Source organism: Pecten maximus, chromosome 13, assembly GCF_902652985.1.
Source record: "Pecten maximus chromosome 13, xPecMax1.1, whole genome shotgun sequence".
NCBI classification, from domain to species: domain Eukaryota; kingdom Metazoa; phylum Mollusca; class Bivalvia; order Pectinida; family Pectinidae; genus Pecten; species Pecten maximus.
The window spans coordinates 10,687,745-10,751,525 of record NC_047027.1 but is presented as its reverse complement, the minus strand read 5'-3'; the positions used below and the strand labels follow the sequence as shown (position 1 = coordinate 10,751,525).

Genomic DNA, 63,781 nt, shown 5'->3' with positions numbered 1-63,781 from the left:
TGTAACATTTTCATATTACAGCATGATTATTATTACCTGTCATAGGATTGAAAAAATAATAGTGATCGACTGGAGAAAGATTCAAAATGACATTTAAAAAATCAAAGTCAACAATGAATTTAAACTTCATTATTCATTATTGGTTAAAATTCAACAAAATGTCAATGCTAAAACGAAAAAGTTTCGTGATATTATACAATTATCGACCTGCTTTCAGGTAAATATGATGATTTATAAACAACTCGAGAAAATGATATTTCCCGAATATCCCGTTAGTTTCGCGTAATAACGCGAAAGTTTCGCGAAATAACGCGATAGTTTCGCGTAATAACGCGAAAGTTTCGCGATAGTTTCGCGATATAACGCGTTAGTTTCGCGTAATAACGCGGAAAAAAAATTATTTTCTTCTACGAAAATGGTCCCAACCGGCTTTCGTAAGATAGCTATAAGAAGTATCGGCTACTTTTGAAGAGAATTGACATGAGGTACGACAATTTAGTGAGATTTTATTTTGAGCTTGGCCGATCCCAAGCTGAAATTTTGAGTTTTTAACAATAGTGGATGGTGTTGTTTTCAGCAATTCAACACTTAAACGATATTTGAAACGATAGTGTTTAACGATAATGAAATTAGTCCTCGGATATATCCGGTGTTGCATTATTCATTCTCAATGCATTACGAAATTCTGGACAGAAAAACAACTTCGTTCTCGCCCTCCATCTTTAGAGTCAGTATCTGATACTCTGAAACCATTTCATCGTCTTATATAACCTGCTGCGCATAATAAAGCAAACGTTTCGTGATATTATACAATTATCGACCTGTTTTCAGGTGAATATTATGATTTATAAACTCGAGAAAATGATATTTCCCGAGGCCGAAGGTCATCGTGTTCACCTGAAAACAGGTCGATAACTGCTTTATTATATGACAAAACTGATACATTTTCATATTACAGAATGATTATCATTACTTATCATAGGATTGAAAAAATAATAGTGATCGACCGGAGAAAAGTTCAAAATGACAATTAATAAGTCAAAGTCAAGAATGAATTTTAACTATATTATTTATTATTGCTTAAAATTCAACAAAATGTAAAAACTAAAACATTTAAGAATTCAGTCTATTAAACTCTGTCCTGGAGCACCTACGTACATGTACATATTCATGTAAGCATACATTTTTGACGACATGGATAGTTGGAAATTCCCTTGTTACTATATTTTGGTGCGTAATCGAGTTGTTGGATTGTTATGTCACCCTGGATTTGACGTCAGGGATTGCGGGAGAGGCCCTGTTATTATATTTGGGTACGTACTCGAGTTATTTGGTGATCATATCACTCTGTGGTGAGAGGGAGTACGGACAAAAGCCCCCGTGGACATTAGCCTCTAGGACAAAAGCCCCTTCACACTAATCAAAAAGTGGACAAAAGGCCCTTTATAAAAATTAATATTTTTCATTGATTTAAAAAAAAAAAAATTCAATGTATATTTTTAGCAATGGTTATATTAAGTTAAATTAAGTGCTACATATACAAATATGTAAAAGTGACTTCAGTCACCAGTGGCTTCTGCAATATAAACAACCGCTTCAAACAACAACTAATTGAACTATTACATTGTCATTGATGTTGTATTCTCCTGAAAAGAAATATATTATTAATGTCTTCATGTGTATCAACAGTGAAAATGTCTATATCTGCACAGGTATAAATTTGTTTTTATATTATTTCTATGATTTCCTAAAATTACAATAATTACAACACAGAGCAACGTTTGGTAAGGCAGTCAATATATTATAATTTGAGACGCAGATACAAATGTACTGAAAAAGGAGATGTTTTAGGAACCTGCTGGCACCATGTAATCGGCGATTATTGATGAAATACTACTGGTATTATAACATAACTATTTACTATTAAAAAATACGGATTTACTAATAGTATATAAAGAATACCAACTATATTTATATAGACGGGGCTTTTGTCCGGGGGTGGGGGCCTAAGTCCGGGGGTGGGGGTTGGGTCGGGGTGTTTTGTCCTACACTGTAGCACGGCTTCGGGGTTGCTAATAATATTTGAGCAAAGTGAAAATGCTTAGAATTGGCCAATCAGGAAAGTGGGAATATCACAGTCATATCATAGCCTAATACGCGTTAGTTTCGCGTAATAATGCGTTAGTTTCGTGATATAACGCGTTAGTTTCGCGTAATTACGCGAAAGTTCCGCGATATAACGCGTTAGTTCCGCGTAATAACGCGTTAGTTTCGTGATATAACGCGTTAGTTTCGCGTAATTACGCGAAAGTTTCGCGATATAACGCGTAAGTTTCGCGTAATAACGCGAAAACAAAATTATTTTCCTTCTACGAAAGTGGTCCCAACCGGCTTTCGTACCTTTCTATTAAGAGGGCCAAGCGAGTTTTTCAAAATTTCTGCAATTCACGACACTGGAATCATGTGTGTCATCCTTCTAAAGGGGACGTCGTAGTCCGATGTTTTTTTGTTGTTTTTTTTAACTTTTTAGATTTCTACTCAAAAATACTTCACATTTTCAATAACATTTTGGAGGAATTTTTTGTCGCCAACAGACAACCAAATCTCGGGAAATGCACTTATATGTAGTAAAGTGACGTATATACCTTGCCAGTGGTTTAACAGTGTGTTACGTGTTGATAACTGTCACAGTGTGTTTAAATATGAGGAAATGATGTTTAAATGGCTGACCAAATATCTATAATTTGTTGGCGTCGTGCTCCTAACCGTCTGTCAACATTACATGTTTCTTTGTCCGCAGATTGCCTACATTTGTTTACCTTTTTTAAACGTATTACGCATTATAACCAAGATATGTAGTTGTGTTTACAGGAAATGAAAGTGTTGTTTTTTTTCAATTTCTCTATTTCGACATTTGATTTCATTTTGTCGTGAGATCTCTTTCATTTTTCAGTTAATTTCTTTTGACTATGTTAAGCTTAATAACCAAGATAAATTGTTGTTTTCCTGAGTGACATTTTTTATTCGAATATTAAAAAAAAATAGTTATTGTCTTTTGTATTAACCTCTTAGGCCTCATAATCATGATATCAAATTGTGCGTAATATGTTCAAAATACTTTAATAATGCCCTAGAAGCAAAATTGAGGATTAAAGTATGTCACTCATAACTTCTCATCAGGTAATGCAAATCTTTATTCAAGACATGGGAATTTCCGAACAAAACTGGCACGAGCAGAAATATGTAATTCGAATATACTTAAATCCACAATGTGACGTATATTGCTCCGCCCTTGGTACTTTTGTTGAAAAAAATAACCATGTTACATATTAAATGGTGATCAATTTGAGTGCCCTGCATTTCCTTCAACAGAAAGTAGGAAGACAACAGTTACATCGCAGCACCAGACATGACACTGGAATGTCCTTGGGATCACACCGGTCAAAGACAAGTTGTTATTCTTTATAAATAATGCATTCTGACGATGACTACGTGAGTTTTCGACATGGCGCCTCGTCTGTCGCAGTCTGGTGTATTTTACATTTTCGAATTCTCATTAACACTTAACCACCTTACATGACAATTTGCATTTTCCAGTGGTACACAAATGAATGCTTATCAATACCCCACTGAAAAACTACAGGCTGCATCAAAACAACTGATATACCATTTGCGCGCCATTGCTATTTTTGATACCATAGTGGCATTTCATGTACTTTATTGAATTGGCAATTACCTTAAATAACCTGCATTTCTTCCAACAGGAAATCGAAGCCAAAAGTAAACCGATAGTCCGGAGTACATCATTTGACAGTGATCTGTCCTCGGGATCAAGCACGTCCACTAAAAGTTTATTCGGCGTAAGTCAGTATTTAAAAACAATTTAATATGACAAAATAATTTAATTAAGAATGTTTTTGAAGTTTTAGCTCACTTGTCCACTAGAGGACCAAATGTGCGTTGCTGGATTTGTGAAATTCACGACCCTGGGATCTTGTGTATCACCATTTGAAAAGGGTAACTTTACCACACAGTGTGTAGTTTGATATCAGAAAATAAGGTCGATTTAACTGATCTGGCAACGGCCTTCTGTCTTTAAGGTACTAAAATTATTGAGGATTTGACCATTTACCCAAATGGACAACAAAATATTGCTAGGTTAAATGAATAATATTGTCCAATACAGTCTTTTTTACAGTTAAGCAACAATAATGCTTGAAACAAATATTGACATATTGATACAAACACATATAGACCAGTAGGTCTTTTTACGTATGTCTATCTTTTAAAGTAGATTTAAATGCGAAATAAATTAAGCTCACAATCCCTCAAAAAAATGTAAGAAAATGTTAAATAATTCTTGATTTTCCATACAGACCCATCATAAGCCATCTAACTCTGGTTTCACAATTTCAGCCATGTACTGATACTGTTCAGCTTTGTATAATCACCAGCGTCGGGATGTATTTGTAGTAAAAACAAGAGGCCCATGGGGCCTGTATCGCTCACCTGGTTGAATTAGACTCAATGTCAAAATAATGTTCATATTCAATTTGTTTAATTTGTAAATCTCAAACAATGCTATATATGGTTATAGTATGGGAATCCGAACTGCTATAAAGATTAATGAAGTCCAGACTCTCTATAGTCTATATATACCCCCTGTGTATACCTGTCATTTGTCTATATATACCCCCTGTGTATACCTGTCATCGGTCTATATATACCACCTGTGTATACCAGTCATCTGTCGCTATATACAACCTGTGATACCTGTCCTCTGTCTATATTTACCACCTGTGTATACCTGTCAACTGTCTATATATACTACCTGTGATACCTGTCAATTGTCTTTATATATACCAACTGTGTATACCTGTCATCTGTCTATATATACCACCTGTATATACCTGTCATCTGTCTTTATACCACCTGTGTATACAATACCTGATTTGGGAATGTCCTTGGGATCACACAGGTCAACGACAAGTTGCTATGACTTAAGTTAATCTTCATAAAAAAATCATTGTGACGATAACTCTCAATATTATTTACCCAATATTAGGCGTTTTCTGTGATGCCACAAAGGTTCTGACATATACAGATTAAGATACAGAAATGTTGACAGTTTTATGTTAGCTCACGTTGTAATTTGATGACTACGTGAGTTTTTGACATGGCGCGTCGTCTGTCGCTGTCTGGTGTATTTTACATTTTCGAATTCTCATTAACACTTAACCACCTTACATGACAATCTGCATTTTTCAGTGGTACACAAATGAATGCTAATCAATATCCCACTGAAATACTACTGGCTGCATCAAAACAACTGATATACCATTTGCGTGTCATTGCTATTTTTGATACCATTGTGGCTTTTTATGTACTTAATTGGATTGGCAATTACCTTAAATAACCTGCATTTCTATCAACAGGAAATCGAAGCCAAAAGTAAACCGATAGTCGGGAGTACATCATTAGAGAGTGATCTGTCCTCGGGATCAAGCACGTCCACTAACATTTTATTCGGCGTAAGTCAGTATTTAAAAACATTCTAATATGACAAAATAATTTACTTAAGAATGTTTTTGAAGTTTTAGCTCACTTGTCCACTAGAGGACCGAATGTGCGTTGCTGGATTTATGAAATTCACGACCCTGAGATCTTGTGTATCACCATTTGAAAAGGGTAACTTTACCACACATTGTGTAGTTTGATATCAGAAAATCACAATTCTGAGTGTTGCACGTATAAGGTCGATTTAACTGATCTGGCAACGACCTTCTGTCTTTAAGGTACTAAAATTATTGGGGATTTGACCTTTTACCCAAATGGACAACAAAATATCGCTAAGTTAAATGAATAAGATTGTCCAATACAGTCTTTTTTTACAGTTAAGCAATAATAATGCTTGAAACAAATATTGACATATTGATACAAACACTTACAGACCAGTAGGTCTTTTTAAGTATGTCTATCTTTTAAAGTAGATTTAAATGTGACATAAATTAAGCTCACAATCCCTCACAAAAATGTAAGAAAATGTTAAATAATTCTTGATTTTCCATACAGACCCATCATAAGCCATCTAACTCTGGTTTCACAATTTCAGCCATGTACTGATACTGTTCAGCTTTGTATAATCACCAGCGTCGGGGTATATTTGTAGTAAAAACAAGAGGCCCATGGGGCCTGTATCGCTCACCTGGTTGAATTAGACTAAATGTCAAAATAATGTCCATATTCAATTTGTTTTATTTGTTTAATCTCAAACAATGCTATATATGGTTATAGTATGGGAATCCGAACTGCTATAAAGATTAATGAAGTCCAGACTCTCTATAGTCTATATATACCCCCTGTGTATACCTGTCATTTGTCTATATATACCCCCTGTGTATACCTGTCATGTGTCTATATATACCACGTGTGTATACCAGTCATGTGTCTATATACCACCTGTGATACCTGTCATCTGTCTATATGAACCACCTGTGTATACCTGTCATCTGTCTATATATACCACCTGTGTATACCTGTCAACTATCTATATATATACCAACTATGTATACCTGTCATCTGTCTATATATACCACCTGTATATACCTGTCATCTGTCTTTATACCACCTGTGTATACAATACCTGATTTGGGAATGTCCTTGGGATCACACAGGTCAACGACAAGTTGCTATGACTTAAGTTAATCTTCATAAAAAAAATCATTGTGACGATAACTCTCAATATTATTTACCCAATATTAGGCGTTTTCTGTGATGCCACAAAGGTTCTGACATATACAGATTAAGATACAGAAATGTTGACAGTTTTATGTTAGCTCACGTTGTAATTTGATGACTACGTGAGTTTTTGACATGGCGCGTCGTCTGTCGCTGTCTGGTGTATTTTACATTTTCGAATTCTCATTAACACTTAACCACCTTACATGACAATCTGCATTTTTCAGTGGTACACAAATGAATGCTAATCAATATCCCACTGAAATACTACTGGCTGCATCAAAACAACTGATATACCATTTGCGTGTCATTGCTATTTTTGATACCATTGTGGCTTTTTATGTACTTAATTGGATTGGCAATTACCTTAAATAACCTGCATTTCTATCAACAGGAAATCGAAGCCAAAAGTAAACCGATAGTCGGGAGTACATCATTAGAGAGTGATCTGTCCTCGGGATCAAGCACGTCCACTAACATTTTATTCGGCGTAAGTCAGTATTTAAAAACATTCTAATATGACAAAATAATTTACTTAAGAATGTTTTTGAAGTTTTAGCTCACTTGTCCACTAGAGGACCGAATGTGCGTTGCTGGATTTATGAAATTCACGACCCTGAGATCTTGTGTATCACCATTTGAAAAGGGTAACTTTACCACACATTGTGTAGTTTGATATCAGAAAATCACAATTCTGAGTGTTGCACGTATAAGGTCGATTTAACTGATCTGGCAACGACCTTCTGTCTTTAAGGTACTAAAATTATTGGGGATTTGACCTTTTACCCAAATGGACAACAAAATATCGCTAAGTTAAATGAATAAGATTGTCCAATACAGTCTTTTTTTACAGTTAAGCAATAATAATGCTTGAAACAAATATTGACATATTGATACAAACACTTACAGACCAGTAGGTCTTTTTAAGTATGTCTATCTTTTAAAGTAGATTTAAATGTGACATAAATTAAGCTCACAATCCCTCACAAAAATGTAAGAAAATGTTAAATAATTCTTGATTTTCCATACAGACCCATCATAAGCCATCTAACTCTGGTTTCACAATTTCAGCCATGTACTGATACTGTTCAGCTTTGTATAATCACCAGCGTCGGGGTATATTTGTAGTAAAAACAAGAGGCCCATGGGGCCTGTATCGCTCACCTGGTTGAATTAGACTAAATGTCAAAATAATGTCCATATTCAATTTGTTTTATTTGTTTAATCTCAAACAATGCTATATATGGTTATAGTATGGGAATCCGAACTGCTATAAAGATTAATGAAGTCCAGACTCTCTATAGTCTATATATACCCCCTGTGTATACCTGTCATTTGTCTATATATACCCCCTGTGTATACCTGTCATGGGTCTATATATACCACCTGTGTATACCAGTCATCTGTCGCTATATACCACCTGTGATACCTGTCATCTGTCTATATATACCACCTGTGTATACCTGTCAACTCTCTATATATACCACCTGTGATACCTGTCAATTGTCTTTATATATACCAACTGTGTATACCTGTCATCTGTCTATATATACCACCTGTATATACCTGTCATCTGTCTTTATACCACCTGTGTATACAATACCTGATTTGGGAATGTCCTTGGGATCACACAGGTCAACGACAAGTTGCTATGACTTAAGTTAATCTTCATAAAAAAAAATCATTGTGACGATAACTCTCAATATTATTTACCCAATATTAGGCGTTTTCTGTGATGCCACAAAGGTTCTGACATATACAGATTAAGATACAGAAATGTTGACAGTTTTATGTTAGCTCACGTTGTAATTTGATGACTACGTGAGTTTTTGACATGGCGCGTCGTCTGTCGCTGTCTGGTGTATTTTACATTTTCGAATTCTCATTAACACTTAACCACCTTACATGACAATCTGCATTTTTCAGTGGTACACAAATGAATGCTAATCAATATCCCACTGAAATACTACTGGCTGCATCAAAACAACTGATATACCATTTGCGTGTCATTGCTATTTTTGATACCATTGTGGCTTTTTATGTACTTAATTGGATTGGCAATTACCTTAAATAACCTGCATTTCTATCAACAGGAAATCGAAGCCAAAAGTAAACCGATAGTCGGGAGTACATCATTAGAGAGTGATCTGTCCTCGGGATCAAGCACGTCCACTAACATTTTATTCGGCGTAAGTCAGTATTTAAAAACATTCTAATATGACAAAATAATTTACTTAAGAATGTTTTTGAAGTTTTAGCTCACTTGTCCACTAGAGGACCGAATGTGCGTTGCTGGATTTATGAAATTCACGACCCTGAGATCTTGTGTATCACCATTTGAAAAGGGTAACTTTACCACACATTGTGTAGTTTGATATCAGAAAATCACAATTCTGAGTGTTGCACGTATAAGGTCGATTTAACTGATCTGGCAACGACCTTCTGTCTTTAAGGTACTAAAATTATTGGGGATTTGACCTTTTACCCAAATGGACAACAAAATATCGCTAAGTTAAATGAATAAGATTGTCCAATACAGTCTTTTTTTACAGTTAAGCAATAATAATGCTTGAAACAAATATTGACATATTGATACAAACACTTACAGACCAGTAGGTCTTTTTAAGTATGTCTATCTTTTAAAGTAGATTTAAATGTGACATAAATTAAGCTCACAATCCCTCACAAAAATGTAAGAAAATGTTAAATAATTCTTGATTTTCCATACAGACCCATCATAAGCCATCTAACTCTGGTTTCACAATTTCAGCCATGTACTGATACTGTTCAGCTTTGTATAATCACCAGCGTCGGGGTATATTTGTAGTAAAAACAAGAGGCCCATGGGGCCTGTATCGCTCACCTGGTTGAATTAGACTCAATGTCAAAATAATGTTCATATTCAATTTGTTTAATTTGTAAATCTCAAACAATGCTATATATGGTTATAGTATGGGAATCCGAACTGCTATAAAGATTAATGAAGTCCAGACTCTCTATAGTCTATATATACCCCCTGTGTATACCTGTCATTTGTCTATATATACCCCCTGTGTATACCTGTCATGGGTCTATATATACCACCTGTGTATACCAGTCATCTGTCGCTATATACAACCTGTGATACCTGTCCTCTGTCTATATTTACCACCTGTGTATACCTGTCAACTGTCTATATATACCACCTGTGATACCTGTCAATTGTCTTTATATATACCAACTGTGTATACCTGTCATCTGTCTATATATACCACCTGTATATACCTGTCATCTGTCTTTATACCACCTGTGTATACAATACCTGATTTGGGAATGTCCTTGGGATCACACAGGTCAACGACAAGTTGCTATGACTTAAGTTAATCTTCATAAAAAAAATCATTGTGACGATAACTCTCAATATTATTTACCCAATATTAGGCGTTTTCTGTGATGCCACAAAGGTTCTGACATATACAGATTAAGATACAGAAATGTTGACAGTTTTATGTTAGCTCACGTTGTAATTTGATGACTACGTGAGTTTTTGACATGGCGCGTCGTCTGTCGCTGTCTGGTGTATTTTACATTTTCGAATTCTCATTAACACTTAACCACCTTACATGACAATCTGCATTTTTCAGTGGTACACAAATGAATGCTAATCAATATCCCACTGAAATACTACTGGCTGCATCAAAACATCTGATATACCATTTGCGTGTCATTGCTATTTTTGATACCATTGTGGCTTTTTATGTACTTAATTGGATTGGCAATTACCTTAAATAACCTGCATTTCTATCAACAGGAAATCGAAGCCAAAAGTAAACCGATAGTCGGGAGTACATCATTAGAGAGTGATCTGTCCTCGGGATCAAGCACGTCCACTAACATTTTATTCGGCGTAAGTCAGTATTTAAAAACATTCTAATATGACAAAATAATTTACTTAAGAATGTTTTTGAAATTTTAGCTCACTTGTCCACTAGAGGACCGAATGTGCGTTGCTGGATTTATGAAATTCACGACCCTGGGATCTTGTGTATCACCATTTGAAAAGGGTAACTTTACCACACATTGTGTAGTTTGATATCAGAAAATCACAATTCTGAGTGTTGCACGTATAAGGTCGATTTAACTGATCTGGCAACGACCTTCTGTCTTTAAGGTACTAAAATTATTGGGGATTTGACCTTTTACCCAAATGGACAACAAAATATCGCTAAGTTAAATGAATAAGATTGTCCAATACAGTCTTTTTTTACAGTTAAGCAATAATAATGCTTGAAACAAATATTGACATATTGATACAAACACTTACAGACCAGTAGGTCTTTTTAAGTATGTCTATCTTTTAAAGTAGATTTAAATGTGACATAAATTAAGCTCACAATCCCTCACAAAAATGTAAGAAAATGTTAAATAATTCTTGATTTTCCATACAGACCCATCATAAGCCATCTAACTCTGGTTTCACAATTTCAGCCATGTACTGATACTGTTCAGCTTTGTATAATCACCAGCGTCGGGGTATATTTGTAGTAAAAACAAGAGGCCCATGGGGCCTGTATCGCTCACCTGGTTGAATTAGACTAAATGTCAAAATAATGTTCATATTCAATTTGTTTTATTTGTTTAATCTCAAACAATGCTATATATGGTTATAGTATGGGAATCCGAACTGCTATAAAGATTAATGAAGTCCAGACTCTCTATAGTCTATATATACCCCCTGTGTATACCTGTCATTTGTCTATATATACCCCCTGTGTATACCTGTCATCTGTCTATATATACCACCTGTGTATACCTGTCTTCTGTCTATATATACCACCTGTGATACCTGTCATCTGTCTATATGAACCACCTGTGTATACCTGTCAACTCTCTATTTTTACCACCTGTGTATACCTGTCAACTATCTATATATATGCCAACTATGTATACCTGCCCTCTGTCTATATACCACCTGTATATACCTGTCATCTGTCTATATACCACCTGTGTATACAATACCTGATTTGGGAATGTCCTTGGGATCACACAGGTCAACGACAAGTTGCTATGACTTAAGTTAATCTTCATAAAAAAAATCATTGTGACGATAACTCTCAATATTATTTACCCAATATTAGGCGTTTTCTGTGATGCCACAAAGGTTCTGACATATACAGATTAAGATACAGAAATGTTGACAGTTTTATGTTAGCTCACGTTGTAATTTGATGACTACGTGAGTTTTTGACATGGCGCGTCGTCTGTCGCTGTCTGGTGTATTTTACATTTTCGAATTCTCATTAACACTTAACCACCTTACATGACAATCTGCATTTTTCAGTGGTACACAAATGAATGCTAATCAATATCCCACTGAAATACTACTGGCTGCATCAAAACAACTGATATACCATTTGCGTGTCATTGCTATTTTTGATACCATTGTGGCTTTTTATGTACTTAATTGGATTGGCAATTACCTTAAATAACCTGCATTTCTATCAACAGGAAATCGAAGCCAAAAGTAAACCGATAGTCGGGAGTACATCATTAGAGAGTGATCTGTCCTCGGGATCAAGCACGTCCACTAACATTTTATTCGGCGTAAGTCAGTATTTAAAAACATTCTAATATGACAAAATAATTTACTTAAGAATGTTTTTGAAGTTTTAGCTCACTTGTCCACTAGAGGACCGAATGTGCGTTGCTGGATTTATGAAATTCACGACCCTGGGATCTTGTGTATCACCATTTGAAAAGGGTGACTTTACCACACATTGTGTAGTTTGATATCAGAAAATCACAATTCTGAGTGTTGCACGTATAAGGTCGATTTAACTGATCTGGCAACGACCTTCTGTCTTTAAGGTACTAAAATTATTGGGGATTTGACCTTTTACCCAAATGGACAACAAAATATCGCTAAGTTAAATGAATAAGATTGTCCAATACAGTCTTTTTTTACAGTTAAGCAATAATAATGCTTGAAACAAATATTGACATATTGATACAAACACTTACAGACCAGTAGGTCTTTTTAAGTATGTCTATCTTTTAAAGTAGATTTAAATGTGACATAAATTAAGCTCACAATCCCTCACAAAAATGTAAGAAAATGTTAAATAATTCTTGATTTTCCATACAGACCCATCATAAGCCATCTAACTCTGGTTTCACAATTTCAGCCATGTACTGATACTGTTCAGCTTTGTATAATCACCAGCTTCGGGGTATATTTGTAGTAAAAACAAGAGGCCCATGGGGCCTGTATCGCTCACCTGGTTGAATTAGACTAAATGTCAAAATAATGTTCATATTCAATTTGTTTTATTTGTTTAATCTCAAACAATGCTATATATGGTTATAGTATGGGAATCCGAACTGCTATAAAGATTAATGAAGTCCAGACTCTCTATAGTCTATATATACCCCCTGTGTATACCTGTCATTTGTCTATATATACCCCCTGTGTATACCTGTCATGGGTCTATATATACCACCTGTGTATACCAGTCATCTGTCTATATATACCACCTGTGATACCTGTCATCTGTCTATATGAACCACCTGTGTATACCTGTCAACTCTCTATTTTTACCACCTGTGTATACCTGTCAACTATCTATATATACCAACTGTGTATACCTGTCATCTGTCTATATATACCACCTGTATATACCTGTCATCTGTCTTTATACCACCTGTGTATACAATACCTGATTTGGGAATGTCCTTGGGATCACACAGGTCAACGACAAGTTGCTATGACTTAAGTTAATCTTCATAAAAAAAATCATTGTGACGATAACTCTCAATATTATTTACCCAATATTAGGCGTTTTCTGTGATGCCACAAAGGTTGTGACATATACAGATTAAGATACAGAAATGTTGACAGTTTTATGTTAGCTCACGTTGTAATTTGATGACTACGTGAGTTTTTGACATGGCGCGTCGTCTGTCGCTGTCTGGTGTATTTTACATTTTCGAATTCTCATTAACACTTAACCACCTTACATGACAATCTGCATTTTTCAGTGGTACACAAATGAATGCTAATCAATATCCCACTGAAATACTACTGGCTGCATCAAAACAACTGATATACCATTTGCGTGTCATTGCTATTTTTGATACCATTGTGGCTTTTTATGTACTTAATTGGATTGGCAATTACCTTAAATAACCTGCATTTCTATCAACAGGAAATCGAAGCCAAAAGTAAACCGATAGTCGGGAGTACATCATTAGAGAGTGATCTGTCCTCGGGATCAAGCACGTCCACTAACATTTTATTCGGCGTAAGTCAGTATTTAAAAACATTCTAATATGACAAAATAATTTACTTAAGAATGTTTTTGAAGTTTTAGCTCACTTGTCCACTAGAGGACCGAATGTGCGTTGCTGGATTTATGAAATTCACGACCCTGGGATCTTGTGTATCACCATTTGAAAAGGGTAACTTTACCACACATTGTGTAGTTTGATATCAGAAAATCACAATTCTGAGTGTTGCACGTATAAGGTCGATTTAACTGATCTGGCAACGGCCTTCTGTCTTTAAGGTACTAAAATTATTGGGGATTTGACCTTTTACGCATATAAACAACAAAATATCGCTAAGTTAAATGAATAATATTGTCCAATACAGTCTTTTTTACAGTTAAGCAACAATAATGCTTGAAACAAATATTGACATATTGATACAAACACATACAGACCAGTAGGTCTTTTTACGTATGTCTATCTTTTAAAGTAGATTACTGATACTGTTCAGCTTTGTATAATCACCAGCGTCGGGGTATATTTGTAGTAAAAACAAGAGGCCCATGGGGCCTGTATCGCTCACCTGGTTGAATTAGACTAAATGTCAAAATAATGTTCATATTCAATTTGTTTTATTTGTAAATCTCAAATAATGCTATATATGGTCATAGTATGGGAATCCGAACTGCTATCCAGATTAATGAAGTCCAGACTCTTTATAGTCTATATATACCACCTGTGATACCTGTCAATTGTCTTTATATATATCAACTGTGTATACCTGTCATCTGTCTATATTTATCACCTGTGTATACCTGTCATCTGTCTTTATACCACCTGTGTATACCTGTCATGTGTCTATACACCATCTGTGTATACCTGTCATCTGTCTATACACCATCTGTGTATACCTGTCATCTGCCTATACATACAACCTGTGTATACCTGTCATCGATCTATATATACCACCTGTGTATACCTGTCATCGATCTATATATACCACCTGTGTATACCTGTCATCGATCTATATATACCACCTGTGTATACCTGTCATCGATCTATATATACCACCTGTGTATACCTGTTATCGGTCTATATATACCACCTGTAGTACCTGTCTTCTGTCTATATATACCACCTGTGTATACCCTTCATCTGTCTATATATACCACCTGTAATACCTGTCATCTGTCTATATATACCACCTGTGATACCTGTCAACTGTCTATATATACCACCTGTGTATACCTGTCAACTGTCTATATATATGCCAACTGTGTATACCTGCCCTCTGTCTATATACCACCTGTCTATACCTGTCATCTGTCTATATATACCACCTGTGTATACCTGTCATCTGTCTATATATACCACCTGTGTATACCTGTCTTCTGTCTATATATACCACCTGTGATACCTGTCATCTGTCTATATATACCACCTGTCTATACCTGTCATCTGTCTATATTTATCACCTGTGTATACCTGTCATCTGTCTATATACCACCTGTATGTACGTGTCATCTGTCTATATATACCACCTGTGTATACCTGCCATCTGTCTATATACCACCTGTCTATACCTGCCATCTGTCTATATACCACCTGTCTATACCTGTTATTTGTCTAAATACCACCTGTATAAACCCGTCATCTGCCTATACATACAACCTGTGTATACCTGTCATCGATCTATATATACCACCTTTGTATACCTGTCATCGATCTATATATACCACCTGTGTATACCTGTTATCGGTCTATATATACCACCTGTAGTACCTGTCTTCTGTCTATATATACCACCTGTGTATACCCGTCATCTGTCTATATATACCACCTGTAATACGTGTCATATGTCTATATATACCACCTGTGATACCTGTCAACTGTCTATATATACCACCTGTTATGCCTGTCAACTGTCTATATATACCACCTGTGTATACCTGCCCTCTGTCTATATACCACCTGTCTATACCTGTTATCTATCTATATATACCACCTGTATATACCTGTCATCTGTCTATATATACCACCTGTGATACCTGTCATCTGTCTATATTTATCACCTTTGTATACCTGTCAACTGTCTATATATATACCAACTGTGTATACCTGCCCTCTGTCTATATACCACCTGTCTATACCTGTTATCTGTCTATATATACCACCTGTATATACCTGTCATCTGTCTATACATACCAACTGTGTATAGTTATCATCTGTATATCTTTACCACCTGTGTATACCTGCCATCTGTCTATAAATGAAAGCTGGGTATACCTGTAATTTGTCTGTATATACAACATGTGTAAAGTTGTCATCTGTCTACCAATATCGCCTGTCTATAACAGTTATCCGTCTAAACTGACCGCATGCGTATTTGTTATCGCTATAAGTGTCGCTTGTCCATAGTAGATGAGTTTGTATAAATACGGTCTGTCCATCACAGTCACTTGTCTATAACCACCCTCTTGCCTAATACTGTCTAATCTTCATCAATACTATTCAATGCCTATAAAATATCATACAGGTGTGTTATTCCTATATATACTGAAACGAAAAAGAAACGCAACATGGAAAATTGTGATTAATTTTGTATTAAATATACATATCTGTATAAAAATCGCGGAAATAAACATGCACCCTGCCTAACACCCATACCAATCTTCAAAATCACCCAAGTGTGACTAGAGACCTATGCACTTCCGGCGCGGTAAAAACATCAAAAACCGTGCCTGTACAAACATATGCGTTCTTTTTTCATTCAAACCAGTATCAATTCATCACTAACATTGAGCCACATCATCGCCAATACTTTTGCAAACAATAATTCCTTTTACAATTATGCCACGGTTATCAAAGGTTGATAGAGGACGTGCTATAGCGATGCTTCTGGCAGGGAACACGCAACTTCACGTCGCTCGACAATTCAGAGTTCACAAATCGACTATTAGTCGATTAGTTTCACGTCTTAACGCAACAGGAAGAGTCGATGACCAGCCGAGATCAGGACGTCCACGCGTAACGTCGCGACGTCAAGACCGGGTTCTTAGGTTGGCACACCTGCGTAACAGGAGATTAACGGCCGCTGAAACGGCAAGGAATACGATTGGTAATCATAACCGTCGAATTCATCCCCAAACAGTGATCAACAGACTGCGTGAGGCTAATTTGCGTGCAAGGCGACAGTACGTTGGTTTACCACTAACACCGCAACGTCGAGCACGTCGTATGCAATGGGCAACGGCACATATGCCCAGACGTTTTCCTATGAGACGTTGGAGGTCTATGCTCTTCACCGATGAATCTCGATTCACGTTATTTCGAGCAGATGGCCGTCAACGTGTGTACCGGCGTCGAGGCGAACGTTTTGCTGACGCCTGTGTTTTGGAACACGACCGATTTGGGGGTGGATCAGTTATGGTTTGGGCGGGAATCTCCCATGGTTTGAAGACGCCTTTGGTGATAGTCAATGGGAATTTAACGGCCGTACGCTATCGGGATGAGATCCTTAGGCCCCATGTTGTGCCGTTTGTTAGGCAGCATCATCTAACCTTTCAGCAAGATAACGCGAGACCACACGTTGCAAGAGTCTGTAGAGACTTTCTTGCGACACAGAACATTGTTCCTATAGATTGGCCTCCATATAGCCCCGACCTGTCCCCAATCGAGCATTTGTGGGATGAATTAGACAGAAGAATTCGAAATCGCCGTAACCCCCCAAATACCCTCCCTCAGTTAGCAAATGCACTCGTCCAAGAATGGAATAACATTCCAATACGGAAAGTCAATGCCCTGATGAACTCAATGCAACAAAGAATTAGAGATGTGATAACTGTTCGAGGAGGACACACACGATATTAGGGCACGGTTTCAAAACTGCTGCCATTTCAACTTGGATTCACGTAGGGTACTACCAATCATGACCTTCTAGCAAAGTGACCTGTTCTTAAAAATTTCTAAACATTTAAAGGATGTTACATCAATATTCAATATTAACTATTACATATGAAATTTAAACATAATGCTCACAAGTATTATTTTATTAAACCTACAATTTGAAGTTGCGTTTCTTTTTCGTTTCAGTATATATATACCATAGTGTTAAGTATTCAGCTTTACCGGTTTAGGTGGGGTTTTTTTTTTACAGAATCCTTCTACAATCAGAAGATATTTTAGGACGGAAGATGTTTTTCAGGTTTTAATCAATATTTTGATTTTTTTTAAATGTCAAAAATTTTCAATAGTTGATGATGATTTTTTTCAAGTTTATTAAGTGGCTTATTAAAGAGTATATAGGTATATAGCCTTACCCTCCACTTATCGCTCCGCCAGTCCTTTCAATCAGCGAATTTGTTTCAATCAGCGAATTTGATGAAGTTTTGAATTTGGACCTTGTCGCTCATCGAAAGTGATAGAATGCTGTTGTTTATCTGAAACAAAGGTTATTTGATCATATATTTCATTTTGAAAAGGAGTGATGTCAATGTCATTCCTGTGATATTGCTCTTTAAGAAAAAGACTACGTGATATCTGGTTTTTTAATTCCCATCTAATAAAAGCAGAGTAGATTGTAATCGCTGTGTCTGTGCGTTGCCTATCTGCGAAAAGCTTATTTCATGAGATGTCTCATGAACTTCTACACAGATTTGCTCCTTGCCCGAATAATATCATCACATCGTCAAGTTAGTTCTCCTCTGGGAAAAGGTCGTACAACTTACTGAATAATAAGCTAGTGTATAGGACACCTCTTTAACCCGATTGATTGGTTGATGGGACTTAACGTCCTTGTTCCGGTTATTACTGAGCCTAGGACACTTCTCTTGAACTCCTGGACGGATCAAATGCATACTAACACCATGCAGTTTTACAACTGATTACATTTTATTTATTATCAGTTAATTTTAGATTACGCTTTTAATTTCAAAGTTAATTACATGAATTTATAAACAATTTATTTCATTAACCCATTGATAGATTAAGTTCCCTACACAGAATACCGAAACACCATTTAGTTGTTATATACACAATTATATTGAATTTGCAATCAGTTAATGTCAAAGGTCAAACTTTTGTACTTTGCAAGTTCAAAATCGGTAAACAGAAGACATTGCTTGAAACCTGAACAGGTACAATGTTTTAGATATATTGTAGTTAATATCAGTGAGTTTCTCTTAGCTAAACTGGCTCAATTGGGTGAAATATGATTTGAACGACATGGAAAAGGACGGAAAGATGCCAGGGTTGCCAAGTTTGTTGAAAAGAACAAGTTCAAGGTCATGGGGGTCAAGTGTGTTAAAATCTTGAGACAACATCTTATTAATTACAGACTCTGGATCATGTTATTGAATTAGAAGCATGCTGGGATGAAATTGTTTCAGATCTGTTCAAATGACTGACTTTGACCTACGTGCAATGTCATATTAATTAAATGAGTGAAGAACATTAATTTATATATATATTGCACCAACTGTGTGCTGTGATGAAGGGATATCAAGTTTGCTCAAATAGCCGACAATTATTATTCTTCTATAAGATTCATCAGTTTGAACACGTGATATAAAAATGAATGTAACTTTGTAGTACACATGCAATTGAGGTGATAAAGTGTAGCAACGTTTAGTTTGATATGATAATAGCTTATCTTCAACTGTCACAGAGGTCTACTCTGTTTAATATTCTGAATTTGAAATTGTTAAGTCGATGGTATTGGGCCGATGAAAGTTTGCAATAAGTGTTGAAATGAATAAGTTTCTCATAAAATGTTTACGAGCTAAGTATCCACATAATGGCCTAGATAATTTTAAAATTGTATTCATAGCAGGTTTTTTTCATTCAGCCATCCCCGCCACTTTGGACAAATTTGTACATGGTGCAGTTAACTCTTTTGATCCGGCGGTACCAGGAATAGCAGATCAGGAAGACAATGAAGAAGAACATTGGTTAAAATATAAGCAGCAAACGTGGGAGCCATATCACGGTTGCCGCTCCATACCAAACTCAATGTCTGTGGTAGACAAACAGGCAACAGATTCAGCTGTATATTCCTTAGAAGACATGTTGAAAAGTGCCACATTGGAATCAACAGTACCTACATTTCAAACCAAGAGTGGTAGGTATCAATCGACGTCCAAGAAGCCATGTATATATATGTGTGTGTGTGTACATCATATATATATCGGGAACAATGTTGCTGCAACGAGATTAATATACTCTTATCTTACCTGGGATATAAAAAATAAGTTATTAATATTTTAATCGGAAATAGGTTAATATCAGTTGGTAGAAGAAAAATGTCGTTTTGGCATTTGCAGCAAAGGATTTTCCCTCAAACCATCAAACGTATTGTCCTCAGAATAGATAAAATAACTGTACACAAACAATATGCAATGTCAATTTGACGTTTATTTCCTCTTACCAGCAACTTAGCTCATCCAGTGCAAAGTTTATTGTACCGTCTATGTCCATCAGTTTGAAATAAGGAAATGTGAATATAGTTCTTGTGTTCAAAATCTATTGCAAATCTTTAATCGGCTGAAATTAAAGCCATACCATCACCCTCTAAGTGAGGAGAAATTTAGGTTATGATTATATATATATTTGAAGCTTATATCTTATATCTAAATAGCTATGAATTTTCTTTCACACAATAGGACAGAATAGGAATACTTCATGCAAACAGTTATTTCAATATTGCTTTACTGGCAGAATCATCTGTAAATCGAACATAACTAAGATGCAGACGTCGTCCTTCCATCAACAACTGAATCGATTTTGATCGAATTTTTTTCAGGGGATGACTGGGATTTGCAATTTAATTATCTATTCATCGATATATATATATATATAGATCATCTTCATGTTGCATATCAATTAAAAAGGTATAAATGCTATAACGTTATAGGTGTTGGGAAATAAGATAAACGGTAGTACGATGTCAGGATCCTAGATTATTTAGGCGATAAGGCCTTCCTGACCCCTTGTCTTATTTATCTTATTCAATTGAACACATTTCGCAGTCATATAATTCATTACTTTTACAGATGTTGCCAGGTTCACTTCAGCAGTAAAAGGCAATGGCACAGACTTGCAAGCGTTTAAAGCGGTGTTTCAAATAAAACATTTAGATGTTGAACACTTCCCATTAAATCCACTACTTATTGTAGCAGTATTTGGTTCACATGAAGCCATTGAATATGTACATAAGTGGAGATCGACTGCATTCAACTGGAATGAACGCATAAGAATCGAATCGGGAGTTTTAGATGGGGTGCTTGATGAAATGACAGATACACAAGCAACACCATTGTATATTGCAACGTTCATGAGGAGATTACCGACCGTGAAGTCTCTGATTAAGTATGCTGACGAAGGCAACTTAGTCTACTGTATGAACAACTTACCACTCAGTTACTCTATGGAAAGTGTCTATATGACAGAGGTTGGAGAACGACTGAAGATGGAATATTCGCAACTGAAACCAGCGGTTGTACCTGGCTATAAGAAAGATATGAATGACTCGTGGGGAAAAGTGTATGTGGTCTATTCTCCGGACATAATTCATTCGAAGGATCTGGAAAGGGAAGGTATAGGATTAGTGATGTTACGAAATCCGTACATGGTTGATAGGGAAGCCGTGAGTGTGTCACAAAACAAAGATGCAGGCTATGGAATTTCTAAACAGGAAATGGGAAGAGGAAGACAAGCGATTGAATCACACAGCAAAACACTGTGGTGTAACCATAGCAATCTCAATATTATCAGTGTTTCTCCTGTGCGGTCTAAACGTAAAGGAGCAGAACTGGAACAGTGTCTATGCATTGTGCTTTACTGTAGTACGAAAGGTGTTGTACCAATCGGAGAAAATGAGTTCCCTCGAAAGCTTGATATTGCTGAAAATGAGTCAATTTCTATTGATGTGCGTGAAGGCTACTTTGTATTCGGTGGATATAACACAGGACCAGGTACGTGCTATCATGACAAGCTGAAAATGGGATGCAACATCGGTGAGGTGACAACACAAGTACAAAATGGGGGAGGGACACTTGGCCCGTTTGTACAATACGATGGACGATTAAGTTTCCTTACATGTGCGCATGTGCTATTTGATGTTAATGTCAGCAAACATGTTGATTTTACCGAAAATGGTAATCATCGCGTTGACGTTGTGCAACCAGCTATAGGTTCCTCCCGTCCAAGTGGTACTCCATGTGGATTTGTACAGAGGGCGATTTTCGATGCACGTACGGCCAAGGATATAAGCATTGACGTGGCCGTTGTGGAGATATCAGATATAAACACGACTACCAAGCAATGGGAGATTTGCTAACGAATATAAATACAAGTACAAAAATGCGGGTAGGTATAAGTATGATGAAATGTGGCGGTATATAAGAATACACTCTCAGATATGTTCGTTCAGAGTTGTGCTCTATTTCTCTAAATTTAGAACCATTTTCATCATTAGATGGAGGGCTTACGTCCGTGGTCCGTCTGTCCACACAAAATAATTGTTATCAATATTTCGTGAAATGAACCCGTCTTCAACCGTTTGGGTTTAAGTGTTCCATGAATCTCAAAATTCACATGTAGGTGACCTTACTATCTCACCGTGCTTATTGAACCTTGAAACCATATGACTGACTTCTAGTATCTGATGTGTATTTCTCCTCGTACCTAGTTGTGTATGATCAATTATGAGACATATCGTAATAGATTGCTTACTGGCACCCATTTGAATATAAACAACTACAGTTTGTTGTGGCAATCTTAACCAGATTTCCATCAAATAATTTCAAATTGCATAGGTAGGTTTTCATTTGTAGATGAATTTGTGTTGTTTCACTGATGACTGCCTTTTAGTTGAAGCTTCCTTTGATTTAAAGATTAGGAAAAGAGGAGGATTCGTATATAAAGATTATTCAATAGTTAAGTTTGCACCACGATCCCGTTAGGATGTCATGCTCTGTAGTGATTAAAATATAGGAACGAATACTAATTTAAGATAAGAAAAAAATGCAAACTTCTGTACTTCCTATAGCATGTATACAATGATTTGATTCCTGAAATCCTAGTCCGGAAATCGTTCCTGATCGTAAGTCATATAACTATATTTATGCTTCATCAACGAAAATATTTTCATTACCAAATAAATACCATAATGTCCCAAAAAGTATTGCATCAACTACGATGATTTATCAATAAATTGATGGTTAGCGGGATGTATACCCAGTGTAAGCGTGTGTTTCAAAGAGAAGTACGGATTCGCAAAATGTCTGTTTATGTGATCGGGTTGTAGATCCTATTGATAGGACAGTAAATAATCTTAAACCAAACCAAACTTGATAACATTTTCCTAAAACTCACGTAATTAAAATGGCAAACTGGCGGTCGTCTTGGTTTTTACAGTGAAAATACTTTATCGTTATTTCGTAAGAAGCTCTTACAATTATGTGGTCCCCAGTGGTACCGATTCAATTTCGAATCTGATCTAGAAATCAAAAAGGCAAATGTAGTACTGGAAGAATATTTTCCAAACGACAGTAGGTTCCCCATGGTCCCTGGTTGTCCTTCATTTGAGTCTGATTCTGGTTAATGGCAGATAGGCTGCTATCTGCGATTTTGACATTTGACGAAAATCTCGCTATTAAATGATTCATTTGATAAGAGAAAGGGTGTAAAAATAGGGAAAGATTAGTCTTATATAGAACTAAATACCATTCAATGGTGGATACAAAAATCCATCTGGGACCTTTTATCAGTTAAATCGTCTGAAATTGCATGCCTATTTGCCACTTACCCTTCTTTTTCACAACATGGGTGCAATCAAGGTTAAAATCAGAATGCAGGTCTTTTTTGTGTCTCCTTGAATAGGTGACATAATATGTATTACTATGTCGGTGTCGTCTGCGGCGTCGTCGTCCGCTTAATGGTTTCCGTGCAATAACTTAATTACCTTTGGCCAAAAGTGCTTGCTTGGGATTGCTTTTCAGATTCAAAGGTCAAATGTCACTGTTATTATTAATAGAAAATAGTTTCCGTTCAATAACTTGAGTTCCCTTTGGCCAAAAGCGCTTGCTTGAGATTGTTTTTCAGGTTCAAAAGTCAAAGGCCACTGTTATTATTAATAGAAAATTGGTTTCCGTGCAATAACTTCCGAGTTCCCTTTGGCCAATCAAACTCAAACTTCATACAGTGCTTCCTTACCAACAGGGCTTGCATTGGTGTGCTTTTCAGATTCAAAGGTCAAAGATCACGGTCACTGTTTCTATTAATAGAAAATTGGTTTCCTTGCAATAACTTGAGTTCCCTTTGGCCAATCAAACTCGAACTTCATACAGTGCTTCCTTACCAAAAGTGCTTGTTTGGGAAAAGGTCTTACTACAGCCATCACAAACCAGTCTGGGAAGCAGTTTGAAGACATGTTCGGGGCAAGACATTCTGTACATAAATGTAATTAAATGTTCTTGCAATCAATACATGCTATCAACGACTTCACTCATCATGGCCAAACAAACATATTAAATCCACCACTTCAATTGATGTGTGTACATACTTTTAAATTAGGACTGGGGTTTAATGTTAGTCATCAGATGTTTTGGCAACAGTTGGGAAATCATCAGTTCACCTGTATATTCATAACACTGGTTTAAGAATAATCACTGCAATAATAATTCACACAGGGTTTTGTGCAATATTCTATTTGATATCCATTTATTATTAATTCTATTCCTCAAAGGGAAATAAAATCAGATTCGGATTTTTTTTTAAATTAAATCCGATGGATCTTTAAATTTCCAATTTTTGGTCGACTTTTTCTGGAAAAAGCGCAATATAGGCATTACTATCATTCGCAATATAAATCGGCCTATCACAAGGAGACTTAACACGAACATACCGCAGCCTCCCAAAACACACACACGCACGCATGTCGCACTCACGGGAGGCCGTCCTTTAATGACATTAGCTGTTAATAGGACGTTAAACAAAATAAACCAAACTAAACTATCATTCGTGGGTTTATTCATTGTATGGGAATCCATCCGGCAAATCATACAAACTATACTTGGAATAGATACAATTAATATCCAAGCTGGGTTTTTTTGTGTTTTTTTTTTAGTTCAATTCCTAGCTTGCTGTGTAGGCGACAAATCCACGTGGAATTCTTGTTGTTGAAACATCTAGTTGTTTAATAGAAAACATTATTTTGGGGAAATGAAATGATTATAGTAAATATTACAATCTTTCTGGGATGAGATTTTTGATAAGCAGGGGGGGGGGGGGGGGGGGGTGTTGTTGGTTGGCATATTGGCTTAAGCGAGGATTTTTAAGGCTATAAAAGAATTTCCTCATCCGAAAAGGGGGGGGGGGGGGGGGTCCTGACCCCCAGGACGCTAGTGGAACTCGACAACGGTCACACTACGGACTTCAACATCAGCTACTTAAATCGGTCGGTATTTGCAACGTAACCATCCTATGTAGCTTGCACCTACGTTGTTTGATAAGCATGATGATTTCAACATCACACTTATTTCAAAAATCTGCATTTGACATATTTGTCCATTTGTCATCTTTTTTTTTTCTTTTTTTTTTTTGCAATGATGGTTTTATGTACCTGCAGTTGTTTTTGTTTGTATTGATTAAGGTTCTATCAGAAACTCTTGTACACAAAATAGGATATTATTAATAAACCATGGCCTAGCTTTATCAATGTTTCCAACTTACGAAATTTCCTTTAAAAACTGCCCATAGTTTGGTGTGGTTTGGTTTATTTTGTTTAACGTCCTATTAACAGCTAAGTTCATTTAAGGACTGCCTCCCGTGCGTGCGACATACATGCGTGTGGAGTGTGCGTATGTGTGTTTTGGGAGGCTGCGGTATGTTCGTGCCCATAGAAAGCATTGCAGTAAAGGAACTTTCCATATGAAAATATTATATCAATAATTTTATTGAACATTGATGAAACTCGTCCCTGGTCCGTCTTGTGTTAGATGCACACTTGTAGTGTGTTTGTTAATTTAAAGGTCTTTCTCACCGAGACATAATATCGAAGACTTCTACCAGAAAAAAATCTCTTCCGCTGACATTCATCAATAATTGACGAATTAACGGTTCCGATTTCAAAATGCTGAATCAGTAGTAACTGTCAATTTTCTAGACTCCAGTATGTCTCGACCAGGGGACTTAAACCAAAAGGCGTCATAACAAGGTTGAACAGAAGCCGAAATTGAGGTAGTGTTGAGGGAGACAGGAATAGGAAAGCTGTTTGAAAACAGGAGAAAACTAAGAAGTTTAGTCGCCTCTGACGATCATACTAGGGAGACAGTTGGTTAAGTGTCAGGAACTATCAGCAGGGCAATTCTTATTTCAATTGGCTCATATGATATGTACACAATAGCCCATGTTCTTAGTTTTCTTAACATCGACATATTTAATCATTTTACATTTGTATGGAAAGTAATGAATTGACCACCTTAGCCATCAAATAAAAATACGCTTTTAAAAAAGGGGTAAGGACAAACTGTTTGTGTTTGTGTTATTTTGATTATTTTGCATTGTTTAGCTAGTCTTATATATTATTAAAGATACATACACTTCATTTCATTCTTATTAATTGAGAAACCCCCATTTTGCAATTGCAGGGTTTGATGAGTTGCCAGAGTACAACAATGGTGCATATATTCCTGACATGTCAAGTAATGGAAGTAGTAACATGGTGGTTCAATTTGGAAGTGAAACACACCTGACAAAAGGCTACTTGGAAGTCGATGGAGCTCATGTTCGTCCACTAAGCACCGCCTTAGGGCTACCAAACTCTTTGGATAAATTCTGTATGAATAATCAGTATGAGGTGAAAGGAAAGGAATCAGCGTTTAGTTTTTTCCGTCCCGGCGACTCCGGAGCAGCAGTGTTCATGTTAGAAGGAACGGATTTACACTGCATTGGTATGTCTATCGGAAGCACATCTTATGGTAACGCTGTAGTCACACCAATCGGAGCCGTACTGGAGGCTCTCAATTGTTCACGCGTTTGCAGCATAGCAACATTTAATACTCCATAACAACAGTAAATATTCAAAAGAAATTGGAAAAGAAACTGCGTAGCTGAGTGTTTGTATTATACGTATACTGAGGACAACCGAGAACAACCGTTACTATCATTCACCTTCATGGACTTAAGTACACTTACTGAACACTTACTTCCTCAGACAATTACTTTATTCTGTGTGCTAAAATATTCTTATACAATATTCATTTTTCATAGTTTATAAAAGTTGATAATTTAAGAGTTATTTACGCAGCTTATCCATGTTTTTATTATGTCAATGTGTGGCGTGTGTCTGTTGATTCACGAACAGAGGTCAATAATCCTAAGTAGAAAAAACTACTATTTCAGAATATTTATGTGATTCAATATCGCAAATGTTGAATCCGCCTTATTGTATATTTTGTTATTAAATCTGTTCTCTTTAATTTTTCACTGTCACCATCTCATTATGTATTCAGATATAAGTGTTTGAATTATTTCAATTATACCTTTCGGTTCGTATATATACGGGCGTCTACTTCAGGTTAGTATTGATAGAACAAATATTAGACCCTGCTCATATTGATCTACGATTTGGTTTGGTTTATTTTGTTTAACAGCTGTTGATCTACGATATATCGACTGTGTAACGGCAGTAGACTTAATTGGTTGAAAATTACAGTAAGTATTATTTATAGAGTTGTCACCCCATCAAATTGCCTCCTACATACCACTCTAAAATATACGGACTACTCCCGTTCCACAGTCTATGCATCGTCGGCTACAACGATGGCTTTTCATCAATCTTTTCGCCTTAAAATCATTTTCATACGACAAAAGAACACGTATTGATATTTAAGAATTCTTAACCATGGCATGTTCCTGAAGTTTACGTGCATTTGATATCTTAATCAGATTGAAGTTTAATTCAAATTGAAACGAAGCTCACCCCCACTTCCGGTTTTTGATGTGTCGATGAAGTATGAGTAGGGTCTTATTTTTTTCTGTTAATACTATCAAGAAGCAGACGCCTGTTGTTTATGTTATCTGATTTTAACGATATTATAGAAATAATAAAATATTATTATTAGTTCTCTGGGGCTGTTTCTAGCCCCGAGAACTAAGGCCAGCGGTCGACAAATTTGCTGCTTTGCACCTTGTGAACATTTTTAGCCTAACTCTGCCTTCATTGCTGTACGTTGTGATGCCAGATTATATGTATGTGTAGTTACTATGTTGATAACAACCACAATATTCCGATATCAACTGGAAGTTCTTTTAATTTAAGAAAATGAAGTTTTAATGTCTATTTTTAGTAACAATGATGAATTACAAGCTATACCTCCCACTAGGCGACATCGTTGGGCCGAGATTCAGTAGAATATCTGTATGTTGGTGTTATCTGAACCATTCACAGAATCAATTTTGTCCAGGCAGCGCTTCAACCACTGCTCCCTAAGGTACATGTATAGTTTACACTGAAGGGGAAACACACGCGGTCTGTGGTCTACAGTGTAGTGAAGGGACAAGTCTTGAATGTGTTTGTGGACAAATACCTCTGTCCTGGTACATACAAATGCATTGCTTTATATCATCAAATGATAGGATTTAATTGAAGAATTAATGAAAATAAAATACATTAAGTTATATATAGCAAATTTATATGTTTGTGACATAAAGTTATACATAGCAAATTTATGATATATGTGTCATAAAATTTTAAATAGCTTAACTTTTGGTCGGATAGACCATAGCTGTCGTGCAGACCGGGTCACGTGGTTTCAGTGTTTCCGTTGTTTGTCCCACGAATCATTTAAGTCTAAGTAAATTAGCAATAGTTTGTTTATGCACTTACAATGAAACAAATGCGAATAAATACAATTAACATATCAATACACCTTTCATGACTTCCGGTTGGTGTAGTTGTGTACCACTACATGTGTGTCGTCTGCTACAAATTGTCCTTTTCTCTTTGTATATTATGCATGTACTTGTGCGTTTGGTAGGACGTTCATGATATTGGTCATACATGGTAGTAGAGTTAAAATCAGATAATTCAGTTTAATAAGGTATATTGGTATTAAGAGTTAGTAATCATGGGTCTGAAGCGAGATTCTCATCTGCTTAACTGTAACATTGTATACACGTGTCGCTGTATGCGTATACGTACTAGGCTAGCTAGTTTAACACTGGGTTTGTTAGGGTACGTGAATCTGCTTTATCACCTTGAAAAGACATTAATTTCAATTAGGAGTACATTCTCCGAATATAATTCTAAATCAAAACTCGTGTACGATGCGACTAGATTGAATCAAGGCTACAACTGCACAGTGTATGCAACTTATCCTACAGCGACATGAATAATATATATAATTATTGATAAACTATTTGTCAACTTGGTTTGGTTTGGTTTGGTTTGGTTTGGTTTGGTTTATTTTGTTTAACGTCCAATTAACAGCCAAGATTATTAAGAATTGGTGAATTGCTAATATTGTTTTTATTTAACTATGTATTATTGATCAGTTAATAAGTAAAGTATAATGTAATATTACAACTACATATACATGTGTTTTGGTTAAGTTTGCTAGTTACAATGTACATGTATTTGAATCCCATGAAAAACATTTCCTCCAATTCAAATAACAGCAACAATTAATTAAATTGACATGTGCTTATAAAGATAAATCACTAGGATATAAATACTGCATTCTTTATTGTAAATTTAATGCAAAAAGGCAATTGTGAAGCAAAGCATATTTGGAACTGGTTAAATATTATATACATGTGTATAAATTGTCAAGACTGTATTGGATCTTTCAACTTTTAAGGATAATTAGTATATGCACGTATAATAATCCGTTTTGATGCATCTCTTGTTGTTGAATCTAATGTCTTGATTATCTATATAACTTTTATTAAATAGAGCAGTCATTTCTTACAAGTCTGTTATTTCGAACTTGAATTGTGAATTTCTGTACCATAATTCTGAGTGTTGTTCTGAAGTTTTATGAAGTTATATTAACAGCTGACGTCATTTTAGTCTATCCGACCAACATGCCTTTAAGGCATTTGATTTGGTATGTGGTTCACATATAATCAGTATCACAAATTACACTATTTAATTCCATAATACGAATTTTCCATTCTGCATCAGAATAATTATATCACACTTAGAAAGCATAACTTGAAAGGTATTAAAAAATTAAAATAGTATAACATGATCAGTTGGTGAGGTGGATATATATGTTTAACATTCTCGAAATCATTAAAAGAATGGAAGCCTACGACATGTTCATTTTGATTGTTGTTTGCCAAGTGAAACAAGGCATCGCAACCGATACAAATCCTCTCGCGTGCTAACACATGAACTCTGACGCAAAATGGGTGGTGGGGTTATTGCAGGACATTGAAATAACATCAGTTGTCATTTGCACTGAACTGCAATAGACATGACCTTAACCTTGACCTTGGCACCCTGAAACACGAACTCGTTCGAGGTATTCCCATGCTGGACCAATATATGAAGTTTGGTCAGGATCCGTTCAAAAATGAAGTCGCAAGAGCGCTGACAAAGATTTTCTATAAATAGTAACGCTGACCTTGACCTTGGCACCCTGAAACACGAACTCGTTCAAGGTATTCCCATGCTGGACCCATATATGCAGTTTGGTCAGGATTCGTTCAGAAATGAAGTTGTAAGAGTGCTGACAAAGATTTTCTATAAATAGTAATGGTGACCTTGACCTTAACCTTGGCACCCTGAAACACAAACTCGTTCGAGGTATTCCCATGCTGAACCCATATATGAAGTTTGGTCAGGATCCGTTCAAAAATGAAGTCGCAAGAGCGCTGACAAAGATTTTCTATAAATAGTAACGCTGACCTTGACCTTGACCTTGGCACCCTGAAACACGAACTCGTTCCAGGTATTCCCATGCTGGACCCATATATGAAGTTTGGTCAGGATCCGTTCAGAAATAAAGTTGCAAGAGTGCTGACAAAGAATTTCTATAAATAGTAACGCTGACCTTGACCTTGGCACCCTGAAACACAAACTCGTTCGAGGTATTCCCATGCTGGACCCATATATGAAGTTTGGTCAGAATCCGTTCAAAAATGAAGTCGCAAGAGCGCTGACAAAAAGTGAACATACGTACGTACGTGCTTACGTACTTACGTACGTACGTACGAACGGAACGCTATATCCCCTCCCCGACTTTCGTCGCGAGGGGATAATTAGGGGTCAGAATGGACAGGTTAATTTTAGAAGAAACCATACATGTGAAATACTAATCACTGGAATATGTTTCCCAATATGTCTCTGCTAGAATTTTGAATTCTAAGTCCAAATCACAAGAAATATATATATATAAGGAAGACAACTTTATGACTCGTGCCCTGACCGTGCCTCGAACTCACGATTTACGGCATCCAATCGCCTAGCAAGAATACCCGCATTTGATATATATAACAAACAAAACTTAACGACACACTTTCTAGCGCTTTCACAGCTCTTGCTGCTCTTCAGAAAAGTCTTTATAGTAGGAGTAGGGGCTATTTTTTTTTCTATCAATATTGACCAGCGCAGACGCCTGTGATATATATATGTATTAATTCTACATCAATAAATCCTAATATTGAACGATATGGTTTGTTTTGTTTTTCACAGCTAAGTAATGTAATCACACTTTCAATTTACATATATCATGTTTGGGTATCATGCTGCATATTACTGTACAGATATTCGACCCTCTTCACACAAACCACGTTTGGGCTGCTGACCGGTCACATAAATTTGTTGTAGACATTAGATAGCCTTTGGTATGCCTGAACAACCAAAGACACTGAATTTCGGTCTTTAAACGTTGCACACATGTATACACGCCCTTACTATTTCTCCCTTATCAACCACAATAAGAACGTATGCAGTGCGCCCGCTGAAATAAGTGTCCTTTTAACTGTTATTCCTCTTAATAACGGTCTGAGACTCAAATTTCTTTTCTATAAAAGGAATTAAATATGAACGTCTTTTGAACATACAAATAATCAAAATGTAGACGGTAACGTACAAATACATTTACATTATTAGGTAGACGACAGCTATATAATTAACAATAATCATATATGGTACAAGAAAATAATTTTGGGCTGAAATCTATAACACTGTGATGTATCATAATATTTTTATAGCAATTGTTCAAAACAGATCATTCGTTGGTGATCAATTATTGATTTTCACCAGTTATTGATTTTTGATTTGATTGATGATGAAAATTTATCGGTTATTCGGTTACTCATTGACTGAGGGTCGGTTGATTGTTGATCTACGGTTGCCGAGTGTGCAAAAAATTTGGAACTTTAGCTGAGAAAGTCGTAAGGGCTGGACTGTAACAGACAGTTGCGATGTTGGTTGTACCAGATCTGCGTTCGCAAGTTATGAACATTAGTCAGGCTATTTAGAACATTTTAAATTTATCTTCAAGATTCTGAATTCTGGATGTCGTCAGAACCTCTTTGAAACGGAGAGATAACAAGATCTCAACAGTGACATTTTCAGTAAATTTCAGATTGTGTTTTAATCGGAAAGGAATTTCATACCACTTTCCTGACAATGGAAATCATTATATATAATCGCTCATGTTACAAAGATAACATCCCCTAGGTGACCGATTCAATTCAATGGGGTCGACAACCTAAGGGCCCGAAGGGCAGTGCCAAAATGGGTCCATTTAGTAATATACTTTCAAAGTATGGGTCTAGATGCACAGGTAATATGTACATTAGGTAACTTTTGATTTGAAGCATTTGAAATGTAATTTCTTAAATTACTAGGTGAGTGATACAGGTCATATGGTCCTCTTGTACAATAACAAGATGTTGGCAGCGGGCACAATATTAATTTTCACGCCCTGTATAGTTACATGCACCTACAGGGGAGGGAAATGAGAGTAAAGAAGCAACGACAAGCCCTCATTGCGCATTAAAACAAACAAAAATAACGGCTTGTCGATTTCTATGGCCATTTTGACCCGCATATGCCCTAAAATAAATTATAATAAATGCTGGATTAAAGTCCGATTATAAAAGCATTGATACAATGGCCTCTTCATTGGTCAACTATGAAGCGGCAGCGTTCTGACAAACAAATTATAATTACCAAATGCAAGAAAATTGACAACAATAAATTGAATACTAATAACATGCCCAGAGAACTACGTGGCTCTTGGCCTCTGGTATTTTATTTTATTTTGTTCTACACATTATCGATAGTTTTCTTTTTCGACTTTGCAATTGTTTCCCCTTTATTTCGTTGTTAAACATTGTCTCTCAGTTTTATTCCTCAAGAGTTTATTTTTAATGAAACACAATTATTTTTCTGGACACTTTATAGGCTCTCCAAAATTGTTTTCATATTCTCCTTTTCTGTATTTCCATGTTCCCTGATTTATATATGTCCTATACAACAGATATGCTTTCTATCGCTATTACAAATATAAGTGCAGATAAAGGACAGCCCTGCCTAATTCTACGACATATACTACTTACGTTGTTAAAAATGTGTCCCGAACGCTTTTATTAGTTCTGATGCATCTTAGGAAGTATTCATTAAATCCATTCTTTAGTGATTGAAGTGTAAAGCTCTATTCAAATATGTTATAAACATTGGAACAGGCGAAAACACTCTATTAACCTGGCACGTCCTTAAATGACCCTGGCTGTTAATAGGACGTTAAACAAAAACAAACAAACCAAACACTCTATTAAATCGTGAATTTGTCTAATTTGTTTACTAGAACTAACTTTTTATGATACTTTTAGAACTGTAATGATTCTCCGGGTTTCTAATTAAAGTGTCTTTTTCTGAGAATTAATGACAGAACCCCTTATGTTGTGTATGTGATAATTCCTCGAGGTCATTTTTGCTGTATAGTGAGTAATACAATGTCGCTATTATCACCAAGATAATCCTGTAAAACGCTACTGCGAGACCGTCATGACTTGGATTACACCTTCACCTTTTTCTTTGTTCTTGACGGAATGTGTGCCCATTTTTTGCTTTATATTCGTTCACTCGGCAACAGTTGTACTTCCGACTATGCGGGTTCTGTCTTAGGGTAAGTTCTACATGCACTTTCGATATCATTACTAGTATTTTAAGGTGCCTTATTTTTGTCTTCTCTCTACTAAAATTGATCGTGCAAACTTCTGATTTTTATTAAGTTTTGTTATACCACTTTTGTTGATTCCTTGCTATAAAACTGTTTTTGTCTTTTTTTGTAATTACTTTTTGCCCATACATTCTACTTTTTCATCCAAGTCTTTAACTTGCCTATTTATTTAAAAACATCTTATTTTGAAATCGTCCATTTTTAAGGTAAGTTTAATAATTCGAAACAACCAAGGCAACATCCTTTTTTAGTTTAAACATATGAATCAGTAAAGGTTTTTAATTTCGATACCTTCGCCTTTTCCTCTTTTCATTACCTTCTTGTGGTTTAAAAAATACCATGTTTGATGATTTTACCCTTTTTAACCCAAGTACCCGAAATGCCCTTTTTTTTTTTTAAAGAAAAAATAGCTAAACAATCCCCCAATTGGTAATTTGATCAGGGGGTTAAGGACTTTGGAAAGTATTAAACCCTGCGGGATGCAAAATTTTGGAACTGTTAGAAAGGATAAAAATCAAAAATGATAAAAAAAACTGATGAAAAAAAAAAAACAATTGCTATACAAAAATTCATAATTGAAAATTAAATTAAAATGGGAAATGGAATCCAGAAATGGAAAATTAGGAACAAAAAACATTTTTTTTGGAAATTAATTTTAATATATATTCCGACTTTCCCTATTGAATTACAAAAAAAATTAAATTGTTTCGTTTCAATTTCAGGCACAAATTCCACAGGTAAGTCTGGGTTATAAAAATTTCACATAAAATATTTCAACTTAAAAAAAAAACCCCTAATTTTTTGGATTTTTTCCCCTTACATTTTTCACCATTTTTTTTCAATTTTTTTTAAGCTTTTTGGGCCCAAAAAAATTTAAAAAATTGGAGGCCCCTTTTCCAAAAGGGTAGGAGGGAGGATTTTCATCTAAATTGATATTGAAGTTTTTGATTTTATTTTCTTAAACCCTTTCCAATAAAGAAGGGGAAATTTTAAATTAAAAAAAAATGTATTAAATTTTTTTTTATTTTTTTCAAATTTACCTTAATTTTAAAAAATAAAAATTAATAATTTTTTTTAAAAAATGCTGGGGTTGGTTTTTTAAAAATTTTTTTCCAAATTTGGGGGAAAATAATAAAACTGGGTTTGGAAAGATGCTGAAAAGGGCCCACTTAGGTGCGATGGTGAAAGGGTTGGGCAGTACGGGATGACTGATGACTGGAAATGACTGATGATGTAAGGACTGGTGACTGGAACTGAAATGATTTACTGGTAATGGGGTGATGAGGTAAATGGGTGGTGACGGGAAACCCGGATGTGATGGAACGGACGATGCTTAAATGGATGATGACTGGTAAATGACTTGGGGCGGGGAAATGACTTTAACTGGACTGGTGACTGTCTAGTGACTGGGAAATGGGGTATGACTGTAATGGGCTGTAAAAAAACTGGGGATTTATAGGTCTCAAAAAATTTTTTTTCATATTTTCCACGTTGTTAAAAATGTATCCCGAACGCTTTTATTAGTTCTGCTGCATCTTAGGAAGTATTCATTAAATCCATTCTTTAGTGATTTCAGTGTAAAGCTCTATTCAAATATGTTATAAACATTGGAACAGGCGAAAACACTCTATTAACCTGGCACGTCCTTAAATGACCCTGGCTGTTAATAGGACGTTAAACAAAAACAAACAAACCAAACACTCTATTAAATCGTGAATTTGTCTAATTTGTTTACTAGAACTAACTTTTTATGATACTTTTAGAACTGTAATGATTCTCCGGGTTTCTAATTAAAGTGTCTTTTTCTGAGAATTAATGACAGAACCCCTTATGTTGTGTATGTGATAATTCCTCGAGGTCATTTTTGCTGTATAGTGAGTAATACAATGTCGCTATTATCACCAAGATAATCCTGTAAAACGCTACTGCGAGACCGTCATGACTTGGATTACACCTTCACCTTTTTCTTTGTTCTTGACGGAATTTGAGCCCATTTTTTGCTTTATATTCTTTCACTCTGCAACACTTGTACTTCCGACTCTGCGGGTTCTGTCTTAGGGTAAGTTCTACATGCACTTTCGAAATCATTACTAGTATTTTAAGGTTCCTTATTTTTGTCTTCTCTCTACTAAAATTGATCGTGCATACTTCTGATTTTTATTAAGTTTTGTTATACACTTTTGTTGATTCCTTGCTATAAACTGTTTTATGTCTTTTTGTAATTACTTTTTGCCCAGTTTACGATTGCTAACTTTCAAATACCACATGTCCTTTAACCTTGGCAATCTATTGATTTAATAAAGACATGCTATATGATTTTGAGTATCGTCCATTTTTTAGTTAAGTATGTGTTAATTCCGCAAAGTTCGAAGATGGCCACCAAGGCCAACAGTACCACTATACTAGTTACAGAGAATACATACTGCAATAGTACAAGGGTGTTTAATTTAGAGTCAGATGACCATTAAGGCCCTTTGTCCTCTTGTCGATATACCGCTCTCTTGCGTGGTGGTGAAAAATACGACACAGTTGATGAAAAGTTTACACCGATCATTAATCCCATGTCACGTACTCTGACAATGAACGTTGTTTTGTTTTAAAAAAGAAAATAAATAGTCTGAAACATCTCAATTGGATATTTTGTATCATGTGGTTAAGGACTATTGGACGTATTAATGTCAGCCATATTGGGGTAACATGTAGAAGGACTAAAAACTCTTCAAAAATTACTGATAAAAAACAAAACTGCACTCAAGATATAAAACACATATTGACTATACCAGGAAATTCATAAATGTGAAAATTAAATTAAAAACTGACTTTGAAGTGGATTCCAGAAATGTTTCAAAATCTCAGACACCACCACATGTTGAAATCTGATTTATCAATATTCATATTCCGACATCTTCCATATATGCATATTTACAAATGAAATTTAATTACGTTTCCGTATATTACCATTTCAGTCATCAATTTCAACCAAGGGTCAAGTCAAAATGGATTCACTGAGAAGCCATGTTGCTTACATAAAAGTAGTTTCAACTAGTAACTATGGAGGCCCATGAATGCAAAAAATGTATAGGAGTTATTCCCCTTGACATTTTCTATCTCATTTCTTTTGCATATTTGAATGCTTTTAGGCCAAAAAATTAATGAATTGTTTCTGAGGAACAATTTTCCACAAAGGATGAGGGAGGGAGGTATTTTGTCATCCCTGAAAATGTGATGATGATGGAAGGATTTTTGTTATTATTATTTTCATTCCACACATGTATACGCTATATACATAGATATGTATGAAATGAATAATAAAAATCATGTATTCTCAAATGTCTGCTTTTATTTTTTATCAAATTTACTCTCTTAATTTGTACACAAAATAACAAATATACACTCATATTGGCTTTAGAAAAGAGTGACTGACACTACTGGCTTACTCTACTATAGGATTGCCAGATTGTGGTGACACTGATGACTAGTAACTGGTAATTGGACTGATGACTGGTAACTGGACTGCTGACTAGTGATTGGTGACTGGACTGATGACTGGTAACTGGACTGCTGACTAGTGACTGGTAACTGAACTGATGACTGGTAACTGAACTGATGACTAGTAACTGGACTGGTGACTGGTAACTGAACTGATGACTGGTAACTGGAATGATGACTGGTAACTGGACTGGTGACTGGTAACTGGACTGGTGACTAGTGACTGGTAACTGGACTGATGACTAGTAACTGGACTGATGACTGGTAACTAGACTAATGACTGGTAAGTAGACTGTTAACTGGACTGGTGACTGGTGCCTAGTGACTGGTAACTGGACTGATGACTAGTGACTGGACTGATAACTAGTGACTGGACTGATGACTAGTGACTGGTAACTGGACTGATGACTAGTGACTGGTAACTGGACTGATGACTAGTGACTGGTAACTAGACTGATGACTAGTGACTGGTAACTGGACTGATGACTAGTAACTGGACTAGTGACTGGTAACTGGACTGATGACTGGTAACTGGACTAGTGACTGGTAACTGGACTGATGACTAGTAACTGGACTAGTGACTGGTAACTGGACTAGTGACTGGTAACTGGACTAGTGACTGGTAACTGGACTGATGACTGGTAACTGGACTGATGACTGGTAACTGGACTAGTGACTGGTAACTGGACTAGTAACTGGTAACTGGACAGATGACTAGTAACTGGACTAGTGACTGGTAACTGGACTAGTGACTAGTTACTGGACTAGTGACTGGTAACTGGACTAGTGACTGGTAACTGGACTGATGACTGATGACTGGTAACTGGACTGATGACTGGTAACTGGACTAGTGACTGGTAACTGGACTGATGACTAGTGACTGGTAACTGGACTGATGACTGGTAAGTGGACTGATGACTAGTAACTTGACTAGTGACTGGTAACTGGACTGATGACTGGTAAGTGGACTGATGTCTAGTGACTGGTAACTGGACTGATGACTGGTACTGTAAGTGGACTAGCGACTAGTAACTGGACTGATGACTGGTAACTGGACTGATGACTAATGACTGGTAATTAGTAACTGGTAGCTGGACTTATGACTAGTAACTTGACTAGTGACTGGTAACTGGACTGATGACTGGTAAGTGGACTGGTGACTAGTGACTGGTAACTGGACTGATGACTAGTAACTGGACTCGTGACTGGTGACTTGACTGGTAACTGAACTAGTGACAATGTTGGTAATTGGACTGGTGACTGGTGATCATGACATGCTGTTGACTGGTGACGTGCTGGTGACTGGTGACATAATGGAAACTGTTGACTGGTGACATACTGGTCACTGGTGCCTGTACTCGTGACTAGTGACTAGTGGTTGACCGATGGCCGAGTCTATATCTACATTTGACTGAAACGTGAAAGTGGTAAATTTGTTTCAAACAATATCTTTCTACATTTATCTGTAATATGAGGACACTAAATCATTATCAAGTAATAGTTTTCAATGCACTTAGTTTACAATTAAATTAATCTATTGAATAATCTATTTTTGAGGAGATTACAAAGCTGCACATTGAATGGTCTTAGCTGTAATAGAATAGAAGAACAAATATATACCGCACGTTTAAACAAAGGAATTAAAACGAACTCAACGGTCAAGGGACAAGACATAACAAGTGAAACTTAGGAAACACACAGTGTCAGGACACAACATGAACCTCCACAGAAACTGGAGGTGAAATCAGGTGCTCCGCATGATAGAAAGGTCTCCTGAATATTATATTATTTTCTTGCTATCATGAACATCTTAATTGTAAGATATTTTCAAATGTGTATTAACAGTCACATGGTGTCTCTATGATAATGACAGTAATATGTAAAACTGTGTTCACATTAACAAATAAACTTACTGCACTAGTGGCTGCGTACACTACTAGAGAGGTGACTCACTGGAGTGGTGACTGACTGGATATGTGGCTGGCTGACTGGATAGGTGACAGGCTGACTGGATATGTGGCTGGCTGACTGGATAGGTGGCTGGCTGACTGAAAAGGTGGCTGACTGACTGGATAGGTGGCTGGCTGACTGGAGTGACAAAGTTTACCCATTAACTGACTTATATCCCAAAATTAAAGGTGACCATTCATAAGGTCTAGCTTTACTTCAATCTCTGTGGTGTTTTGTTTCACATTTTTGTACTTCACTTTGTACTTTATACATATAATTATGCACCAATAAGCTATTATTCAAGCTTCATTTCTTTCCTCAAATATCACCATCTAAAAAAATGAAGGCCATAATGTTTACTTTAACTGTAACAATGTTAAATATTACCTAAATATCTATAAACTTCAGGGAACCTTTGTCCAAAGTCTTGCTGCAAATTTGAAACTGTGCTGGAAGCTGCCTCCCCCTCGTATGCAACTTCATAGACAGCTGTCCTGTCACCATCTTTTCCCTGAATTGAGAGACATTTATAAGAGATTTCTCTAAGAACAAATAATTTACATGCAGTAGAAAAATAACAAAAAACGTCAAGAGTATTTACTTTATAAACATCTATAAGGCAAACACACACCGAATACATGTTAATTGTATATACACCAAAAACTTGTATAAACTGAACACCTGTATAAACCGGTCACAAACCCATAATATAATAAGAGTGCAAGACATATCACTACAAACTAATAACAATGCATAAAAAATAATTGTATTAAGCCGACTTCAGATAATTTCTAATATATAATATATTGCACAATATATCATGATTAAACATATATAAATTTAATATGATATTACCTTGATACAATCTAAAACCATTCCAGTGTACCATCGGCTTATCTGTGACACCACTCATGTGAAATCTTTCTTCCAACAAATCTTATGCATCTTTTACGTCCACTGCTTCTCGTTGATAAAGTAGGTTCTGGAACTGTGGAATTAAAAATGAAACATTTTCTCATTATATCATTTTACTGGAATAAAAACAGAAATTGCCCTTATTTAAGTAAAAACACAGCATTTTTCCTTGTCTACACCTGCCCATTAATGTTACGTTTACAATATTTAGTATGAAGGGGAGGGGGAAGCTAGAGTTTAACGTCCAGTAAACCACTTATGGTTATGTAAGGACATGACAGTTTTAATGGTGGACCAAGCCGGAGTACCAGGAGATAGCCATCGACGTACGTAACTGACAACTTTCTCACACTAAGTGCGAATCGACTAGTATGATCTAAATAAGTTCCAATCAAAGAGCATGAACAACAAATTACCATGACCAGTCTTTTTGGTAGTTGCTGAAGTCTGCTTGCTTGTCTTCAACTTGGATGGTAGTTTTTGCTGGTTAAACTGAAATAAAATAAAATATTATAGATACATGTATACCGTAAAATGTATTACAGGAACATAGCACAATGCTGATAATACAATGAGAAAGTAGAACATCAATCAACGTTAAGGACTATTGGACCTACCTACAACCATGTTTATTAAGTTACATGATATTAAAAGAAATACACAAATACCAATATAGTTGAAACTTAAACATTTATGACATTCATATAGCTAGTGTTATTCGTAAATTATATTATACAGTTTACACTATTTGGCCCCTACAACTTTTATGTAAGCAACATGGCTTCTTCGTGAAGCCATTTTGACTTGACCCTTTGTTGACATTTGTGATTAAAATGCTAATATATGGGAATATAATTGAATTTCATTTGTAAATATGCATAGGTTGAAGATGTCAGAATATGAATATTGATATTTCAGACTTTAACATGTGGTTGTGTTTGAGATTTGGAAACATTTTTGTAATCAACTTCAAAGTCAGTTTTTAATTCAATTATCACATTTATGAATGTTTTGGTGTAGTAAATATGTGTTTTATATACATGTAGTACCTTAGACATTGTGTGCATATTTGTTTTTCTTCAGGGATTTAAAAAGCGTTTTTAATCATTCTACATTTGTACCACCAATATGGCTGACATTAGCAATAGTCCTTAACAATAATATTCCCTGGTATAAAAGTGTCCTATGTGTGCTTATATTAGTGATTAATAAAAGTTGTAGTGTATGATATGACATGTATGATATGTATTGATTATTATTATTACTCAAGGCTTAGGTGGTTCTCTGATTCCAGGTGAAAGTCTGTATCGTGGTAATGAGAGTTCTGGTAGAATGGAAGTGAAATAGAAGGCATGAAATTTGCGTAATATAGATTGCTGCCACAACTCATTGTCCAAGATTATTCGTTGGATGTGTAATTGGTACGGATTCTGGCGTCGAACAACAAAGTATATCCACTTTTTCTGAAATATGTTCAGTTGCCCTTGGCATTGCATATAATAATTATGTGTTTGTTTAGTTTCAAGATGTTTCCTTCCATATCTAAACAAAATGATGACTGCTTCTTACAAGCTTCTTGGAAGGAAAGTTGATTTCTTTGTAAGACGTTTTTAATTTCCAGGAGTCCACATTCAGATTTATCAACGCACTCTACCAAACCATCCGTACTTGCAGCCAGAAATTTATTGTTGACATCAATTTGAAGACCTGCTGGTTTAACACTTACCTTTTCACCATGTTCCAGCTTGTACTGAATGTACTCTTTCACAGATGGTTGTTCTTCAGGGAGTCCAAAGGCAGTGTACCCGTTGCCTTGGAATGTGCTGTAGAGAAGCCTTCTAACTAGTGGAGCTACAGGCCTATGAACATTCTTATGTACTATTTCACCAAATGAAGATGATGTTAGACGAAGACGACGTTCTTCTTTCCATGTAGTACTTAGGCTTTGTAATTTTGTTGATGCCTCAATGATGTTGATTTGCACCTCAGAAACATCCACATTTTTCTTATAAAAAGAATTGCAACGTTCCCGTAATTCATCGGATGACAAGTCAGCAACATATTCCACCACCTCCTTTCCATACGCTCTCTCTGAAATGTGGATTTCAGTTTTCTTTTCCTCGCTCTGGCCTTGGTTTCAGGTTTGGCCTGGCATCTCAGACTTCTAGTAAGGTGATTTGACCTTTGTCTATAAAGTGCTGTGAAAGATTCCCCAGGTTTCCTCCCAGTACATCTTTGAAATACCAATGGGGACCAAGCCGGGCCAAATTCTTTTCGCAACGCTCCACCGTAGCATCTTGCATGCCAGAATCCCCTCTTGCATCTGTTGATAACTTTTCCCCCCATCAAATTTCATGCGGATAGCCATCCAACTTTCTGCAAGATTTGTAGTGAAGTTCGCGAGAAGATGGTCACTCTTCGATGCTAGACGGTCCAACAGAATACTAACATCTCTTAAAATATCTTTGTCTCGGTCAACTTCATAGCTAACTCCCCCACGAGACTCTGCCATATCTTTTTCTGAAGTTCCCTCTTTCCAGTATTCTTGCTGATCCTCAAGTATTTCAGACGGGTTGAAATCAGATGGTGTACATGTTGATGTCGAGGATGATTCTGCTGATGAGGGACATGGATGGCATGTTGAGGATGAGGCTGCTGATGAGGGACATGGATGGGATGTCGAGGATGATGCTGATGTTAATGATGAGGGAAGTGGTGCCTTGTTTTTTTCTGTGAAGGCTTTACAGAAATTACTAGTTTTTGTGATCCCCAAATATATGGAAGATTTAATTCCGTATATCTTTTTCTAGTTGTTTGGTGGCCTGTTTCTTGTCTTCCTCAAGGGAACGCATTTTTATAGCACAATGGACTGCTGTTGTAAGGCGAACACGAACTGTCTTGGGTCAACTTTCCTCGGCCTTTGTAATGCGGTTTGTCATTGACATGGTTTTCCAGACTAGAACGCAAGCACTTGCATGCGTGATTAGCGCATTCTAACTTTTTCACATGTCGACCCCATACTGGAACTCTCTCCTGTATACTCGAAAAAATAGAACTGTCCCAATCTCCTTTGATTCTCATGTAGCGAACCCCATGTTTTTCCTCAGCCTCCTCAAATCCGTTGCAGATAATGTCCGTTTCCATTGCCTGGCTACTATGGTCCCACTTCTTGTAACATGTGTGGGCTGGAGGTTCTGCCTCTGTTGATTCTGCCAGTTTGGTTTGGTTAATTTTGTTTAACGTCCTATTAACAGCTAAGGTCATTTAAGGACGGCCTCCCGTGCGTGCGACATGTATGCGTGTGGTGAGTGCGTATGTGTTTTGGGAAGCTGCGGTATGTTTGTGTGAAGTCTCCTTGTGGTAGGCCGGGACTTTTGCCGATTTATAGTGCTACCTCACTGGAGCATACTGCCGAAGACACCCAGCAGCACACCCCACCCGGTCACATTATACTGACAACGGGCCAACCAGTCGTCCCACTCCTTATATGCTGAGCGCTAAGCAGGAGTAGCAACTACCATTTTTAAAGACTCTGGTATGCCAAGGGACAGAACCCAAAGCCTTCCTCACAGTGGCGAACGCTCAACTAATGGGCAAAAGTGAGGCATTGTCAAGGGAGACATTAGGAAGACGAAAGTTTGTACGAAAGAAGAGAAAAGATAAGATCCCAAATTCGGTCGCCTCTTACCATCATGCAATGGGGGCAGCAGGTACAATTCTTACGCCCTACCTGCAGGGCAGGATTCTGCCAGAGTACCTATATGACAGTGGTGATTCCTAACACCTATGTATATCAATTTGCCTGTGACAGCACCAAATATCACCCCAACACCTCCCAAAGCATTGTAGGTATGTCGATGGCTCCTCTTGGACCATCCTCCATCATAAACAACTGTGATGACAGGTATCCCATCATGCAAATCATTTCGTTCCAGAGCCAGACGTTTTTCCTCTGCATTTGCTAAGTCCAGGTCTCCTTGGAGACAGTTCAGCCACATATTTCCAATATGATTTTCTATGTGAGAATACATTTTTGGGGTCATACCTGGCAAACCTATAGTGCCTTATGTCTCTTTTAATTGCGAGCAACCATTCCCAGTGACCATCGAACCCCATACTGTTCTCATGTTGACATCATGAAATGGCGTTGTTCCACATGTATCCCGGTCACTAGTATTTACCGTAAATGTATGTCCACAACAACATGCAACAACTAATGTTAAGACCAATCCAGACTTTTTACTTTCTCTAACAATTTCAAAGCCATCATTTCCCTCTGTTAATTTCTTGCTGGCTTCGGCACAAGAAACGGCATACCTGCATGCCTGATTAATGAAATTTGGTATATGGGAAATATCTGTTAAGCGAAAGCCTTCAACTTTTTGTTTCTTTGCAGATGTACATTTAAATTTCAATGTCTTATTACATGTCAAATTTCGTAATTTCAAAGATTTGCACACTGTTAGACGCTTAACTTTAATTTTAATGGAAGACTTTCCAGGTACAGAAGTATTTCTAACTGGCACAATTTTGTAGGGTTTCACTTTCTTTGTATTGACATGCTGCAGTAAGTTGGGCAATTGTGTTTCTAGGAAATTGACATGTTTTGTATATCTTCGTTTGGTTGCATATGCATGACGTCCACGACGTGAATTAAACTTTCGTTTCCTTTTTTTGGCTGGTATTCCCATTTTAAAATGTGTAATACTTATGATATATATATATATAAATAAGCATACCATGCTGTTTTGCAATGTAGTTTATTAGGAATGGGTTGGTGTGTTGTACTATACTTTAAATAGAGTCTCTGTCACTCAGCTGATAGACATTGGTTATTTGTTTAGTTGGTAGAGCCGTACGTTGTCATGCCGGTGCACCAGGTTATATTCCCAGTCAGGGAAAGCGATGGGAATATGCACAAAGTCTCTTTTCTGTTACAGTAGCATAAACATACATATATGTACACAGGAGTTCATTGGGTACTCTATATATAGAGTATATGATATAAGTGTCACCAGTAAAAGAAAATCCTTAATTAGGGCATATATCTAATCTATCCAAATACATCACCAGTATCCACGTGGTCACATGACACCTTTCAGCTGTAGTAGTACACGCACGTTGTACGTATTGTCCGACTGCACATACATAAAGGGGCCAAATAGGGTAAATTGTATGATGGACTTTACGAATAACAATAGTTGTATGAATATTATCAATGTTTCAGTTTGAACTATATTGGATTTTGTATATTTCTCTTAAAACTTGTAGCTAATAAACCGAAAGAATCGGTTCCTGCCATATTATAACCGAATTATAACCTACAATACACCCTTGTGAAATCAACAACTTACCTGTCACATTATCGTTTTATAACACATGAATCTTACCCGAGATCAGGTTGTTGAAAAATCATAAACACGATTGCGTCCCTCATCAATGCTGAATAAGCTCATAACTGTAATAAAATGTCACAGTATCAGTTACTTCGTCTTTTCATAAAAACACACCATCAATTAAAATTTACCAACGAAGATACATAAATCCGGAAGTAAGTGAATCGGTTGGCCCCCTACGCCACCGCAAATAGAAATATATTTATTATCGTGAAATTGATTATGTGGTGTTATTAAACACAAGTTTACGATAAATAGAAATACAGAAAACATATTAAAATAATTAATTGCAGATAATAAATACTTACATGCGAAGTTTCATATCGGAGGTTCCTGTGCGCATTAATGTTTTCAATAACATAAACGGCATGATGGCGGCATGAAGTGAAAGTAGAAAGAATGACAGCGACAGAAACGTAATTATAGTTACAAACAGATATGTATTGCAATGTATTTGCAGTATTTAATGTGCGTAAGTGGTAATCTTGGTGTGTGCTTATTTTTAAAGTCAGATTTCATACAGATTTTTAGCGATATCATTTTTACCTTCGATGGACGTGTTGGAACCCGAAAAGGTGTTTTCGTGTAAATGGTTCGAAAGTGAAATTCACAAACACGCATTAAAGACCAAAAACTTAATAAAAAACGGTAAATGCGTGTAGCTATATAATCAAATAACACATTCCATGGCAGTTTCCCTGTTGTATGTATTTTATTATTATGAATTTGTGACAGTTCGGACAACCGACAAAAGTTATATTTTTTTAATTTTGTATTGTTTCAAAAGTTATTCGTTATTAAAAGTCCAACACCTTTCCAGTAATATGTTTGTTTGAAAAAAATGTTTCAGTATCAACAACATGGTGAGAGGTAGGTCCAATAGTCCTTAAGGAAAATAGTACCAATTCATCACTAAGGATGTCGCTAGATGCTCATTATCTTGAGTGTTGTCTAACTCTTTCAGTACCGATGTCGACTATAGTCGACATGATTTCAAGCTCCGTCTTCCCCGCTGTCGACTATAGTCGACAGACTAAGTTGACGTTTTAAAGTGTTGATTTGTTGACAGCATCAACTGATAAATACAATTGCCAAATGCAATGATATATAAATTGTGTTCAAAGCTTTTAAAACAAACACTTTGGTTGATAAATTAGTTTTTATTTCGTTTGTTTTAAGTGTTTTTTTCGGTAGAGTAATAGTTGATATTTTCTCAATATGTTCTTAATGTAAACAATATGGCGGCTTGCTACATTTGCAGTTTAGATATCTGAGTCTAGGACGTTTCAGAGTGATAAATCTGATCTAGATCTTATTTTGTTAAATATTTATTAATCATGTACAAAGATAACACTAACCTTTCTGTTTCTATATGAAAAAAACAACACACCAAAAATGCACATGTAGCATGCCATTTTGTTTAAACTTCCGGGGGCGAGCCTAATAACTACTTCCGGTACGGAATCCGGAAAGAACACATAGTACGGAAAGAGCTAAAGAGACTGCTGGCGCGGACTACTGATATACGGGCTATTTGACGCATGCCGACGAGTACTTTGTCGGTGTCACTCTCCGAAATTCAAAACTTGGCTTTTGTCTCGACACAATCACTCACATGGCATCATGCGTACGTATGACAGTCCAACTACTTAAAAAAGTTATTGAATATCGTCTAGGAATGTCTCTCAAAAACAATTTCCAGTTTGAAATGTCTGCATTATACAATCATAGACTTTTGTTCAGGTGTATACGGACCTTGTCAAGAGTTGACCAGGTCCGTAAAGTCTCGTGTAAAAAAATAATTTAATAGAAGAAACACCGGCAACAGTTTATCACCACAAACAATATTAACAGTACTTATTTAATCAATGTTCAGAATAGGACTTCAGTTATAAAAACTTGCATAGATTGAACAATTTCATTAATTATTATTAACTGGTACAAGATTCTCATTATCTATACTTCTGTGAATTCCATAGATGTCGTCCTTGTCACCAGCTTTAAGATCAGTAACATGAGTGTCCATCTGTGAATCCGTAAGCAAACCAAAATCCTATATTTTTTCCATAGACGTGACCCCTTATGGGATGTTGTTAAATGTTCATGTAACGTAGTGAGAATGACCATCTAGATTTTAATTAGATTGGTCGCACTTCAGCATAGAATTTGCTGAGACTCTTGTCCAAATCATATTTACTGAAATGTTCAAAGTCTACAGACAGACCCCTCGCACTAAGATATTGACGGGAAAGTTTAGTTTAGTATTTTCCCGTGTGTTTAACGAGCATTTTTTCTTCAAAATGTTTCTAATTCATATTAGTTTAAATCAATTTTAGTGCAGATAAAAGATAATGGATTGGACAAAAGGTATACAACTTACTTAGTACGTCCTTTCCTTTACAAGAGTTTATACTAGTAGGGTGACACCAAAAGGAGTGTCACAGAAAGAATGAAGTATAGTGAGGGGCGATCACTCTGTTTGAGAACGAAAGATGGATAAAAATAAATAAATTCCCTTCCTTTAGGATTACTGTTTCGACCAATAAGAAGTCTCTGTGTGATCCCCTTAACCTATTATATACAAATCATTTCAATCGAACATCTAAAATTCGACAAATCGTATGCCTTCATGTGTTTGCTAATGCAATGAAACACGTGGTTGAATTCCAATTCCCAAAAAAACATGTTTCCGAATCGAATAATATTTTAATTTCAACCAATCAAAAATCTTCGTATGGTTGATATGGCAATAATACCCATAGAGTGGAAATTGCAGTTCCCTGACAAATCTATATATCAATTTTCACCAAAATCATACAATTTCTAAATTCCCACCGCTTAGCACACGTTTGAAAGATCAGGACAAAAGAGATGTAGACGGAGAGCTGTCATTCAAAATACAAGAGCGTCATGGTTCAGAGACAATCGCATAGAAATTCATCACGGTCAGATATAGATAGTGAAACGATCTGCTCTTACAGCATTAGCATTCTCAAATTCAGTTAATATAAAACACAATAAAAGTACATTGACCCTTGGACAAATCATTGCCCAGGAGTAACCGTGCAACCTACCTAACGGGGTTTAATACTACAAAAACTGCATGTACGTGTTAGGAGATTAGCCACTTGACAGACGACTGTTGCACATAAAGTATGTACGAATCAATTAGTCAAATGTTACCAGATTCGCCACGTGGAGGCTCTCCTTTTGCATCCTGTGTTAGTGTCTGTATGTTGCGTGATTGTCCAGGTATAATGTTGTCAGTATAATGTGACCGGGCGGGGTGTGCTGCTGGGTGTCTTCGGCAGTATGCTTCAGTGAGATTGCACTTTAAATCGGCAAAAGTTCCGGCCTATCACAAGGAGACTTAACACGAACATACCACAGCCTCCCAAAACACACATACGCACTCATCACACGCATACATGTCGCACGCACGGAGGCCGTCCTTAAATGACCTTAGATGTTACTAGGACGTTAAACAAAATAAACCAAACCAAACCAAAGTAAAAGGATGTGTAGGAAACGTTCGATAATTCATCAACCGTATTTAAAACATATTCTATCAACTCAAGTTGCTATAATATGCTTACAAATAGCTGCGTAGGAACACGGCAACCTATGCTATACTATGCTGCCAACACCTCTATTGGAACTACACAATCTATGCTAGACCATGAGGGTCTGCGTCATAGATTGATAGGAAACTACCAACGCTTATGTTGGTAATTTTCTGTAAATTCAATATTCATTACAACAATATATTTATTATGGTAAATGCATGGATTTAACATAAACAGATACCAACTAATTGACGAAGAATTTACAATATTTACATGAAACAAATTACACGGAACTCATCTATGCTGTGCTTCCTTCGAGTTTCATGTGATATAAAAAGTAGAATGTATAATACTAGATGAAAACAACACATATGCTATATTACAGGATGGGTTCATGAGATATACAAAGTATAATTAACAACACTAAATAATAACAACCAATGCTATATTACAAGATAGGTTCATGAGATATACAAATTGTTGAGTAATTACTTTTGTTGCGTCCGCACTCCACGGGTCCACAACTTACCTTATCAATTCTTCTACAACTGACTGCCAACGCTGGTGTTGGCATTGACAACCTATTCTAGACCTTGAGGGTCGATGTTACAGATTGTGGACTAACAGTCAACGCTTGTGTCGGCATTCCATAGCTTGTGCTAGACCTTGAGGGTCTGCGTTATGGATTGTTAGCTAACTGCCAAAACTTTTCTGTAAAATAAATATTAATCGCAACATGATATTTATTATGGTAACTGCCCTGCAGGTAGGGCGTAAGAATTGTACCTGCTGCCCCCATTGTATAATCGTAAGAGGCGACTAAATTTGGGATCTTATCTTTTCTCTTCTTTCTTATCAGCTTTCTTCTTCCTTATGTCTCCCTTGACAATGCCTCACTTTTGGCCTTAGTTCCGGCCTATCACAAGGAGACTTAACACGAACATACCGCAGCCTCCCAAAACACACATACGCACTCGCCACACTCATACATGTCGCACGCACGGGAGGCCGACCTTAAATGACCTTAGATGTTAATAGGACGTTAAACAAAATAAACCAACCAACCTTTAGTTGAGCGTTCGCCGCTGTGAGGAAGTCTTTGGGTTCTGTCCCCTAACCGAGACATACCAGAGTCTTTAAAAATGGTAGTTGCTACTCCTGCTTAGCGCTCAGCATATTTGGAGTCGGACGACTGGTTCGCCCGTTGTAAGTATAATATGACCGGGTGGGGTGTACTGCTTGGTGTCTTCGGCAGTATGCTTCAGTGAGGTAACACTATAAATCGGCAAAAGTTCCGGCCTATCAGAAAGAGACTTAACACGAACATATCGCAGCCTCCCAAAACACACATACGCACTCACCACACGCATGCATGTCCCACGCACGGAAGGCCGTCCTTAAATGACCTATTCTGTTAATAGGACGTTAAACAAAATAAACCAAACCAAACCAAACTCCATGTACAGGGACATGATAAGAAGAGTAATTCTGTTTCCGGATTTGAAGTGTTTTTCTTTCTCTCTTCCTGACTGCCCTGCAGGTAGGGCGTAATAATTGTACCTGCTGACCCCATTGCATGATCGTAAGAGGCGACTAAACTTGGGATCTTATCTGTTCTCTTCTTTCGTAACAACATTTTTCTTCCTAAGGTCTCCCTTGACAATGCCTCACTTTTGGCCTTTAGTTGAGCGTTTGCCCCTGTGAGGAAGGCTTTGAGTTCTGTCCCCTGGCCGAGACATACCAGAGTCTTTAAAAATGGTAGTTGCTACTCCTGCTTAGCGCTCAGCAACGACTGGTTCGCCCGTTGTCAGTATAATGTGACCGGGTGGGGTGTGCTGCTGGGTGTCTTCGGCAGTGCAGTATGCTTCAGTGAGGTAGCACTGTAAATCGGCAAAAATTCCGGCCTTTCACAAGGAGACTTAACACGAACATACCGCAGCCTCCAAAAACACACATATGCACTCACCATACGCATGCATGTCGCACGCACGGGAGGCCGTCCTTAAATGACCTTAGCTGTTAATAGGACGTTAAGCAAAATAAACCAAACGAAATCTTCCTGATTCACTTCGTTTCACCGAGACTGCATTTCCCTTTTCTCCTTGCACAATTTTTGTTTGCACCGATTTCTTTTTTAGATAGTTCCTCATAGTTTCATTATCCTCTGCACGTAGATGTGGTGCTGCTTCAGCCACTAGATACTCCTTTGTTTGAATCAATTTCTGAATCACTTCCTGAATATCTTTACTGAGCTTGAATATAGCATCTGTATATTTTCAGCAAGCTGACTTTCGCCTTTCTTGATGCTTAGTCCTTTTGCAACCGCTTCCTCAACAATTTTGTCTGCAACTAAATTTGTGTGCGAATTCCAAACTTCATCTCCAGTTTTTTCCGATGACGATACATCGATTCCGATTTCACGCGAACAGCCTCCTCAAAAGTCTGGGCATCAAGGACATTTTCTGACATCCGTTGTTGCTTTAAGTCCATGTTATTTGGAAAAGTTCTAATATGTAAATGCCTAGGACTCCGTACTCTTGAAATGCCGACTAGAAAAACACCAGGAACATGAAACCAGCCATTCAGGTCAACCTCTGCCAGATGGAAATTTGCCCCCTGACCTTTGAAACTTGTTGCTGCGTCTCCCCCTTCTAGTGGCAATGCAATTCTAATTTGAGGTATCTTTGATTTGAGGGGCCGCGGTGGCCGAGTGGTTAAGGTGTCCCGACACTTTAACACTAGCCCTCCACCTCTGGGTTGCGAGTTCGAAACCTACGTGGGGCAGTTGCCAGGTACTGACCATAGGCCGGTGGTTTTTCTCCGGGTACTCCGGCTTTCCTCCACCTCCAAAACCTGGCACGTCCTTAAATGACCCTGGCTGTTAATAGGACGTTAAACAAAACACAAACCAAACCAAAATCTTTGATTTGGATTTGACTTTGGTTTGTTTGTCTTTGATTTGGATGTCCCTTCCTTTTGATTCTCATCTGGAGCAATTGGCACATAATTTTCGCATCCAGGCAATTTAAGAATATTTGGTCCTGAGTAATTTGAAGCTTCAATAACCATGAAATCTGGCATTGTTGGTGGGTTCATTGGGAATTGAAACTTGCATTTCATCTGTACTTTTGTTAGTAACTGATCGAATTTGCTTTTTTTCACAAGAAACTCCATCAACAGCTAAAAGAACACTCTTGGGTGGAATATGTGTTTCCTTTCCACAAGTCTCAATAGGCATTGTTGTTGTACTATCTTAAAGCTGTGCTGATTTCAGATGTTCAAGTGTCGGTGATACCTCAATGCTGGCGTTGCTATATATTGGACCAATCAATGTGTGTAAGGAACCATTATAGAGCCCTAAGCGTGGAGCGAAATTTCTCAAAAGCATGACTCGCATGCCTGCAGACGCATGCCATTGTGGCGGAGCACCTTCAAATTCCTTCGCAGACATTGCCTTTAGCTTGCTTTCATTAACTACGGGACGGTGCATTGAGTCTATTCTCATGATGGCATTTCCAGTCATTTCATGATGTCTAAGAGAGCTTTAGCATTATCAGCTTCAACGCTCGGTCTGTTCGCATGGTCTTTGGAATGAAAATGATAACCATGGATGATGTGAGCGGTTTTCCATTTTTCATTGTTTTTCACTTCATTTTCTGATGCACAATGTTTTCGCAAAAAACTTATTTCTTTTTCTCGAACGTTTTTCCCGTATCTGAGGTTCACAAGAATGTTTCCAGTAAAGTGTTGACTAGTAGGGTCGTTGTCAGTTCTTTTGACCTCCGTTAGGAACACAGCATCAAAGTTACCCTGAACTAGGTTTTTGCGGTAGGCAGATATTATCTCACATAAAAGACGATCCTGAGTATTCTCAAGTCATTCCATTTGTCATAGTTTGGAATTGTCTGCAATGGTGGCAAATTAAATATCTCGGAATCTGATCATCCCCATTAATGAAATTAAGCTGCAGTCTTTGCCGTGGTCTGTGTGAAGGCGTGCACTCAAAAGAGAAGCTGCTGCGATGGGAAGATGGGATCTCCGATTAAAACGATGCCAGTGTTGTTAATATCAATGTTACACTGATTCAACCGTTCAGTAACAATAGCAAATATCTGTCTAGAAAGCATAGAAAACTCGTCAATAATGAACAGAATGAATTTCTTTGGATCAAAGTTGAGCATGAGTCTGGAAAAACATGCAGAAGTTTCTTCAAGATGCAAGCTCATCTCATTCAGATGGATTGGTATACTAAATAGTCGATGCAGTGTTTCTGCCTTGTAAACCATTTGACTAGAGGCAGCGCCAGTGGGAGCAGCGAGTTTGATTTTGTCTGTCCAAGCAGGTCGTTCTGCTCAATCTGAATCGGTACTATCATGTTGATGAGAGTGCTCATAATACACTTTAGTGTCCAGTTTTTTCCAGTGCCTGGGTTACCCATAATAACAAGACGAAGGGGCTTTGGAGCAGGTCCATTCTCATCCCATGCCAATCGACATTTGACATACTCAACTACAATGTCGTGAGCCATCTGCTGTTTTTCATTCAGGGTAGATGCATCAAAGTAATCACCTGAGAGCACTCCTTCAGTATTAATAAGTCCTGCAATCTGAGATTGTATATCAGAGGTAGTTGGTATAATCCTATATCCATGCCAGCTTCTCATAAAATCAACTCCTTCCGGGTTAGCTAAACTATTTGGATCGTAGCTGAAACATGACGAGTCTACGTTGGTACCTTCATCCTCTAGTTCATGTGTAGTTTGTGGAGCTGCCAGCATACGGTCTATGGGGTTTTGGTAGAATTTTTCTTTACCTGGGCATGTCATTGGTCCGACAAGGAAGTCGTTATCATTGTCACTGTTATCAACTGATTGTGGACGGTCACACGATTGTACCATTTCGTTAGTATCTTTCGATTTGGTTTGTTTGTTTTTGTTTAACGTCCTATTAACAGCCAGGGTATCTTTCGAACTGATGTTTATCTCATCTTCTTCATCTGAGCTTGTGTCATAGCTAGTGTCGCGGGATAGGTAATAGTGCTTCCAAAACTTATATGCCCATGGTGGTAGTCCATCGCCATCAACAAATGTTGAGTTGAACAAGTCGATCCAGCTTTTCTTTACAGATTCTTGGTCATTGCCTTCCGGTGAAAAGTCAGTCGTTTTATGGCAAGGTATTTTCCTTAGACACAGAGTTCTGCAGTAGTTCCAATGAAATTTGTGTCTAGGATTCGCCATTTTCAATCCATGACAGGGAATCAGTTTTAAGGCATTCAGTCTTCCCTCTCTTGCAATGGTTCTTCTTTTGAAATGCAAGACCCTTTTACATTCACCAGATTTGATTTCTTTTACATCATACAAGTCACAGAATTGATGTAAGCACATGTCCCTTTGAATCTCTGCTTTTAGTTCGGGTGATATTTTCCCTCGTTCCATGCAAACAACTGTGCTATCATGCCGGTCATCAAACTGTTTTATCAGAGGTGGGATGATGTAATCTTCCCCATCATCTGGACTATAATCATTTCTCGGTATGAACAGACCAGACACACTGCAATACTTGATGTTAACATTCGAAAGCATGTGCGGAATGTTCTGATTAAGATTGGTTGCTTGGAAGATTGATGTTGTCCCCGTAACTGCGTGAGCATTATACATTTTCTGAACAGTACCCTGATTATTTAGGCCACCATCTTGTAATCTTTCCATTGCAGTGATTAGTACTTCTGCTGATGTTTTTGTGGGCACGGAATCTTTGAACGCATACTTTGTAACATAATCGGTCGCGGAATCTCCAACATCGTAAAAGTGCTGTAGATCTAAATCCACGGCAACATTACCTTCTGTTTCATCAAGAATAATATTCAACACTGGTGGTTTTCGGAGGAATTCTGGCACCACAGCTTAATCATCTCAAATGGGTCATGACCGTTGAACCATCTGTCGTTTGATTCAAATTGCAGCTGACAAAGTTTCTTATTATGAGGGTCACGTTCAATTGTAGGTGATTTGGTGATTGGCTGTGTTTTTTTTTAGGTCCTGCAGGTAGGGCGTAAGAATTGTACCTGCTGACCCCATTGCATGATCTTAAGAGGCGACTAAACTTGGGATCTTATCTTTTCTCTTCTTTCTGAACAACTTTCTTCTTCCTAATGTCTCCCTTGACAATGCCTCACTTTTGGCCTTTAGTTGAGCGGTCGCCCCTGTGAGGAAGGCTTTGGGTTCTGTCCCCCTGGCCGGGACATACCAGAGTCTTTAAAAATGGTAGTTGCTGCTCCTGCTTAGCGCTCAGCAAATAAGGAGTGGGACGACTGGTTCGCCCGTTGTCAGTATAATGTGACCGGGTGGGGTGTGCTGCTGGGTGTCTTCGGCAGTATGCTTCAGTGAGGTAGCACTCTAAATCGGCAAAAGATCCGGCCTATCACAAGGAGACTTAACACGAACATACCGCAGCCTCCCAAAACACATACGCACTCGCTACACGCATACATGTCGCACGCACGGGAGGCCGTCCTTAAATGACCTTAGCTGTTAATAGGACGTTAAACAAAATAAACCAAACCAAATTTCTCCTTTTACATGTTATGATATCTTTATACTGCTTTTTTCCAGGCTCTGAGCTCTTTACGCGTTTCTTCTTGGTGACTGCACATCTATCTGTTTTTGCTTGTTGATCGTTGATTCCACTATGACATATATATGGCGACATGTGCCATTTACTACGCTGACATATTTTGTCTAACTCTGAGAACTGCCCACTTGTGAGAGCATTGTCGATCACTTCTACCATATTCAGTCGACAAATGGGCGACTTTCTTTCATAAACAAAATCAAAACATTTTTTCTCGCCTTCTGCTTACAGACCTGCATTCCAATTGGTATAGAATGGCCGAACATAATGTAATCCTTTCTTGCATTGTCCCAACTGTCTAGCACTTTGGTGTGAATAGATTCCTGAACAAGGGTACTACTGAGATCCTGATTTGCACTCACTGTCTCATCTTTTGAGCTCTGAAGACAATCATCAATGCGCTGTTTCAAGCATTCCATGTAGTAGTCGCTAAATTCTTGACTGAAATACAGTCTGTGAGTATGTGGAGTTGCATTGGCATCCCCATTCGAACCGAGTGAAATAACTATCTCCAACATACCGGAGCTTTGCCAAAAACATTGTATCTAACTCTGCCATCAATGCACACATAAAGGATATGATGTTTGGGTACCTGAGAACACTTCGTCGTCTACCCTCAAGAAATTCCTCATCACTGAGCGAAAAGAGATTTTCAGCATTAGGACACAATTGATGGATTGCTGGATGATGATTATATGAAGGCGCTCGTGTTTGAAATAACATAGCAGACATTGGCGTTTTTTCCTTTCGCCAAGGAACATATTCTTCCCAATCTCGTTGGGCAGCAATCGCAACATCTCGTGACCGCTTCCAGAATGGAGTTGTATCAGGAACGGGTGATCTAAATTTACATCATCAGATTTGAGACTGTCCAGTCACGTAGTTGTTGATTCTTTATTAAATCCCCTTTAACGGGAATTCCATGTTGGTCAAATATTTCATTTCTAAGAGCAAGCTTGGCTTTTCCCTTGCTGTGTTGTCGTTTGATCATGCTATGAATCATAAACTGGAACTCGGTGTTCACAATTGCTCGAGGCTGGTGACATACCAACTTGAAGGAAGCAAATTTGTAGGTTTCTGATGAATGTTTGATACTCCGAGGACGTTCTTGATGTGGACAGCTATCACCTGTCAGAAATATGTCGGGAAATGCCATTTAAAGATAACCTAGAGAATCTTCATTTACATGGTGATCGCGGTCAACTTCAGGTGCTGGTATCCTTTGAAGTACTTTATTTTTCATTCCTAACCTCAGTATTTCCTCTGGGTCTTCTGTTTGCCGATCCGTAACTCCACCCTGATGCAACACTGTTTTCGAACGCCTTCATCATTGCTGCTTTCTCTCAATAACAGTTCTATTTCTTCACAACATAGGTAGATAATCTGTTTCAGTTCACCTTGTGGAAGAGGAACCTCTTCCATGGTTTTCTGTGATGCGGTCGGAACATCACTACTGGCACGCAACCAGCCTTTCTGAACGCAATAGCGAACAACATCTGTTGGAGTGATTTGCATAGGTTCATCAGAGTTTTCAGTATCTCCCTTTTTTGCTTTGCTTTCAGATTGAAAGCTCTTGACAACATGTCACATTTTTTGCGTAATACCTTCATTTTCCATATAGGGTTGTTTGGGAACTGTGCATTTCTAGTCAGAATGCGTCTTTAATGCCACTTCAGATTGAAAAAAACCTTTCAGAGAAAAGATGAAAGGTCAACCTTTTAGTAGCACGCTCGTGGATCTGATCATACAGCTGTTTCATTCTTCTAAGACTCCTCAGCGATGTTGCTAATAGCCAATCAAAGGGCCAACGGCCCTGAGAAACGTCAGGGTCTGAGGTCATATAATAAGAAATTTAAAATTGGATTTTATAGTCAGACAGATACATTTATATCAGATGAAATGTCTTCATTTGGTTATTCCTATTCTATATATATTCAAGAAAACATGTATAACATATTTATCTGCTGACAACTTTCCAATAGCTGATTATAGTTCTTTCCCTATTTCTTTAATGCTTGTGGAAGATTATTGGTATACTCCTGAATCAGTAAAGCTGCTTGTAAACTTTGAAAAAAAATCCAACTGAACAACAAATCGGTCTATTAACAGAACATTTTGTACAACCAAAGATAAAATGCAAGATGTACACAGCCTAAGTTCTTTATTTTATTTTATTTATACTATAAGATGTTAATTAGGCCTAGCAAACATAGATATATGTTATGACCCCTAGTAACATATTTTAACTCCGATAGAAAATTGCAATCGGGTTGTCCGACGAGACATATCTAGTTTTGACATCGACGCCAGTACATCAGTCACGGATCATAATCATTAGATTCTATAATAACCTTATTTAATAAAATACTCACGAAAAACGGCAATGTAGTTTGTTACAGCTTGCCTTCAATTCCTGGTGATATTTCTGGTGTATTCTAGCGACAAACAAATGAATATGAAACTGTGAATGGTCGTTGGTTTAGTTACAGTAGAAATAACCGCCATTTTGGCCGATTAGTGATGAGTCACATGACAGCTAAAGTTATCTCGTGGAATGCTCGGGTGCATTTGACTACGTAAATAGGGTTGGTTTTAGGCTTATATGAAATGTTCCTTCATATGAACTCTGGATGAACAAATGAGTCTAAGACATGTGGATAGTTTCTCACACATGCATTCTGTTGCATGTAATTTTCACTACGATCAAACTGATTTTTTTACTTTCGTTTTCAAGGCAGGATCGAGACAGAATACATAATCCTACACCAACAAAATTTCATATACTGACGAAGGAAAATATTTATATATACTCTTAAATAGTCTAGAACACCAAACATTCATATTTCATTTTAAATAATTGCAGTAAACATGGTTTATATCAGTTAAATTGTGTCTATAATTGCTATTAAAATAGGAACTATATTAGGCTGCGGATGTATATCATTTGTATGACAGAAAAGAGGAATTGTTAGCCGGCGGAAACTAAAGTGTCACTAACAACATTTTCCCACCACGACTATAACGATTTTGGTTTGTTTGTTTTTGTTTAACGTCCTATTAACAACCAGGGTCATTTAAGGACGTGCTAGGTTTGGAGGTGGAGGAAAGCCGGAGTACCCGGAGAAAAACCACTGGCCAGCGGTCAGTACCTGGCAACTGCCCCACGTAGGTTTCGAACGCGCAACCCAGTGGTGGGGGCTAGTGTTAAAGTGTCGGTACACCTTAACCACTCGGCCACCGCGGCCCCCGACTATAACGACAGGTGCCGAAGGCATCCTGACATTAAAAAGTATTGATAATTGGAGGCAAGAATCAGCCCTCGTATATAGTGTATACAATATTTCATATATGTGAAAAAAATAACCGAGATATATTATATAGCATATAATTTTTCTTATAAAGCATACGAGAAAGCATCTGGTAAAATTTCTAAAGAACACATCTGATATACTATGTAAGATAATTACATATGGACCGACATTGCTGCACGAATATATGTAACGTTGGCTTGTCATATATATTGGAAGTTTTAAGCGTATACCATTTTGTTTGACATTTAACGAGTTAATAGCATTTTGATTAACCAGCGCACACCATGATAGAGCTGCAATATTAACAACTTATTAAATTAAATTTACAAACAATTTATTTTATACCAAAAACAAATAAATGTTTTTTATGCCAGCGTAAAATAGTCTTGATCCGAACTCTTACCTATTATGCAACGTAATTTATATAAACCATTGCTAGAACAAAGACGATTGTCAGCGGAGGAATCGCAGGTTTCCCTCCAACCCACATGGAAATAATTTCCGCTGCAGGTCTTCTTTATTTCTGCAGATGAGGTGACCTCACTCTAAACGTCGATGTGTATTAGTTGGTGATCATGGCGGAACACGTGGGGACGTGTTGGTATATTTTCCCTGGTGAATGAATTTCAGCTTGAGGACGGTTTGGCATAAAGTGTCTGATCACTTTTTTCTATGACAAATAATGCATATCAAATTTTATGTTTTGATGAAAGTTTATTTGGGCGATTCATTGTTCCCACTGGTCACTCCAAATTATTCTGATATTTATATTCCACAACAAAAAGTTAAAAGATATTTAGTATAAAAGTTACAAATTAATGGAAATTGTTTTAGTGTTATTTTGGTTATTTGATAATCGGATAATAGCCACTCTGAAAAAAGTATTCAACTTTTTACTCTGTGTTGGTACGGAGTTATGTTACTGCATCATTCATACCGAATAATTGCCTTTTTTGCGCAAAAAAACGATATGTTTAATTGGTGTGATAATAATTTGTTTCTTTACATCTAGGCAATGTCATATTTACCTAAAATAACAGGAGTCAGAAAATAGATTATGTGGTTGGCCATTTTTAGGATAAAGTTTAACCTCAATAACATTGATACATATAAACCTAAAATGTATACATTTGGCCTTTTACTTTCGCTATTCTACAATAAACAAATCTCAAAATGTATATGTCTGATATATTGTTTACAAAATTTCAAACACGACGGTTTTCTTCCTACTGCCAGGTTGAGTGTGAATTTGATTACCGATCTAAATAAACCGTACCTAATATGTCAACAACAAAACATTACCTTCGTGTTAAACGGTGTTTCTATCACTCAACAAAGATCCACTTGAATGCCATAGTGCACTGTAAAAATTGGGTTAGTCTTATTGCTCACTTTAAAATCAACACGAACTCAATAACTTATCCAGTGCGTATGTGTGTTTTGAGAGGCTGCGATATGTACGTGTCAAGTCTCCTCGTGATAGGCCGGAACTGTTGTCGATTTATAGTGCTACCTCACTGAAGCATACTGCCGAAGACACCCAGCAGGACACCCCACCCGGTCACACCCGGTATACTGACAACGGGCCAACCAGTCGTCCCACTCCCAAAATGCTGAGCGTTAAGCAGGAGTAGCAACTACCATTTTTAATGACTTTGGTATGTCTCGGCCAGGGGACAGAACCCAAACCCTTTCTCACAGGTGCGAAGGCTCAACTGGAGACCAAAAGTGAGGCATTGTCAAGGGAGACATTAGGAAGAAGAAAGTTGTTCAGAAAGAAGAAAAAATATATGATCCCAAATTTAGTCGCCTCTACGATCATGCAATGGGGGCAGCAGGTACATTCTTACGCCCTACCTGCAGGGCAGCTGTTGATAGGACGTTAAACAAATCAAACCAAACCAAATGATATCTCCTCAGTCTTCTGCTATATCTTAGTGTAGGTAAGTTAAGGTTCGTCCGTAGGTCGAGACAGCCGTACATACGATCACAGCTCGTCAACTTCAAACGTCTCCTCAGATCTCTGTATGACCGCACCGAACTGCACCGCCGGCTCTGTTAACCCTGGTCCCAAAATGTTTGGCGCCATCTCTTACATACGGTAGTTGTATTGATGAAAACACTAGGTGGCACATATTTATGTATAAGACTTATAACAGTTACCTCCCTTATATTGTATAAGTATGTAATTTCGGAACTGTAAATTGGTCCATACTAAACACTAGTCACGCCTATATTATTAAACTGTCTTTTTGCAGCCCGAACATTTACGAAACTGCGGCGAAATTAACATCAGAACCCTTCGGATTAATGTGATATATACGTCTCTGCCTTGTTGGTGGTTGCCACGTCATGTACTTCCCTGTTTATACCGTACGGTTCATTAAAATGATTTATATATTTCCTATTTCCCTGTTTCCAAAAATTGTCATTACAGGTGTATATTTAGAGATGTTTCATATTTCAAAATGTTTCGTTATCCAATTAAACATGTTATTGCAATTACATACAAAATGTAAAGATATTGAGCTCGAGTTTCCTCTGGCCCGGACACCGTGTCGGGTGGAGGCTCCAGACATGGTGTCAAGGCCAGAGGAAACATGGGCTCAAAGATAAATAAATCAATGGATTGACATCAGGTTAAGCCTATAACTGGTTTTTCCAAAAACAAATCCAGTTATCTAGTTATTGCATATAAGGAGACGACAGCAAGGGTTATGATGATATGGAGTACATTGTGATAATAAAGAAAGCAAAATCAGAATGGAGAAGAGAAATACGCACACACAACAACACACACATACGATTATAACATTAAACATAAATTATTATGTTTTCGTGAAAATGTTAGTGAAACAGTTTTAGTGGGATTATTAATCATTCAAAAGTATTTGCCATTGGTCAACTCATGAAGAGATATACCATCATTAAGAATATTAGCAGGTGTATCGTGGTCATTATCTACTATATTATATATAGAGATGTATCATCTACAAATATTTTGATATTTGTAATTTTTAAGATATTTTTTTCAGCTTGGCTGATGAGATCAATTGGTCCATTACGAATTGTTTAAAATTTGGCTCATTCATGTTCTCTGTTGTAAGATTTTGCTCTTTTGTGTATTCTGATTTTCTGTCTCAGTTTAAGTCTAATCTCCAAATTCATCCAAGACTGGTTTTTGGGTGAATCATAACTTACTTACGGGAAATATGGATGGTAGTAATTTGATTAATTGTATATCAAAAACACAACATACAGGTCATTTATAATAGTTTTATCTTGAAAAATAAATCCCAGTCTTTAAGTTGTTCACTATTGATAGTATCCTAATCAGCTCGACTGGTCATATACACTTTTATATGAAATATGAGTAATAATTGAACAATGGTCGCTACATAGAGGATCTAGTGCTTGACAGTAGGCGTTTAATATAAATAGAAATATCGCATATTTAAGATGAATCTGTAAATACGCTTTAAACATTTGTATATTAGTTCTGTATTTCTTGAAATATTGATAATACTATTTGTGATCATTATCAATGAATTAATTAATGTCGGTTAACTTTTATTTTCATACAATACCTTATACAGAAATATATGCATTGTATATACACCAATTATCAATGACAACACGGTATATCTATAAGTATTAGATATAGAACTTAAAGTATTTTAGATAATCATATCTCTTGATAATAATTTGCGATATGCATGCGTGTGGTGAGTGCGTATGTGTGTTTTGGGAGGCCGCGGTATGTTCGTGTTAGGTCTTGTGATAGGCCGGAACGTTTGCCGATTTTAACGAAATATCTTTCCAAGTATTTAAGTAAAGAGATGAATACAACAGCTTTAAGGTTAATGAAACTATTTTATTCCGTTTTAAAAAAATGTCATAAAATGTGTGTCCATATTATGAAATATCAGGGGGGGAGGGGTACAGATATAACAGCCCTCATAAAAGCATTATTTTATTTACAACAAATCCAAAACAAGTTATAAGTTGTAAGCCCTGATGAAGGTGTGATGTGGGTGTACATGTGTTACCACTGTGCCACCCAGCCATACTACAACTGAATATTAGCCAAACAAACCCAAATCATATATTTTCCTATACAATTCATTGTAAACTTTACCCCTCCCAACGGTGAATATTATACCAAATTTCCAATGTTCATCAAGTACATAAAGACCCTTCCATATTTTTCTGCAGAGAACTTTATTCTCACATATCTGTATCTGCAGCAAGATTGTTGAAATTTCAGTCTATTGACCACTTTTTGTCTCATCTCCAAATTCCAGAGAGTGGGGAAGAGATCTCAACTGCTTCAAAGATAAA

General features: G+C 37.0%; 1 protein-coding gene and 1 long non-coding RNA gene across 2 annotated transcripts; both read left to right on the top strand.

Annotated features, from left to right (window-relative positions):
- The first annotated feature begins 3,725 nt into the window (after positions 1-3,725).
- LOC117340138 lies at positions 3,726-7,286 on the top strand. Its single transcript, XR_004535364.1, has 3 exons — positions 3,726-3,860; positions 5,436-5,531; positions 7,133-7,286. It is a non-coding gene; the product is annotated as an uncharacterized LOC117340138 (long non-coding RNA).
- An 11,920-nt stretch (positions 7,287-19,206) lies between these two features.
- On the top strand, positions 19,207-30,210 carry LOC117340420. Its single transcript, XM_033902181.1, has 4 exons — positions 19,207-19,240; positions 19,829-20,101; positions 21,033-22,347; positions 26,631-30,210. Exons 1-3 carry the CDS (start codon positions 19,207-19,209, stop codon positions 22,316-22,318), a joined length of 1,593 nt encoding a protein of 530 aa, XP_033758072.1. The 3' UTR covers positions 22,319-22,347; positions 26,631-30,210.
- The last annotated feature ends 33,571 nt before the right edge of the window (positions 30,211-63,781 follow it).

Bases quoted from the DNA above. Each gene is read 5' to 3' on its own strand.
- LOC117340420 (XM_033902181.1), top strand. From the start codon at position 19,207: ATGGAAAAGGACGGAAAGATGCCAGGGTTGCCAA. The intron at 19,241-19,828 runs GTTTGTTGAAAA...TTTTTCATTCAG, and splicing joins AAAGATGCCAGGGTTGCCAA to CCATCCCCGCCACTTTGGAC. The intron at 20,102-21,032 runs GTAGGTATCAAT...TTACTTTTACAG, and splicing joins TACATTTCAAACCAAGAGTG to ATGTTGCCAGGTTCACTTCA.